This window comes from Tenrec ecaudatus, unplaced genomic scaffold, assembly GCF_050624435.1.
Source record: "Tenrec ecaudatus isolate mTenEca1 unplaced genomic scaffold, mTenEca1.hap1 Scaffold_306, whole genome shotgun sequence".
Taxonomy (NCBI): Eukaryota; Metazoa; Chordata; class Mammalia; order Afrosoricida; family Tenrecidae; genus Tenrec; species Tenrec ecaudatus.
Genome location: NW_027459030.1, coordinates 385,965 through 458,053, shown reverse-complemented (window position 1 = coordinate 458,053; position 72,089 = coordinate 385,965).

The following is a 72,089-nucleotide window of genomic DNA, read 5'->3' as shown; positions in this document are numbered from 1 at the left end:
GATAGCACTTGGACTATATAGGTTCCCTAGCGGGCAATTGGACTATCAAGGTTAACGAATGGGCACTTGGACTATGCAGGTAACCTAGCGGGCACTTGGACTGTCTAGGTTACATAGCGGGCACTTGGACTTCTAGGTTAACGAACGGGCACTTGGAATATGTATGTTGCCTAGCGGGCACTTGGACAATCTAGGTTAGGTAACGGGCACTTGGACTATCTTGCTTACCTAGCGGAAACTTGGACAATGTAGGTTACCTAGCAGGCACTTGGACTATCTAGGTTAACTAGCGGGCACTTTGACTATCTAGGTTACCTAGCGGACACTTGGACTATGTAGGTTACCTAGCAGGCCTTTGGACTATGTAGGTTACCTAGCAGGCACTTGGACTATCTTGGTTAACGAACGGGCACTTGGACTATGTAGGTTAACGAAAGGGCACTTGGATTATCTAGGTTAGCTAACAGGAACTTGGAATATCTAGGTTACCTAGCGGGCACTTAGACTATGTAGGTTACTTTGCGGGCACTTGTACTATCTAGGTTACCTAACGGGAACTTGGACTATGTGGCTTAACTAGCGGACACTTGGAATATCTAGTTTAACTAGCGGGCCATTGGACTATGTAGGTTAACTAGTGGGCACTTGGACTATCTAGGTTAACTAGCTGACCTTGGACTATGTAGCTTAACTAGCGGGCACTTGGACTATCTAGGTTAACTAGCTGACCTTGGACTATGTAGGTTAACTAGCGCGCACTTGGACTATCTAGGTTAACTAGCGGGCACTTGCACAATGCAGGTTCCCTAGCGGACACTTGGACTATATAGGTTCCCTATGGGCACTTGGACTATCTAGGTTCCCTAACGGGCACTTGGAATATATAAGTTCCCTATCGGGCACTTGGACTATGAAGGTTCCTCAGTGGGCACTTGGACTATGTAGGTTCCCTATCGGGCATTGGACTATGTAGGTTAACTAGCGGGCAGTTGGACAATCTAGGTTACCTAGCGGGCACTTGAACTGTATACATACCCTAGCGGGCACTTGGACTATCTTGGTTACCTAGCAGACACTTGGACTATGTACGTCCCCTAGCGGGCACTTGGACTATCTAGGTTAACTAGAGGGACTTGGACTATGTAGGTTAACTAGCGGGCACATGGATTATCTAGGTTAACTAGCGGGCACTTTGACTATCTAGGTTAACTAACGGGTACTTGGACTATGTAGGTTGCCTAGCGAGCACTTGGACTATGTAGGTTCCCTATTGGGTAATTGGACTGTTTAGGTTAACTAGCGGGCAATTGGACTGTCTAGGTTACCTAGCGGGGACTTGGACTATGTAGGTTAACTAGCGGGCACTTGGACTATGTAGGATCCCTATCAGACATTTGTACTACTTAGGTTAACTAGCGGGTACTTTGACTATCTAGGTTAACTAGCGGGCACTTGGACTATCTAGGTCAACTAGCGGGCCCTTTTTCTATGTAGGTTAACTAGCGGGCACTTGGACTATCTAGGTTAACTAATGGACCTTGGTCTATGTAGGTTAACTAGCGGGCCCTTGGACTATGTACGTCCCCTAGTGGGCACTTGGACTATTTAGGTTAACTAACGGGCACTAGGCCTATCTAGGTTAACTAGCGGGCACTTGGATTATGAAGGATCCCTAGCGGACACTTGGACTATCTAAGTTACCTAGCGGGCACGTGGACTATGTAGGTTAACTAGCGGACACTTGCACGATCTAGGTTAACTAGCGGGCCATTGCACTATGTAGGTTAACTAGTAGGCCTTTAGACTATGTACGTTAACTAGAGGGCACTATGATGATTTTAGTTAACTAGCGGGCACTTGGACTATCTAGGTTAACTAGTGCGCGCTTGAACTATGTAGGTTCCCTAGCGGGCATTTGGACTATATAGGTTACCTAGCGGGCACTTGGACTATGTAGGTTACCTAGCGGGCACTTAGACTATCTAGGTTAACTAGCGGGCACTTGGATTATCTAGGTTAACGAACGGGCACTTGGACTATGTATGTTCCAGAGCGAGCAATTGGACTATGTAGGTTCCCTAGCGGGCAATTGGACGATCTAGGTTAACTAGCGGACACTTGCACTATGTAGGTTACCTAGCGGGCACTTGGACTATCTAGGTTAACTAGCGGGCACTTTGACAATGTAGGTTAACTAGCGGACACTTGCACTATGTAGGTTACCTAGCGGGCACTTGGACTATATAGGTTAACTAGCAGGCCCTTGGAATATCTAGGTTACCTAGCAGGCACTTGGACTATGTAGGTTAAGTAGCGGGCACTTGCACTCTCTAGGTTACCTAGCGGGCACTTGGATTATGAAGGATCCCTAGCGGGTACTTGTAGTATCAAGGTTAACTAGCGGGCCCTTGCACTATGTAGGTTAACAAGCGGGCCCATGGATTATGTAGGTTTACTAGCAGGCACTTGGACTATCTAGGTTAACTAGCGGGCACTTGGACTATGTAGGTTAACTAGAGGACACTTGGACGATCTAGGTTAACTAGCGGGCACTTGGACGATCTAGGTTAACTAACGGGCACTTGGACTATCAAAGTTAACAAGAGAGCCCTTGGACTATATAGGTTAACTAGCGGGCCCTTGGACTATCTAGGTTACCTAGATAGCACTTGGACTATATAGGTTCCCTAGCGGGCAATTGGACTATCAAGGTTAACGAATGGGCACTTGGACTATGCAGGTAACCTAGCGGGCACTTGGACTGTCTAGGTTACATAGCGGGCACTTGGACTTCTAGGTTAACGAACGGGCACTTGGAATATGTATGTTGCCTAGCGGGCACTTGGACTGTCTAGGTTAACTAGCGGGCACTTGGACTATCTTGCTTACCTAGCGGAAACTTGGACAATGTAGGTTACCTAGCAGGCACTTGGACTATCTAGGTTAACTAGCGGGCACTTTGACTATCTAGGTTACCTAGCGGACACTTGGACTATGTAGGTTACCTAGCAGGCCTTTGGACTATGTAGGTTACCTAGCAGGCACTTGGACTATCTTGGTTAACGAACGGGCACTTGGACTATGTAGGTTAACGAAAGGGCACTTGGATTATCTAGGTTAGCTAACAGGAACTTGGAATATCTAGGTTACCTAGCGGGCACTTAGACTATGTAGGTTACTTTGCGGGCACTTGTACTATCTAGGTTACCTAACGGGAACTTGGACTATGTGGCTTAACTAGCGGACACTTGGAATATCTAGTTTAACTAGCGGGCCATTGGACTATGTAGGTTAACTAGTGGGCACTTGGACTATCTAGGTTAACTAGCTGACCTTGGACTATGTAGCTTAACTAGCGGGCACTTGGACTATCTAGGTTAACTAGCTGACCTTGGACTATGTAGGTTAACTAGCGCGCACTTGGACTATCTAGGTTAACTAGCGGGCACTTGCACAATGCAGGTTCCCTAGCGGACACTTGGACTATATAGGTTCCCTATGGGCACTTGGACTATCTAGGTTCCCTAACGGGCACTTGGAATATATAAGTTCCCTATCGGGCACTTGGACTATGAAGGTTCCTCAGTGGGCACTTGGACTATGTAGGTTCCCTATCGGGCATTGGACTATGTAGGTTAACTAGCGGGCAGTTGGACAATCTAGGTTACCTAGCGGGCACTTGAACTGTATACATACCCTAGCGGGCACTTGGACTATCTTGGTTACCTAGCAGACACTTGGACTATGTACGTCCCCTAGCGGGCACTTGGACTATCTAGGTTAACTAGAGGGACTTGGACTATGTAGGTTAACTAGCGGGCACATGGATTATCTAGGTTAACTAGCGGGCACTTTGACTATCTAGGTTAACTAACGGGTACTTGGACTATGTAGGTTGCCTAGCGAGCACTTGGACTATGTAGGTTCCCTATTGGGTAATTGGACTGTTTAGGTTAACTAGCGGGCAATTGGACTGTCTAGGTTACCTAGCGGGGACTTGGACTATGTAGGTTAACTAGCGGGCACTTGGACTATGTAGGATCCCTATCAGACATTTGTACTACTTAGGTTAACTAGCGGGTACTTTGACTATCTAGGTTAACTAGCGGGCACTTGGACTATCTAGGTCAACTAGCGGGCCCTTTTTCTATGTAGGTTAACTAGCGGGCACTTGGACTATCTAGGTTAACTAATGGACCTTGGTCTATGTAGGTTAACTAGCGGGCCCTTGGACTATGTACGTCCCCTAGTGGGCACTTGGACTATTTAGGTTAACTAACGGGCACTAGGCCTATCTAGGTTAACTAGCGGGCACTTGGATTATGAAGGATCCCTAGCGGACACTTGGACTATCTAAGTTACCTAGCGGGCACGTGGACTATGTAGGTTAACTAGCGGACACTTGCACGATCTAGGTTAACTAGCGGGCCATTGCACTATGTAGGTTTACTAGCAGGCACTTGGACTATCTAGGTTAACTAGCAGGCACTTGGACTATGTAGTTTCCCTAGCGGGCATTTGGACTATTTAGGTTACCATCGGGAACTTGGACTATGTAGGTTACCTAGCGGGCACTTGGACTATGTACGTCCCCTAGTGGGCACTTGGACTATCTAGGTTAACTAACGGGCACTTGGACTATGTAGGTTGCCTAGCGGGCACTTGGATTATGTAGGTTCCCTATCGGGCACTTGGATTATGTAGGTTCCCTATCGGGCACTTGGACTATGTAGGTTAACTAGCGGGCACTTGGACTGTCTAGGTAACCTAGCGGGCACTTGGACTATCTAGGTTAACGAACGGGCACTTGGACTATGTACGTAACCTAGCGGGCACTTGGACTGTCTAGGTTACCTAGCGGGCACTTGGCCTATCTAGGTTAACGAACGGGCACTTGGACTATGTAGGTTACCTAGCGGGCACTTGGACTATGTAGGATCCCTATCGGACATTTGGACTACTTAGGTTAACTAGCGGGCCCTTGGACTATCTAGGTTAACTAGCGGGCACTTGGACTATCTAGGTCAACTAGCGGGCCCTTGTACTATGTAGGTTAACTAGCGGGCACTTGGACTATCTAGGTTAACTAGCGGACCTTGGACTATGTAGGTTAACTAGCGGGCACTTGGACTATCTAGGTTTCCTAGCCGGCACTCGGACTATGTACATACCCTAGCGCGCACTTGCACTATCTAGGTTACCTAGCGGGCACTTGGACTATGTACATCCCCTAGTGGGTATTTGGACTATCTAGGTTAACTAACGGGTACTTGGACTATGTAGTTTCCCTAGCGGGCATTTGGATTATTTAGGTTACCTAGTGGGCACTTCGACTATGTATGTTACCTAGTGGGCACTTGGACTATGTAGGTTAACAACTAGAAGGCACTTGGACTATCAAGGTTACCTAGCGAGCCCTTGGACTATGTAGGTTACCAGCGGGCACTTGGACTATCTAGGTTAACGAACGGGCACTTGGACTATGTAGGGTAACTAGCGGACACTTCGACTATCTAGGTTAGCTAACGGGCAATTGGACTATCTAGGTTACCTAGCGGGCACTTGGACTATGTAAGTTCCCTAGCGGGCACTTGGACTATTTAGGTTACCTAGCAGGCACTTTGACTATCTAGGTTAACTAACGGGCACTTGGACTATGTAGGTTGCCCAGCGGGCATTTGGATTATTTAGGTTACCTAGTGGGCACTTGGACTATGTAGGGTAACTAGCGGGCACTTGGACTATCTAGATTACCTAGCGGGCACTTGGACTATGTAGTTTCCCTAGCGGGCATTTGGATTATTTAGGTTACCTAGTGGGCACTAGGACTATGTAGGTTACCTAGCGGGCACTTGGACTATGTAGGTTAACTAGAAGGCACTTGGACTATCAAGGTTACCTAGCGGGCCCTTGGACTATGTAGGTTACCAGCGGGCACTTGGACTATCTAGGTTAACGAATGTGCACTTGGACTATGTAGGTAACCTAGCGGGCACTTGGACTGTCTAGGTTACCTAGCGGGCACTTGGCCTATCTAGGTTAACGATCGGGCACTTGGACTATGTACGTCCCCTAGTGGGCCCTTGGACCATCTAGGTTAACTAACGGGAACTAGGACTATCTAGTTTAACTAGCGGGCACTTGGACTATCTAGGTTACCTAGCAGGCACTTGGATTATGAAGGATCCCTATCAGGTACTTGGACTGTCTAGGTTAACTAGTGGGCACTTGGACTATGTAGTTTACCTAGCAGGCACTTGGACTATGTAGGTTAACGAGCGAGCACTTGGACTATCTAGGTTACCTAGCGGGCACTTGGACTATGTAGGTAACATAATGGTCATTTGGACTGTCTAGGTTACCTAGCGGGGACGTGGACTATGTAGGTTAACTGGCGGACACTTGCATGATCTAGGTTAACTAGCGGGCCCTTGCACTATGTAGGTTAACTAGCGGACCCATGGATTATGTAGGTTTACTAGCAGGCATTTGGACTATGTAGGCTCCCTAACAGGCATTTGGACTATATACATTCCCTAGCGGGCACTTAGACTTTGTAGGTGGGCCCCTCAGGAGCATATGCTTGGGCACCCTACACTTTGTCCAACAGTGTTTTCAGGCTGACTATCAACTTTTTCAATCGCATGCTAGAAAGAGGAAATGGCCACTCTTCTAGTGCAATGCACACAGAGGAATTTATCCCTCCCCACTTGTGCCCCAGTCAAACCAACACCCTGGCCACCAACCTTCCCCCACTGGCTAACATGACAGCCAAAACTCAGACTCCTGCCATTGAGTTGATTCTAGCTCATAATGACTCTATAGGACACGGTAGAATTGCCCATGTGGGTTTCTGAGGTTGTTAACTCTTTACTGGAATAGAAAGCCACCTTTTCTCCCCTGGAGCAGCTGGTGTGTATAACCACTCAGCCACGAGGGCTCCATTCCTTGTGCAGGAGAACTCAGGGATGTATGATCTACACCAGTGCTGCTCCAAGGGTGGTACATGAACCGGTGATAAACTGTGAGATGTTTATTATCTGTCCATTTTCAGCGAGGTACACAAAGGAAGGCTGGAGGCCATGTCACTGGTATTTCCAATGCCAGCAACGTCATCCAAAGGGCAAAGGGTGCTTCGGAGTTTCCAGACTGAGGACAAGCTAAGAATGAAGAAAAATCGGCTGCCCACTGCAAAGGAATTCGCCACTGAAAACCTTATGCTCGGCATGGAAACACTGTCAGGTGGTGGAGGCCTAGTAAGTCAAGGCAGAACCTTGTCAGAGAGGGGGCCAGAGGACGAACCCATCTGATCAGAAGTAAGGGGAGGGCCAGCGACAAAGAGGCAGGTCGGTGGCAGGATGGATGGCCTCGGAGGCTGCAATGATGGGTTCAAACACCAGAACGATTGTGAGGGTGACCCAGGACTGGCAGCATTTCCTTGTGTTGTACACGGGGGTTGCTTTGAGGCAGGCCAACTTGATAGCACATACCAACAAGACCAAGCAAGGAAGAGGAAGCCTCTATGATCTCAGAATCTGACATCACTAGGATGTTTTAAGAGTCTTTTTTAAAGGTAACCAACAGCCTGGCCTTTCATCACAGAAAGCTGGGGAAGCACCATTGTCCTGGTTTTCCAGACGTTCCCCAGGGGAATTACTCTCCAGCTGCCCACAGAGTCAGCTGGCTCACTACTACACCCTATATTGGCTGCCTTCCAACTCTTGGTTTCCTTCCCCATTCCCCTAACAATGTTTCTTGCATCTCCCAAACAAACACCTTGCACTTGGTTCCTTCCTTATGTCAGGGTCTGCTTCCTGGGCACCCTAAACTCAGACACCCTCCCTTCTAAAAGGCTGCTGACAGTGCCATCTGCTGCCTGGGGCACCTCACTGGCACCACCTCTACCCTTCCCCCAAGGAGTTACGTAGCCCATTAAGGATGGTAAAGTTATCTGCCCACCTCAGCATTTCTTCCTGCTTCCATGGTCCTAGGCCATGGTGATTGCCCCCACTGCCCTTCCCTGCTTCTGAGTAGAGTGGACTGCTGAAAGCTGCTGGAAGACGTGCTTTGAAGCAGTTGGCAGCCAAGAATTGCCAATATTCCTGTGAATATTGAATGGCCCCACCTCACCTTCCAGATTGGTTCTTGACAGGGGCAACTGTTTCAAGGTAAAGGTCTGAAGCATTAATTTATAGGCCAGAGAGGGAAGTCAGGAAAATCGGTACGTTTTTCCAAAACCACTTTTGCATGTCAGTGGAATGCTTTTGTTTGGCTACAAAGCACCCAGGAGCGGCCTTTTATGACTTGAATCATTTACATGTGGCCCAGGGTCTCCTTCGACTTGAGTGCTATTATCCCCCTGTCTGTTAGACCGTGCAGCTCTATCTTCAGGCTTGTTCCTTGGTTGTTTATGGATTTCTCAATCTGCCTGCTCAGGCTGAAAAAGGCTTGCTTGCCCATAAAATTCCCACAGTTCTCAATCATCTCTCTCTCTCTCTCTCTCTCTCTCTCTCTCTCTGTGTGTGTGTGTCTCCTCTCTGCTCCTGCTCTCCTCCCTTTTTCCATCCCGCCCACCTCCTTACTCTCAACTCAGTCCTTAGGACTTTAAGAGCCTACAATGAAAACCATTTTTCAATCTTATTTTGTTCTTCCATTTTAGCACCGGAATCACCCTGGATTATTTGGAGTATCTAAGGGAGCCCTGGTATTGTAGGGGTTACGAGGTAAGATGTTAACTGGCAAGATCAGCAGCACTTGTCACTCCCTTTAGAAGTACCAATGTAGTTGGTGGGGGGGGGGGTGCGGGGAGTGGGTGTTTCATACTTTCGGTGTGTTTATAGTCTGCCACCAGTGATAAAGTGACACTTGAGATTATTTAAAGAGCAAAGCACTTCAAGTTTGGGACCTCCCGTAAATTATCCTACGTTCACTGGGTTGCCTCAGCCCCCAGGTACCTGGGACAGGTATTCCGAGTCGCCATGTGCTTGTGCTAGGAAGCACTCTAGGAAGGGGCCCCGGGATGCTATTTTACCCGCCGACGACAGGCTCCAACATTAGGAGCTACTCCAGCGGAGCTTGCAGCCACACCACAGCAGCTCGGAAATAAACGTGACCCGCCCAGCAGCCAGGCTTCGGCCAGCGGAGCGAGGTGCAGCCTTCCCAGTCGCTACCATTCACAAGCACTTGCGCTCTGGCCAGGCAACCTTTTTGACACGCATTCTTACCCCCTTGGGCAAAGTAGGGCGTTAGGGGCGAGGCCCCAGGGCTCCTCGGCGGCGCTGGGATTTAAAAACACGTCCGTGAAGCCCACCACAGGTTTCCCGCTCCTAAAACACACTTCTGCGTGAAGAGACACCTGAGTGGCAGGCGGGTCCGGGGCGCCCGCGTAGACGCGATGGCGCCAACGCCGCTCTCCGCTCAGGCGCCCTCAGGAGACGCCCGAACGCGCCACCCGCCCGCCAGGGACATCCGGCCGCGCCTCAGCAAGGCGTCCTGTGGGCCGCTCAGCGCGCCTCTTCCGAGCCGGCAGGAAGCGCGGCACGGGCGCCAGAGCCGCCGGCCCGGACCTCCAGGAACTCGCCGCCGGCCAGCGCGGGGCCCAGGCGCCGCCGCGACCACCGCCCTTGGCCGCCCTCAGCCGCGCCGCATCCGGGTCCGCGCCGCCGCTCTCACCTGCCCGGCGCCCCGCGCAGTGCGCTCCGGATCCGGTGAGCCGTCAGTAGCCCCAGCCGCTGCCCGCCCCGCTCGTCACCTCACGCCCGCCGGGCTTGGCACTCCGCCTGCCCGCCGCCGCCGCCGCCGCCGCCGCCGCGCCGCCTTCGTCCCCGCCGCCGTCGTCGTCCCCGCCGCCGCACCGACTGTCGGAGCATGTGCGCCCGCGCCTCCCGTCTAGCTGTATGACTGGCGGGTCCCTGAAGGGCCCCGGGACCCCCAGACCCCCGCCTTCCATGCACGCAATAGGAAGAGGAGGGATTGGGCGTATACTTGTGACAAGATGGGCGGATCCTACATTTAGGATGGCAGTTTAACTTTGACCGGTCTGGATCTCCATATGAACCATATCAGTAGGGTGTGAACTCCACCTACAGGAACCAAGCTATTGGTTGCAAGCTTGAGGGAGAATTAATCCATTGTCTCCAGCAGCAGGGAGCAGAGCACGCCCATCCCAGTCAAGGAGTATTTGTAATTCCTGCATTTAACATTTGAATGCTTACTTTCTTGGAATGTTGGAGCTTGGAGTCTTAAAAACATATTGCCCAGCCCCTCACTTTACACAAAGAACAATAAAAGTAAGGTAAAAATATTTGCATAAGGCCTTCAGTCATCATCTCCAGGCTCTTAAAGGGGTAGGTTTGGCTGCTGGTCTCACATATCAAAGAGCCAGCAAAGCATCAGACATCCTGTCCTGCCCACAGATAGTGGCATGTTCAGTCCCTTTCACTGCCCTTCTTCTCCCAACTGCCTGCAGAGACCTGCACAAAAAAGGTCGAGCAACACACACAGCAATGGTGTGGCCAACAGAGGGAAGAGAAGGAAGGGAAGAAAGGTGGTGGTGGGGGGGGGGCAGAGGTGACAGAAGAAGAATAAGCATCAGGTGTCAGGGGAATCCAGCCCCTAACACATCATTATGAGTCCGGTGGGCGCAATTGTATAGCGATAATAAATAAATATTATAGTAAAGTTACAGAGCATAAGAGAAATATTGAAATAAATGGAGTCAGACACAATTCATAGTAGCATACTCAGCTCAGCCCCGCTTGGTGGTCTACGTGGAAAGAGAGATATTTGATGCTAACCCAGGTTTTTATATTCTCTGGGGGCATGCAAGCCCCCTAATGACAGGTGAGGACCCATGTCACAGGAAGGGGATGTGCTATAGGTGATACAGTAATGAGAGGGGATGGTCTATGGAAATGCAATAGCAAGAGTAGAGATTGGGGGGTATACATGTGACAAGATGGGCTGATTCTAGTTTTAGGATGGCAGCCTAACCTTGGTCATCTTTGGATGGGTTTGACCTCTCTGGTGTCTCCTACAAGGAAACAGACAACTACTATCCTTATCAGAAGGGAGTGAATCCTACTTGTTGTGGGATAAGCAGTGGTGTCTGCTTGCACTAGATAGCTGATAACTCTTAGGGAGAATGACCCCTGATCTATTCCTGATGACCTCCAAGTGCATAGTCATTTGCAAGCAGCTGAGTTTGGAATATATTTGGGGTAGACAGCTTGGGAGAAATCCCTCTGTTTCCCACAATCAGGCACTTGGGGAGAGAAAGAAAATCTGCCATAAAAACAAACCAGCTTGGGGAGCTGATTAAGGCACTGTGATGTAATGAGGTAGATCAGGGAGGAGGTGTTGAAACCAAACCCAAACCACATCTACTGTCCTCACTAGTCTATTCTGACTCTCATAGGACAGAGTAGAGTTGCTCTGTGGGGTTTCCAAAAGGATATATCTTCAGGGGAACAGACAGTCTCATCTTCTTTGGAGCATCAGGTGGGTTTGAACTGCCAGTATTTGGGTTAGCAGGCCAATGCCTTCCTCACAGCACCACTGGGTTCCTTGAGGGTGTCAAAAGGGAGGTACAAAGACACAGATTCTTGGATTTTTCTTCAGGCAAGAGTGCACGATTAACGACAATTATTACTACTGGCAAACTCATACATAAAGAATGCTGTCTTTAGAAGCAACATCTGTACAGGTGGGATCAAATTTCCTAGCTTCTATTGGTTTGTCTACTGCTTCCCCATATCTGACATATAGTAGAAACCTGGTAAAAAATAATTTTTTTAATTGACCCAGAAAGGTAAAGAGGCTTGATCAAGGTCAGAGTCAGCTGGTATTCAAATTGCTAAGCCCTTTAATTTGGCTGAAATCCCTACTAGTCATTCCTCATGACCCCCTGAAATGACCTCACCATGCTCCTTGGATTCCCAAATATTTTTGTGCCAACCTTCCTCAGCTTCATAAGAACATAGAGGAACCATTCTCAGACTCAGGAGGCTGGTAGCACCTGGCAGAATTTCTGAGAAGAGTCAGGAAGCATTTTTGTAGAGGCTGTAGGCATGACACAGCCTGCCTGCTGATAGCTCTTCCTCCTTCCTCCCTAGGGAGCGTCAAATGAACTTAAAATTTGTGAGGATCCTGGACCAGGTTATTTTTAATCTTTCCTTCCCTACACCACTCCACATCTGTTTATCTTGACCAAACTTTTCCCAAGGTCTCAGCCTCAAATTCACTTTCCTGTGAAGCTTTCTACTCCTATAAAGAGTTACAGACTCTCCCAGCCCTCACCCCACTATCATGACTCCAGTTCTACCTTACAAATCCGGCTAGACCAAAGCATGTACACTGGTGCAGATAAGAGCTCTGGACACACAGAATTCAGGACAGATAAACCCCCCAGGAACAGTAATGGGAGTAGTGATACCATGAGGGTGGGGGAGAGGTGGGGTGTGAAAGGGGGAACTGACTGCAATGATCACTGTATAACCACGCCGCTCCCCAGGGGGTGACTGGGGGGCATGAACAACAAGAACTTGGGTGAATGGAGACAGCGGATTCTGTACAATATGAAAAATAATAATTAATAATTTATCAAGTGTTCATGAGGTAGGGAGGGTTGGGAGGGAGGGAAATAAAAGGAGTTGATACCAAGGGCTCACATACAAAGAAAATGATGATTGCAACATATGTACAAATGTGCTTGACAAAATTGATGTATGGATTGTTATAAGACCTGTAAGAGCCCCCAATAAAATGATTTACAAAAATAGAGAGTTTCAGACTTGGAAACTCAGAGGTAGTTCTACCCTGTCCTGTGTAAGGTTGCTATGGGTCAGAATCAACTCTATAGCAATGCGTATGGTTTTGGGAGTCAACCTTGAGATTCTTACCTCAGTCTTGCAGGCAATTGCTGGCTTTCCTGAGGTTTCTGCAGTAGTTTACAAGTAATCTGAGGGATGGAATGATCTCTTGGTTCTCTCTACACCATCAAGTGAAATTTAAAATGACAATCGGTTGTAAGCGAAGGCATTCTTTTAAGAACCAATTTCTCTGCTCAACTCATATTTTTAGCTATGCTGTTTAGGAGGGAGTAGTGTTAAGGTGTAGTTTTATGTTAGGTAGCTAGAGCTGGGACCAGGGTGTCTACTGGGCAGGCTCCAAATTCAGGCACATGAGGCAGGGAGGCAGTGCACTTAGGTGGGTGCAAACCATGACAGGTGGGCTTAATTCAGCCAATGGGGTCAACCAATAACGTCAACCACGCCTCCCAGCCGAAGCCACTAAAGGCCGAACCTGGAGACCACCTCCCTGTTTTTCTGTGGGGTCTCTCTCTCTCTCTCTCTCTTTCTCTCTCTCTCTCTCTCTCTCTCTCTCTCTCTCTCTCTCTCTCAATCCTTTCTTTCCCCCTTCCCCCTCTCTCCTCTCTTTCTCTTCTCTTCTCCTCTATCACCTTCTCTCCTTAATACAAACCCATTTGGATCAACAATCAGTCTTCGACATGAATTCTTTCTCCTGTGATGCCAAGAACTGAGGTATTTCCCACCCGAGAAACCTAACAGTTATGCTGTGATCCACATGGTTGGCAGTTCAAAACTACCAGCAGCTCTGAGAAAGACTGGTTTTTCTACTACCATAGACAGAGTTTCAGAAACTCAGAGGGTCACTGCAAGTCAACAGTGACTTGATGACAGTGAGTTTGGGTTTTATTTTTTGATTTTAGGGAGAGGGTTCACAGTTCACATACCAGCACACCTGCACAGAGATTGGTTCTGAAGAGGAGGAGGACTCCAGGCCCTAGGATTCAAGGGGTACTAGACTTAAGGTGTCCCTGAAAGCAAACTCAGATATGGTCAATGTTGACAGGAAAATTGGTAAAATACACAGAGAAAAAAGAGAGGTTGGTTAGATGCATTTTATCATAGCTGTATTGTGTAACAGCATGCACTCTTAAATGAATGAGGTCATTCTGTATGAATCCATTTGGAAGAATCTCCAAAATATAATATTTAATGAAATAGGCGATACAAAAGAGTAAAAAGTAAGCTTTACTTGGACATGCGTACATGATCATCAAAAATAAACAGAAAGGCCATAGTTGCCTCCAAGGTGGAGATTCAAAGGCTAGGAAGCGAGTGGAGGGAATAATGGATTTGTTCTGGTGATCATCCTTTCCCCAGCTTCCTGGGTGACATAACAGCTAACTTCTTGACTACTACCTAAAAAGTTGGCAGCTAGAATACACCCAGAGATGCCTTGTGTTTTAGGGTAAGAGGATATCCCAAATCTCAAAGATAATTTATTAAATCTTAAACAGGACAAACACATGCCATCGAGATGAGGGGAGGGAAACTATTAGCAAGAGGTCTTATTGATATGTAAGGGTTATCTGAGATTCACAGACTTGAAAGGACATGGCGGCAGATCCCAACATCACAGTTCCAGGTGGGACTACAGAAGCAAGAATAGGACAAGGATTGGGACCTGTGTTAAACAGGACAGTTTACAAGAGTGGTCCAGGGCCAAACAACCAAGGCTTTGGGGGCATGACTCATGACTGTGCAGCCCAGAATGGCAGCCTCGATTCAAGGATACACTTAGGCAAGTCTCTAAGCCCCACCATGGGCTGCCTAAGGGGTAATCCACTTTCCAATGCCCTCTGCCTGGTGGCAAGAGTGTTCACATCCCTGGTCAATGGTCTGAAGGAATTCACTGGAAGCTTAATCCACGTGGGGACTGTGCAAATAGAATTTTGGCTTTCACTGTTATCCACATACTTCTGAAAATTGTGAATTCTCAGAATTTCAGTTGAAAGGTAGGCTTGATGATCTGCTTCTGAGGGGTCACTATGGTGCACACAGCAGGTCACTGTGCATGCGCACCGGAATCAGTTCAACAGCAGCCAACAGCATTCTCCCTTATGTTGCTTGATGTTTGTTTTATGCCCACATCTCCTCTCTCTCTCTCTCTCTCTCTCTCTCTCTCTCTCTCTCTCTCTCTCTCTCTCTCTCTCTCTCTCACACACACACACACACACACACACACACTGGTATTTCAAAAAGTCCCTGAAAAATTCCATTCTCTTTTGATTCCTTGTTCCACTAACTTTTGGGAGCCTGCTTGTGTGCATATATGACACCATTTGTTTGCTGAAAATGAGGAGGAATTGAACTACTTGCTGAAGATCAAGGATTGCAGCCTTCAATATGGGTTACAATTCAATATAAGGAAGACCAAAATCCCCAAAACTGGACCAATAGGTGATAAACAGAGAAAAGGGCTTCAGTTGTCAAGGATTTTGTCTTGCTTAGATCCACTATCAATGTTCATAGAAACAGCAGTCAGGAGATCAAAAGATGTATTGTAATGGGTAAATCTGCTGCAGAAAACCTCTTTATAGTGTTGAAGAACAATGATGTTACTCTGAGGACTAAGGTGCACATGACCTAAGCCATGCTATTTTCCATTGCATCATATGCATGTGAAAGTTAGACACTGAATAAGGAAGGCTGTAGAAGAACAGATGCATCGAATTGTGGTCTACCAGAAGACTACTGACAGTACCATGGACTGCTGAAGGACTGACCAATCTGTATCAGAAGAAATAAGGCCAGAGTGCTGCTTAGAGGCAAGGATGGCAAGACGCCATCTTACATACTTTGGACATGTTGTCAGGAGAGACCAGTCCCTGGAGAAGGACATCCTATTTGGTACAGTGGAGAAGCCATGAAACAGAGGAGGTCCTCGAAGAAGTGGATGGACTCAGTGGCTTCATCGGTGGTTCAGGCACAGGAACAATTGTGAGGATGGTGCACGACCCTACAGTGTTTCATTCGGTTGTATGTGAGGTCACGACGAGTCCAAGTGTCCTCAATGGCACGCAACAACAACTAGCCAGAGCAGAGAGGAGCAATCTGCCCTCTGGGACTTCCCTGGGAAGGTCCTCAATGGAAATTGGGAAAGTCTAAGACCCTATGGTCATGAGTTATAGTGGTCGGAAGGCCCCAGAACAAATCCAGTAAGCCTTTCTAATCTGTGATCGTCTCCATGTCTCCATAATGGCCCCATTCTCACTTATGTAGTCCTGCCTGAGAGAGTGATGAATTGCTCTGCCTCCAATCACATTTTTGTGGCAGATTTCATCCATTTCTATAATTAGCGACATGGCCACACAGCCTTTGGACCCCATTATGGCCTCATGCTTATGGTCTCCTTCATCTAAATCATTTCTCCTACTTTTGTCTTTCTTCATTAATTGAATATCTGAGATACATATGGAAGGGGCATTATCTCTACAATAAGAGAAAGGGATGAGGTGGTGGTGGTATGGAGTGGGGTGGCACACCATCTCAGAGAATGAGAACAGCTGTTTCAATGGTTCCCACTGCAGTGTGGAAACTGCAGGTACACTAAAAGAGGACAGCAATGACAGCATTAAGGTCTTAGAGCTTAAGGACTCCCTCCCTCCTTAGGCCTCTCTTTCAACTATAAAATGTAGCTCTAAAATGCAGAGCTTCTCGGACACAGCTTGGAGGAAGCCTGTGGATCCAGGAAAGCCCCAATCTCAGCAGAACCAATTTGGCAATCCACAGGTCTGATTTTTGACCAGTCAGCTCACTTGGTCTAGCTCACTTGGTCTAGATCACTCAATTATGTTCACATAAACTACAACAAACAGGTTCACACTGTCACCACATTTTCTATATAAGAAAACTGGAACAGAAATAAGCTGCCAAATTACTTGGCTTCTTATAAAAGAAATAGCCAAGTGAATGTTTGGGAAAACAACAGCTCCCGCTATGTGGCACAGGGAGCCCTGGTGGCATAGTGGTTTTCACTTGGCTGCTACCCACATAGTTCAAAACCACCACCCGCTCTGAGAGAGAAACGTTAGGGCTTTCTACCCCTGTAAAGAGTTGCAGTCTCAGAAACTCACAGGGGCTGCTCTACCCTGTCCAATAGGGTTGCTGAAAGTCAGGGTTGCTGTGAGTCACAAAAGATGCAATGGCAGTGAGTTTTCAGTTTGATTATTAAGCAAAATTATCAAATTCTGAAACTATTGTTTCTCAATCTATCCTCCATCAAGATCTACCTAAACACTTTTAAAAAATTGAGTCATTTTATCGGGGGCTCTTACACCACTTATAACAATGCATACATCAATTGTATCAAGCACATTTGTACCTACGGTACCATCATCATTTTCTTTATACTTGACCCCTTGGTATCAGCTCCTTTTTCCCCCTTCTCTCCCACTCTCCCACCCTCATGAAACCTTGATAAATTATACTTTCATATTTTACAATGTCCAAGGTCTCACTTCACCAATGTTTCTGTTGCTTGTCCCCCTGGGGTGTGAGTGTTAATACATCAATCATTGCTATCAGTTCCCTCTATCTCATCCCTACCCTCATGTTATCACTACTTCCATTACTGTTCCTGAAGGGTTTATCTGTCCTGGATTCTGTGTGTTGAGAGTTCTTATCTGTACCAGTGTACATGCTCTGGTCTAGCCGGCTTTGTAAGGTAGAGCTGAGGTCATGATAGTTGGAGGGAGTGAGCGGGAGAGGAAGCATTGAAGAACTAGACAAATGGTATGTACTGTGGTATGAGTTGGGGTGCCAGCCCCCCACCAGTAATCTTGGGTTCAATAAGCACAATTGTATGGTTGAGATATATAAATATTATATTAAAGTCACCGGGAGCATGAGCGATAGAAGAGACATTACAATAATGCAGTCAGACACAATTCATGGTAGCATGCTCACCTCCTGGATGGCCATGATCTTACCAGCCAGGTCCACGCTCAGTGTGGATGAAGGGAGGTGGGATGGAGACCAGGCAGGAGGCTCAAGGACTGGGCTGGAGGCTGGAGCCCCAGCACAAGGCGGGCTTCCCCAGACAAATGGCGCACAACGTGGGACAATATGAGTTATATCCCATATAACAATTATATGGCCCCATTGGTATGTAGAGTGAATTTGAAAATTGTGTGAAGTGAGGATCCGGTGTGGGGATTGACAGAGAAGTAGTGGAAATAGTGAATTAGAATTTTAAAGAGGATAATGGGAGCAAGGTAAAAGTAAACCTGAAACTTATGGTACCATGCTCTCTACTTACTGAAAAGACAAGGTGTAAAAGTAACGAAGAAAAAGATACAATGTTTTCTAAAAGTAGTAAAAAGGTATAATTCATGGTTCTCAGAGGAAGGAACTTTTGATTTAGAGACCTGGGAGGAGGTCATTGTCAACTTAAAGGAAGCACAGAGATGGGGAGAGTATCCCTATGGAGAAGTGGTCTCTGTGGGTACAAGTTAAGATGGTTTTAAAACTTTTGCAGGAGGAAGAGAATAAGGATGAACAGTCTAGTGAGAAGTCTTGTGTCTATTCAAATCTAGAAAAGCAAGCTAAAGTGTCTGTGAATAAGCATGATTTAGGTTATGAAACTTTAGGAAAAACTGAAAAGGCAGGGATTGGTTTGTTATCTAAAGCCTCCAATTCTAGAACAGAACCTCATTGCCAAAGCCTGTATGCTCTCGCGAGACTGCAGACTCCGAAGGTTTAAAGGTGATACAGTACTAGAGGCAGTGGATTGCAAGATCCAAAGCATGGCTATTAAACAATCCCAGGAAGCTCCCTTGCTTTCAAAGGTAGAGAAAGCCAAGAAGCAGAACAGGCAACGTCTAAGATGCCCAAATTTAAATCAGATGAGAAGCAGTGAGAACGGGTTTCAGGCAGATGAGAAGATTTTAGGCAGAGCTAAAAGAATGAGCCTGAGTCAGAAGGGGACATAGTAAAAGCAACTGCTCTCCTGCTGGAATTTAGTGTAAGAAAGGCCAGAGATTGTAAAACAATCAAGCAAGCCAGCCCTGAAGGTAGAGAGATTAGCTCCAAAGAAATGCAAACTAGGAGAGCTAGCACAGAAGGTGAAGTTCAGGAAGTGGAACTCCAAGATATACAGATTGAAAAGAGTAGCTCAGAGAATAGATGTAAAGAAGCAAAGTATAGGAAAGCACCTTTACTCTCCAGAGTAGGAAGAGGGATTGCAGAAGAAGATTTAGAATGCAAGATGTCTTATCCTGTTAGAACCAAAAGGAATTCACAGTGCCTTTGCCTTTTAAGTTGCTGAAAGATCTCAAGCAGGCAATCAATGACTAGGGCCCAGACTCCCATTTTGTAATTAGCATGATAAGGGCTCTAGCAGAGTCTGACAGCTGGACCCCTACAGATTGGAAAGCTTTAGTGAGAATTTGTCTTTACTCTTCAGAATGCTTGTGATATCAAATGCTATGGAAGGAAGCAGCCCTTGCAAGAGCTGGGAAGAATGCTGAGGATGGGATAGATATAGGAATTCATCAATTGCTAGGGGCTGCAAATTATATTACAGTTGAGTCTCAACTACAGTTTACTGAACAGACAATAGAACAGATACATGAGGTTTGCTTAAGGGCCTGGGAAAAGATAATTCCATCAGAAGAGAGAACGCCGCATTACAGGCCTATAAGACAACAGAATGATGAGCGTTACGCTGACTTTGTGTCCCGACTGGAAGATGCTATTTCCAAATGTGTGAAGAATGTTCAGGCAGTAAGAGACCTAGTGCACAAGCTATCTTATGATTTCTCTAATAAGCACTGTAAAAATGCCTTGCATCCCTACAGCGAACAGGGCACTTTGCTGGGTTATTTTAGGATATGCAGGAATGTAGAGGCAGAGGAATACAAGGCAGACCTCATGGCAGCTTCATTGGCAAACTATATCAGACCTGGAAGAAAGTGCTTTAGTTGTGGGAAGACAAGTCATCTTCAAAAGAGTGTAGGCAGAGCAGGCTGCGGCCAGTGTCAGAGCATGGGCCAGGACCATGGAGATCGGGTTTAAACGAACCTGAACTCTGCCTCCATTGTAGGAAGGGAACTCATTGGGCGAGCCAATGTCGTTCAAAAATCAACAGTGAAGGGTCGCCATTAGCAAAGACTTCCCGGCGGGAAAATAGTGGAAGAAGCTTGATGCAGAGCCCTCATAGCAGAGCGTGGTAGGCAAGGTGTCTGCCTACTGGAGCAAAGAAGATCTTTGAGAGAAATCGCCTTTATCTAGCAGCCTCACAGCAGGAGAACAGACCTAGCCAAAGAGGCAAAAACCTAGTCTCTGTTCTCACTGCAGTTGGTTTGAATAACCAAGAGATGGCTCAGAAGCCTTCACAGGAGCTTGATCCTCAAAAGCAGGGACCTCTTATTGAAAGATTAATACAGTTTCTATCAGGAAGATTTAACCTTAGTACTCAAGAAATTAAAATTGATACTGGAGTTGATAAGAGTTGTAAGAAAAAACCCAAAACTGTGATTGAATCAGAAATGAAGAGCAGTAATTGGGGTCCACTACCTAAAAGAACTATAGGATGTTTATTAAGAAAGTCCAAAAAAAAAAAAAAAAAAGAAAGTCCAACATAAATTCTCAATGTGTTGCTGGAGTTATTGGTCAGGATTGTGAAGAAGAAATTAAGGCAGTAATGAGTTCTGATATACCATGGTTTGTAAAAATGTAGGATCGCTTAAGCCAATTTTCCCTTCCTTGCATTTCTAGAGTAAAAATTTATACCTATCAGGAAAGAGTACTTGAGAAGTTTGACCACCCTATAAATCAAGCAGTCTTCTGGACTGCTGTTGTGGAGAAACAGCGCCCCCACATGGAATTAGAAATGGAAGGAAAAAGGTTTGTTAACTGTGGATGCCGGGTCATTTCCTTAGGGCATTCAGGGGGGCCTAGCCCTCCCATTAACTTCCCCTAAAGCCAGCATAGAGGGAATGAGTGAAGTTAACCAAGACAGAACTCTGGGGGCATGCAAGCCCCCTAATGACAGGTGAGGACCCATGTCACAGGAAGGGGATGTGCTATAGGTGATACAGTAATGAGAGGGGATGGTCTATGGAAATGCAATAGCAAGAGTAGAGATTGGGGGGTATACATGTGACAAGATGGGCTGATTCTAGTTTTAGGATGGCAGCCTAACCTTGGTCATCTTTGGATGGGTTTGACCTCTCTGGTGTCTCCTACAAGGAAACAGACAACTACTATCCTTATCAGAAGGGAGTGAATCCTACTTGTTGTGGGATAAGCAGTGGTGTCTGCTTGCACTAGATAGCTGATAACTCTTAGGGAGAATGACCCCTGATCTATTCCTGATGACCTCCAAGTGCATAGTCATTTGCAAGCAGCTGAGTTTGGAATATATTTGGGGTAGACAGCTTGGGAGAAATCCCTCTGTTTCCCACAATCAGGCACTTGGGGAGAGAAAGAAAATCTGCCATAAAAACAAACCAGCTTGGGGAGCTGATTAAGGCACTGTGATGTAATGAGGTAGATCAGGGAGGAGGTGTTGAAACCAAACCCAAACCACATCTACTGTCCTCACTAGTCTATTCTGACTCTCATAGGACAGAGTAGAGTTGCTCTGTGGGGTTTCCAAAAGGATATATCTTCAGGGGAACAGACAGTCTCATCTTCTTTGGAGCATCAGGTGGGTTTGAACTGCCAGTATTTGGGTTAGCAGGCCAATGCCTTCCTCACAGCACCACTGGGTTCCTTGAGGGTGTCAAAAGGGAGGTACAAAGACACAGATTCTTGGATTTTTCTTCAGGCAAGAGTGCACGATTAACGACAATTATTACTACTGGCAAACTCATACATAAAGAATGCTGTCTTTAGAAGCAACATCTGTACAGGTGGGATCAAATTTCCTAGCTTCTATTGGTTTGTCTACTGCTTCCCCATATCTGACATATAGTAGAAACCTGGTAAAAAATAATTTTTTTAATTGACCCAGAAAGGTAAAGAGGCTTGATCAAGGTCAGAGTCAGCTGGTATTCAAATTGCTAAGCCCTTTAATTTGGCTGAAATCCCTACTAGTCATTCCTCATGACCCCCTGAAATGACCTCACCATGCTCCTTGGATTCCCAAATATTTTTGTGCCAACCTTCCTCAGCTTCATAAGAACATAGAGGAACCATTCTCAGACTCAGGAGGCTGGTAGCACCTGGCAGAATTTCTGAGAAGAGTCAGGAAGCATTTTTGTAGAGGCTGTAGGCATGACACAGCCTGCCTGCTGATAGCTCTTCCTCCTTCCTCCCTAGGGAGCGTCAAATGAACTTAAAATTTGTGAGGATCCTGGACCAGGTTATTTTTAATCTTTCCTTCCCTACACCACTCCACATCTGTTTATCTTGACCAAACTTTTCCCAAGGTCTCAGCCTCAAATTCACTTTCCTGTGAAGCTTTCTACTCCTATAAAGAGTTACAGACTCTCCCAGCCCTCACCCCACTATCATGACTCCAGTTCTACCTTACAAATCCGGCTAGACCAAAGCATGTACACTGGTGCAGATAAGAGCTCTGGACACACAGAATTCAGGACAGATAAACCCCCTAGGAACAGTAATGGGAGTAGTGATACCATGAGGGTGGGGGAGAGGTGGGGTGTGAAAGGGGGAACTGACTGCAATGATCACTGTATAACCACGCCGCTCCCCAGGGGGTGACTGGGGGGCATGAACAACAAGAACTTGGGTGAATGGAGACAGCGGATTCTGTACAATATGAAAAATAATAATTAATAATTTATCAAGTGTTCATGAGGTAGGGAGGGTTGGGAGGGAGGGAAATAAAAGGAGTTGATACCAAGGGCTCACATACAAAGAAAATGATGATTGCAACATATGTACAAATGTGCTTGACAAAATTGATGTATGGATTGTTATAAGACCTGTAAGAGCCCCCAATAAAATGATTTACAAAAATAGAGAGTTTCAGACTTGGAAACTCAGAGGTAGTTCTACCCTGTCCTGTGTAAGGTTGCTATGGGTCAGAATCAACTCTATAGCAATGCGTATGGTTTTGGGAGTCAACCTTGAGATTCTTACCTCAGTCTTGCAGGCAATTGCTGGCTTTCCTGAGGTTTCTGCAGTAGTTTACAAGTAATCTGAGGGATGGAATGATCTCTTGGTTCTCTCTACACCATCAAGTGAAATTTAAAATGACAATCGGTTGTAAGCGAAGGCATTCTTTTAAGAACCAATTTCTCTGCTCAACTCATATTTTTAGCTATGCTGTTTAGGAGGGAGTAGTGTTATGGTGTAGTTTTATGTTAGGTAGCTAGAGCTGGGACCAGGGTGTCTACTGGGCAGGCTCCAAATTCAGGCACATGAGGCAGGGAGGCAGTGCACTTAGGTGGGTGCAAACCAGGACAGGTGGGCTTAATTCAGCCAATGGGGTCAACCAATAATGTCAACCACGCCTCCCAGCCGAAGCCACTAAAGGCCGAACCTGGAGACCACCTCCCTGTTTTTCTGTGGGGTCTCTCTCTCTTCTCTCTCTCTCTCTCTCTCTCTCTCTCTCTCTCTCTCTCTCTCTCTCTCTCAATCCTTTCTTTCCCCCTTCCCCCTCTCTCCTCTCTTTCTCTTCTCTTCTCCTCTATCACCTTCTCTCCTTAATACAAACCCATTTGGATCAACAATCAGTCTTCGACATGAATTCTTTCTCCTGTGATGCCAAGAACTGAGGTATTTCCCACCCGAGAAACCTAACAGTTATGCTGTGATCCACATGGTTGGCAGTTCAAAACTACCAGCAGCTCTGAGAAAGACTGGTTTTTCTACTACCATAGACAGAGTTTCAGAAACTCAGAGGGTCACTTCAAGTCAACAGTGACTTGATGACAGTGAGTTTGGGTTTTATTTTTTGATTTTAGGGAGAGGGTTCACAGTTCACATACCAGCACACCTGCACAGAGATTGGTTCTGAAGAGGAGGAGGACTCCAGGCCCTAGGATTCAAGGGGTACTAGACTTAAGGTGTCCCTGAAAGCAAACTCAGATATGGTCAATTTTGACAGGAAAATTGGTAAAATACACAGAGAAAAAAGAGAGGTTGGTTAGATGCATTTTATCATAGCTGTATTGTGTAACAGCATGCACTCTTAAATGAATGAGGTCATTCTGTATGAATCCATTTGGAAGAATCTCCAAAATATAATATTTAATGAAATAGGCGATACAAAAGAGTAAAAAGTAAGCTTTACTTGGACATGCGTACATGATCATCAAAAAGAAACAGAAAGGCCATAGTTGCCTCCAAGGTGGAGATTCAAAGGCTAGGAAGCGAGTGGAGGGAATAATGGATTTGTTCTGGTGATCATCCTTTCCCCAGCTTCCTGGGTGACATAACAGCTAACTTCTTGACTACTACCTAAAAAGTTGGCAGCTGGAATACACCCAGAGATGCCTTGTGTTTTAGGGTAAGAGGATATCCCAAATCTCAAAGATAATTTATTAAATCTTAAACAGGACAAACACATGCCATCGAGATGAGGGGAGGGAAACTATTAGCAAGAGGTCTTATTGATATGTAAGGGTTATCTGAGATTCACAGACTTGAAAGGACATGGCGGCAGATCCCAACATCACAGTTCCAGGTGGGACTACAGAAGCAAGAATAGGACAAGGATTGGGACCTGTGTTAAACAGGACAGTTTACAAGAGTGGTCCAGGGCCAAACAACCAAGGCTTTGGGGGCATGACTCATGACTGTGCAGCCCAGAATGGCAGCCTCGATTCAAGGATACACTTAGGCAAGTCTCTAAGCCCCACCATGGGCTGCCTAAGGGGTAATCCACTTTCCAATGCCCTCTGCCTGGTGGCAAGAGTGTTCACATCCCTGGTCAATGGTCTGAAGGAATTCACTGGAAGCTTAATCCACGTGGGGACTGTGCAAATAGAATTTTGGCTTTCACTGTTATCCACATACTTCTGAAAATTGTGAATTCTCAGAATTTCAGTTGAAAGGTAGGCTTGATGATCTGCTTCTGAGGGGTCACTATGGTGCACACAGCAGGTCACTGTGCATGCGCACCGGAATCAGTTCAACAGCAGCCAACAGCATTCTCCCTTATGTTGCTTGATGTTTGTTTTATGCCCACATCTCCTCTCTCTCTCTCTCTCTCTCTCTCTCTCTCTCTCTCTCTCTCTCTCTCTCTCTCTCTCTCTCTCACACACACACACACACACACACACACACACACACACACACACTGGTATTTCAAAAAGTCCCTGAAAAATTCCATTCTCTTTTGATTCCTTGTTCCACTAACTTTTGGGAGCCTGCTTGTGTGCATATATGACACCATTTGTTTGCTGAAAATGAGGAGGAATTGAACTACTTGCTGAAGATCAAGGATTGCAGCCTTCAATATGGGTTACAATTCAATATAAGGAAGACCAAAATCCCCAAAACTGGACCAATAGGTGATAAACAGAGAAAAGGGCTTCAGTTGTCAAGGATTTTGTCTTGCTTAGATCCACTATCAATGTTCATAGAAACAGCAGTCAGGAGATCAAAAGATGTATTGTAATGGGTAAATCTGCTGCAGAAAACCTCTTTATAGTGTTGAAGAACAATGATGTTACTCTGAGGACTAAGGTGCACATGACCTAAGCCATGCTATTTTCCATTGCATCATATGCATGTGAAAGTTAGACACTGAATAAGGAAGGCTGTAGAAGAACAGATGCATCGAATTGTGGTCTACCAGAAGACTACTGACAGTACCATGGACTGCTGAAGGACTGACCAATCTGTATCAGAAGAAATAAGGCCAGAGTGCTGCTTAGAGGCAAGGATGGCAAGACGCCATCTTACATACTTTGGACATGTTGTCAGGAGAGACCAGTCCCTGGAGAAGGACATCCTATTTGGTACAGTGGAGAAGCCATGAAACAGAGGAGGTCCTCGAAGAAGTGGATGGACTCAGTGGCTTCATCGGTGGTTCAGGCACAGGAACAATTGTGAGGATGGTGCACGACCCTACAGTGTTTCATTCGGTTGTATGTGAGGTCACGACGAGTCCAAGTGTCCTCAATGGCACGCAACAACAACTAGCCAGAGCAGAGAGGAGCAATCTGCCCTCTGGGACTTCCCTGGGAAGGTCCTCAATGGAAATTGGGAAAGTCTAAGACCCTATGGTCATGAGTTATAGTGGTCGGAAGGCCCCAGAACAAATCCAGTAAGCCTTTCTAATCTGTGATCGTCTCCATGTCTCCATAATGGCCCCATTCTCACTTATGTAGTCCTGCCTGAGAGAGTGATGAATTGCTCTGCCTCCAATCACATTTTTGTGGCAGATTTCATCCATTTCTATAATTAGCGACATGGCCACACAGCCTTTGGACCCCATTATGGCCTCATGCTTATGGTCTCCTTCATCTAAATCATTTCTCCTACTTTTGTCTTTCTTCATTAATTGAATATCTGAGATACATATGGAAGGGGCATTATCTCTACAATAAGAGAAAGGGATGAGGTGGTGGTGGTATGGAGTGGGGTGGCACACCATCTCAGAGAATGAGAACAGCTGTTTCAATGGTTCCCACTGCAGTGTGGAAACTGCAGGTACACTAAAAGAGGACAGCAATGACAGCATTAAGGTCTTAGAGCTTAAGGACTCCCTCCCTCCTTAGGCCTCTCTTTCAACTATAAAATGTAGCTCTAAAATGCAGAGCTTCTCGGACACAGCTTGGAGGAAGCCTGTGGATCCAGGAAAGCCCCAATCTCAGCAGAACCAATTTGGCAATCCACAGGTCTGATTTTTGACCAGTCAGCTCACTTGGTCTAGCTCACTTGGTCTAGATCACTCAATTATGTTCACATAAACTACAACAAACAGGTTCACACTGTCACCACATTTTCTATATAAGAAAACTGGAACAGAAATAAGCTGCCAAATTACTTGGCTTCTTATAAAAGAAATAGCCAAGTGAATGTTTGGGAAAACAACAGCTCCCGCTATGTGGCACAGGGAGCCCTGGTGGCATAGTGGTTTTCACTTGGCTGCTACCCACATAGTTCAAAACCACCACCCGCTCTGAGAGAGAAACGTTAGGGCTTTCTACCCCTGTAAAGAGTTGCAGTCTCAGAAACTCACAGGGGCTGCTCTACCCTGTCCAATAGGGTTGCTGAAAGTCAGGGTTGCTGTGAGTCACAAAAGATGCAATGGCAGTGAGTTTTCAGTTTGATTATTAAGCAAAATTATCAAATTCTGAAACTATTGTTTCTCAATCTATCCTCCATCAAGATCTACCTAAACACTTTTAAAAAATTGAGTCATTTTATCGGGGGCTCTTACACCACTTATAACAATGCATACATCAATTGTATCAAGCACATTTGTACCTACGGTACCATCATCATTTTCTTTATACTTGACCCCTTGGTATCAGCTCCTTTTTCCCCCTTCTCTCCCACTCTCCCACCCTCATGAAACCTTGATAAATTATACTTTCATATTTTACAATGTCCAAGGTCTCACTTCACCAATGTTTCTGTTGCTTGTCCCCCTGGGGTGTGAGTGTTAATACATCAATCATTGCTATCAGTTCCCTCTATCTCATCCCTACCCTCATGTTATCACTACTTCCATTACTGTTCCTGAAGGGTTTATCTGTCCTGGATTCTGTGTGTTGAGAGTTCTTATCTGTACCAGTGTACATGCTCTGGTCTAGCCGGCTTTGTAAGGTAGAGCTGAGGTCATGATAGTTGGAGGGAGTGAGCGGGAGAGGAAGCATTGAAGAACTAGACAAATGGTATGTACTGTGGTATGAGTTGGGGTGCCAGCCCCCCACCAGTAATCTTGGGTTCAATAAGCACAATTGTATGGTTGAGATATATAAATATTATATTAAAGTCACCGGGAGCATGAGCGATAGAAGAGACATTACAATAATACAGTCAGACACAATTCATGGTAGCATGCTCACCTCCTGGATGGCCATGATCTTACCAGCCAGGTCCACGCTCAGTGTGGATGAAGGGAGGTGGGATGGAGACCAGGCAGGAGGCTCAAGGACTGGGCTGGAGGCTGGAGCCCCAGCACAAGGCGGGCTTCCCCAGACAAATGGCGCACAACGTGGGACAATATGAGTTATATCCCATATAACAATTATATGGCCCCATTGGTATGTAGAGTGAATTTGAAAATTGTGTGAAGTGAGGATCCGGTGTGGGGATTGACAGAGAAGTAGTGGAAATAGTGAATTAGAATTTTAAAGAGGATAATGGGAGCAAGGTAAAAGTAAACCTGAAACTTATGGTACCATGCTCTCTACTTACTGAAAAGACAAGGTGTAAAAGTAACGAAGAAAAAGATACAATGTTTTCTAAAAGTAGTAAAAAGGTATAATTCATGGTTCTCAGAGGAAGGAACTTTTGATTTAGAGACCTGGGAGGAGGTCATTGTCAACTTAAAGGAAGCACAGAGATGGGGAGAGTATCCCTATGGAGAAGTGGTCTCTGTGGGTACAAGTTAAGATGGTTTTAAAACTTTTGCAGGAGGAAGAGAATAAGGATGAACAGTCTAGTGAGAAGTCTTGTGTCTATTCAAATCTAGAAAAGCAAGCTAAAGTGTCTGTGAATAAGCATGATTTAGGTTATGAAACTTTAGGAAAAACTGAAAAGGCAGGGATTGGTTTGTTATCTAAAGCCTCCAATTCTAGAACAGAACCTCATTGCCAAAGCCTGTATGCTCTCGCGAGACTGCAGACTCCGAAGGTTTAAAGGTGATACAGTACTAGAGGCAGTGGATTGCAAGATCCAAAGCATGGCTATTAAACAATCCCAGGAAGCTCCCTTGCTTTCAAAGGTAGAGAAAGCCAAGAAGCAGAACAGGCAACGTCTAAGATGCCCAAATTTAAATCAGATGAGAAGCAGTGAGAACGGGTTTCAGGCAGATGAGAAGATTTTAGGCAGAGCTAAAAGAATGAGCCTGAGTCAGAAGGGGACATAGTAAAAGCAACTGCTCTCCTGCTGGAATTTAGTGTAAGAAAGGCCAGAGATTGTAAAACAATCAAGCAAGCCAGCCCTGAAGGTAGAGAGATTAGCTCCAAAGAAATGCAAACTAGGAGAGCTAGCACAGAAGGTGAAGTTCAGGAAGTGGAACTCCAAGATATACAGATTGAAAAGAGTAGCTCAGAGAATAGATGTAAAGAAGCAAAGTATAGGAAAGCACCTTTACTCTCCAGAGTAGGAAGAGGGATTGCAGAAGAAGATTTAGAATGCAAGATGTCTTATCCTGTTAGAACCAAAAGGAATTCACAGTGCCTTTGCCTTTTAAGTTGCTGAAAGATCTCAAGCAGGCAATCAATGACTACGGCCCAGACTCCCATTTTGTAATTAGCATGATAAGGGCTCTAGCAGAGTCTGACAGCTGGACCCCTACAGATTGGAAAGCTTTAGTGAGAATTTGTCTTTACTCTTCAGAATGCTTGTGATATCAAATGCTATGGAAGGAAGCAGCCCTTGCAAGAGCTGGGAAGAATGCTGAGGATGGGATAGATATAGGAATTCATCAATTGCTAGGGGCTGCAAATTATATTACAGTTGAGTCTCAACTACAGTTTACTGAACAGACAATAGGACAGATACATGAGGTTTGCTTAAGGGCCTGGGAAAAGATAATTCCATCAGAAGAGAGAACGCCGCATTACAGGCCTATAAGACAACAGAATGATGAGCGTTACGCTGACTTTGTGTCCCGACTGGAAGATGCTATTTCCAAATGTGTGAAGAATGTTCAGGCAGTAAGAGACCTAGTGCACAAGCTATCTTATGATTTCTCTAATAAGCACTGTAAAAATGCCTTGCATCCCTACAGCGAACAGGGCACTTTGCTGGGTTATTTTAGGATATGCAGGAATGTAGAGGCAGAGGAATACAAGGCAGACCTCATGGCAGCTTCATTGGCAAACTATATCAGACCTGGAAGAAAGTGCTTTAGTTGTGGGAAGACAAGTCATCTTCAAAAGAGTGTAGGCAGAGCAGGCTGCGGCCAGTGTCAGAGCATGGGCCAGGACCATGGAGATCGGGTTTAAACGAACCTGAACTCTGCCTCCATTGTAGGAAGGGAACTCATTGGGCGAGCCAATGTCGTTCAAAAATCAACAGTGAAGGGTCGCCATTAGCAAAGACTTCCCGGCGGGAAAATAGTGGAAGAAGCTTGATGCAGAGCCCTCATAGCAGAGCGTGGTAGGCAAGGTGTCTGCCTACTGGAGCAAAGAAGATCTTTGAGAGAAATCGCCTTTATCTAGCAGCCTCACAGCAGGAGAACAGACCTAGCCAAAGAGGCAAAAACCTAGTCTCTGTTCTCACTGCAGTTGGTTTGAATAACCAAGAGATGGCTCAGAAGCCTTCACAGGAGCTTGATCCTCAAAAGCAGGGACCTCTTATTGAAAGATTAATACAGTTTCTATCAGGAAGATTTAACCTTAGTACTCAAGAAATTTAAAATTGATACTGGAGTTGATAAGAGTTGTAAGAAAAAACCCAAAACTGTGATTGAATCAGAAATGAAGAGCAGTAATTGGGGTCCACTACCTAAAAGAACTATAGGATGTTTATTAAGAAAGTCCAAAAAAAAAAAAAAAAAAGAAAGTCCAACATAAATTCTCAATGTGTTGCTGGAGTTATTGGTCAGGATTGTGAAGAAGAAATTAAGGCAGTAATGAGTTCTGATATACCATGGTTTGTAAAAATGTAGGATCGCTTAAGCCAATTTTCCCTTCCTTGCATTTCTAGAGTAAAAATTTATACCTATCAGGAAAGAGTACTTGAGAAGTTTGACCACCCTATAAATCAAGCAGTCTTCTGGACTGCTGTTGTGGAGAAACAGCGCCCCCACATGGAATTAGAAATGGAAGGAAAAAGGTTTGTTAACTGTGGATGCCGGGTCATTTCCTTAGGGCATTCAGGGGGGCCTAGCCCTCCCATTAACTTCCCCTAAAGCCAGCATAGAGGGAATGAGTGAAGTTAACCAAGACAGAACTCTGGGGGCATGCAAGCCCCCTAATGACAGGTGAGGACCCATGTCACAGGAAGGGGATGTGCTATAGGTGATACAGTAATGAGAGGGGATGGTCTATGGAAATGCAATAGCAAGAGTAGAGATTGGGGGGTATACATGTGACAAGATGGGCTGATTCTAGTTTTAGGATGGCAGCCTAACCTTGGTCATCTTTGGATGGGTTTGACCTCTCTGGTGTCTCCTACAAGGAAACAGACAACTACTATCCTTATCAGAAGGGAGTGAATCCTACTTGTTGTGGGATAAGCAGTGGTGTCTGCTTGCACTAGATAGCTGATAACTCTTAGGGAGAATGACCCCTGATCTATTCCTGATGACCTCCAAGTGCATAGTCATTTGCAAGCAGCTGAGTTTGGAATATATTTGGGGTAGACAGCTTGGGAGAAATCCCTCTGTTTCCCACAATCAGGCACTTGGGGAGAGAAAGAAAATCTGCCATAAAAACAAACCAGCTTGGGGAGCTGATTAAGGCACTGTGATGTAATGAGGTAGATCAGGGAGGAGGTGTTGAAACCAAACCCAAACCACATCTACTGTCCTCACTAGTCTATTCTGACTCTCATAGGACAGAGTAGAGTTGCTCTGTGGGGTTTCCAAAAGGATATATCTTCAGGGGAACAGACAGTCTCATCTTCTTTGGAGCATCAGGTGGGTTTGAACTGCCAGTATTTGGGTTAGCAGGCCAATGCCTTCCTCACAGCACCACTGGGTTCCTTGAGGGTGTCAAAAGGGAGGTACAAAGACACAGATTCTTGGATTTTTCTTCAGGCAAGAGTGCACGATTAACGACAATTATTACTACTGGCAAACTCATACATAAAGAATGCTGTCTTTAGAAGCAACATCTGTACAGGTGGGATCAAATTTCCTAGCTTCTATTGGTTTGTCTACTGCTTCCCCATATCTGACATATAGTAGAAACCTGGTAAAAAATAATTTTTTTAATTGACCCAGAAAGGTAAAGAGGCTTGATCAAGGTCAGAGTCAGCTGGTATTCAAATTGCTAAGCCCTTTAATTTGGCTGAAATCCCTACTAGTCATTCCTCATGACCCCCTGAAATGACCTCACCATGCTCCTTGGATTCCCAAATATTTTTGTGCCAACCTTCCTCAGCTTCATAAGAACATAGAGGAACCATTCTCAGACTCAGGAGGCTGGTAGCACCTGGCAGAATTTCTGAGAAGAGTCAGGAAGCATTTTTGTAGAGGCTGTAGGCATGACACAGCCTGCCTGCTGATAGCTCTTCCTCCTTCCTCCCTAGGGAGCGTCAAATGAACTTAAAATTTGTGAGGATCCTGGACCAGGTTATTTTTAATCTTTCCTTCCCTACACCACTCCACATCTGTTTATCTTGACCAAACTTTTCCCAAGGTCTCAGCCTCAAATTCACTTTCCTGTGAAGCTTTCTACTCCTATAAAGAGTTACAGACTCTCCCAGCCCTCACCCCACTATCATGACTCCAGTTCTACCTTACAAATCCGGCTAGACCAAAGCATGTACACTGGTGCAGATAAGAGCTCTGGACACACAGAATTCAGGACAGATAAACCCCCTAGGAACAGTAATGGGAGTAGTGATACCATGAGGGTGGGGGAGAGGTGGGGTGTGAAAGGGGGAACTGACTGCAATGATCACTGTATAACCACGCCGCTCCCCAGGGGGTGACTGGGGGGCATGAACAACAAGAACTTGGGTGAATGGAGACAGCGGATTCTGTACAATATGAAAAATAATAATTAATAATTTATCAAGTGTTCATGAGGTAGGGAGGGTTGGGAGGGAGGGAAATAAAAGGAGTTGATACCAAGGGCTCACATACAAAGAAAATGATGATTGCAACATATGTACAAATGTGCTTGACAAAATTGATGTATGGATTGTTATAAGACCTGTAAGAGCCCCCAATAAAATGATTTACAAAAATAGAGAGTTTCAGACTTGGAAACTCAGAGGTAGTTCTACCCTGTCCTGTGTAAGGTTGCTATGGGTCAGAATCAACTCTATAGCAATGCGTATGGTTTTGGGAGTCAACCTTGAGATTCTTACCTCAGTCTTGCAGGCAATTGCTGGCTTTCCTGAGGTTTCTGCAGTAGTTTACAAGTAATCTGAGGGATGGAATGATCTCTTGGTTCTCTCTACACCATCAAGTGAAATTTAAAATGACAATCGGTTGTAAGCGAAGGCATTCTTTTAAGAACCAATTTCTCTGCTCAACTCATATTTTTAGCTATGCTGTTTAGGAGGGAGTAGTGTTATGGTGTAGTTTTATGTTAGGTAGCTAGAGCTGGGACCAGGGTGTCTACTGGGCAGGCTCCAAATTCAGGCACATGAGGCAGGGAGGCAGTGCACTTAGGTGGGTGCAAACCAGGACAGGTGGGCTTAATTCAGCCAATGGGGTCAACCAATAATGTCAACCACGCCTCCCAGCCGAAGCCACTAAAGGCCGAACCTGGAGACCACCTCCCTGTTTTTCTGTGGGGTCTCTCTCTCTCTCTCTCTCTCTCTCTCTCTCTCTCTCTCTCTCTCTCTCTCTCTCTCTCTCTCTCTCAATCCTTTCTTTCCCCCTTCCCCCTCTCTCCTCTCTTTCTCTTCTCTTCTCCTCTATCACCTTCTCTCCTTAATACAAACCCATTTGGATCAACAATCAGTCTTCGACATGAATTCTTTCTCCTGTGATGCCAAGAACTGAGGTATTTCCCACCCGAGAAACCTAACAGTTATGCTGTGATCCACATGGTTGGCAGTTCAAAACTACCAGCAGCTCTGAGAAAGACTGGTTTTTCTACTACCATAGACAGAGTTTCAGAAACTCAGAGGGTCACTGCAAGTCAACAGTGACTTGATGACAGTGAGTTTGGGTTTTATTTTTTGATTTTAGGGAGAGGGTTCACAGTTCACATACCAGCACACCTGCACAGAGATTGGTTCTGAAGAGGAGGAGGACTCCAGGCCCTAGGATTCAAGGGGTACTAGACTTAAGGTGTCCCTGAAAGCAAACTCAGATATGGTCAATTTTGACAGGAAAATTGGTAAAATACACAGAGAAAAAAGAGAGGTTGGTTAGATGCATTTTATCATAGCTGTATTGTGTAACAGCATGCACTCTTAAATGAATGAGGTCATTCTGTATGAATCCATTTGGAAGAATCTCCAAAATATAATATTTAATGAAATAGGCGATACAAAAGAGTAAAAAGTAAGCTTTACTTGGACATGCGTACATGATCATCAAAAAGAAACAGAAAGGCCATAGTTGCCTCCAAGGTGGAGATTCAAAGGCTAGGAAGCGAGTGGAGGGAATAATGGATTTGTTCTGGTGATCATCCTTTCCCCAGCTTCCTGGGTGACATAACAGCTAACTTCTTGACTACTACCTAAAAAGTTGGCAGCTGGAATACACCCAGAGATGCCTTGTGTTTTAGGGTAAGAGGATATTCCAAATCTCAAAGATAATTTATTAAATCTTAAACAGGACAAACACATGCCATCGAGATGAGGGGAGGGAAACTATTAGCAAGACGTCTTATTGATATGTAAGGGTTATCTGAGATTCACAGACTTGAAAGGACATGGCGGCAGATCCCAACATCACAGTTCCAGGTGGGACTACAGAAGCAAGAATAGGACAAGGATTGGGACCTGTGTTAAACAGGACAGTTTACAAGAGTGGTCCAGGGCCAAACAACCAAGGCTTTGGGGGCATGACTCATGACTGTGCAGCCCAGAATGGCAGCCTCGATTCAAGGATACACTTAGGCAAGTCTCTAAGCCCCACCATGGGCTGCCTAAGGGGTAATCCACTTTCCAATGCCCTCTGCCTGGTGGCAAGAGTGTTCACATCCCTGGTCAATGGTCTGAAGGAATTCACTGGAAGCTTAATCCACGTGGGGACTGTGCAAATAGAATTTTGGCTTTCACTGTTATCCACATACTTCTGAAAATTGTGAATTCTCAGAATTTCAGTTGAAAGGTAGGCTTGATGATCTGCTTCTGAGGGGTCACTATGGTGCACACAGCAGGTCACTGTGCATGCGCACCGGAATCAGTTCAACAGCAGCCAACAGCATTCTCCCTTATGTTGCTTGATGTTTGTTTTATGCCCACATCTCCTCTCTCTCTCTCTCTCTCTCTCTCTCTCTCTCTCTCTCTCTCTCTCTCTCTCTCTCTCTCTCACACACACACACACACACACACACACACACACACACTGGTATTTCAAAAAGTCCCTGAAAAATTCCATTCTCTTTTGATTCCTTGTTCCACTAACTTTTGGGAGCCTGCTTGTGTGCATATATGACACCATTTGTTTGCTGAAAATGAGGAGGAATTGAACTACTTGCTGAAGATCAAGGATTGCAGCCTTCAATATGGGTTACAATTCAATATAAGGAAGACCAAAATCCCCAAAACTGGACCAATAGGTGATAAACAGAGAAAAGGGCTTCAGTTGTCAAGGATTTTGTCTTGCTTAGATCCACTATCAATGTTCATAGAAACAGCAGTCAGGAGATCAAAAGATGTATTGTAATGGGTAAATCTGCTGCAGAAAACCTCTTTATAGTGTTGAAGAACAATGATGTTACTCTGAGGACTAAGGTGCACATGACCTAAGCCATGCTATTTTCCATTGCATCATATGCATGTGAAAGTTAGACACTGAATAAGGAAGGCTGTAGAAGAACAGATGCATCGAATTGTGGTCCACCAGAAGACTACTGACAGTACCATGGACTGCTGAAGGACTGACCAATCTGTATCAGAAGAAATAAGGCCAGAGTGCTGCTTAGAGGCAAGGATGGCAAGACGCCATCTTACATACTTTGGACATGTTGTCAGGAGAGACCAGTCCCTGGAGAAGGACATCCTATTTGGTACAGTGGAGAAGCCATGAAACAGAGGAGGTCCTCGAAGAAGTGGATGGACTCAGTGGCTTCATCGGTGGTTCAGGCACAGGAACAATTGTGAGGATGGTGCACGACCCTACAGTGTTTCATTCGGTTGTATGTGAGGTCACGACGAGTCCAAGTGTCCTCAATGGCACGCAACAACAACTAGCCAGAGCAGAGAGGAGCAATCTGCCCTCTGGGACTTCCCTGGGAAGGTCCTCAATGGAAATTGGGAAAGTCTAAGACCCTATGGTCATGAGTTATAGTGGTCGGAAGGCCCCAGAACAAATCCAGTAAGCCTTTCTAATCTGTGATCGTCTCCATGTCTCCATAATGGCCCCATTCTCACTTATGTAGTCCTGCCTGAGAGAGTGATGAATTGCTCTGCCTCCAATCACATTTTTGTGGCAGATTTCATCCATTTCTATAATTAGCGACATGGCCACACAGCCTTTGGACCCCATTATGGCCTCATGCTTATGGTCTCCTTCATCTAAATCATTTCTCCTACTTTTGTCTTTCTTCATTAATTGAATATCTGAGATACATATGGAAGGGGCATTATCTCTACAATAAGAGAAAGGGATGAGGTGGTGGTGGTATGGAGTGGGGTGGCACACCATCTCAGAGAATGAGAACAGCTGTTTCAATGGTTCCCACTGCAGTGTGGAAACTGCAGGTACACTAAAAGAGGACAGCAATGACAGCATTAAGGTCTTAGAGCTTAAGGACTCCCTCCCTCCTTAGGCCTCTCTTTCAACTATAAAATGTAGCTCTAAAATGCAGAGCTTCTCGGACACAGCTTGGAGGAAGCCTGTGGATCCAGGAAAGCCCCAATCTCAGCAGAACCAATTTGGCAATCCACAGGTCTGATTTTTGACCAGTCAGCTCACTTGGTCTAGCTCACTTGGTCTAGATCACTCAATTAATTATGTTCACATAAACTACAACAAACAGGTTCACACTGTCACCACATTTTCTATATAAGAAAAGTGGAACAGAAATAAGCTGCCAAATTACTTGGCTTCTTATAAAAGAAATAGCCAAGTGAATGTTTGGGAAAACAACAGCTCCCGCTATGTGGCACAGGGAGCCCTGGTGGCATAGTGGTTTTCACTTGGCTGCTACCCACATAGTTCAAAACCACCACCCGCTCTGAGAGAGAAACGTTAGGGCTTTCTACCCCTGTAAAGAGTTGCAGTCTCAGAAACTCACAGGGGCTGCTCTACCCTGTCCAATAGGGTTGCTGAAAGTCAGGGTTGCTGTGAGTCACAAAAGATGCAATGGCAGTGAGTTTTCAGTTTGATTATTAAGCAAAATTATCAAATTCTGAAACTATTGTTTCTCAATCTATCCTCCATCAAGATCTACCTAAACACTTTTAAAAAATTGAGTCATTTTATCGGGGGCTCTTACACCACTTATAACAATGCATACATCAATTGTATCAAGCACATTTGTACCTACGGTACCATCATCATTTTCTTTATACTTGACCCCTTGGTATCAGCTCCTTTTTCCCCCTTCTCTCCCACTCTCCCACCCTCATGAAACCTTGATAAATTATACTTTCATATTTTACAATGTCCAAGGTCTCACTTCACCAATGTTTCTGTTGCTTGTCCCCCTGGGGTGTGAGTGTTAATACATCAATCATTGCTATCAGTTCCCTCTATCTCATCCCTACCCTCATGTTATCACTACTTCCATTACTGTTCCTGAAGGGTTTATCTGTCCTGGATTCTGTGTGTTGAGAGTTCTTATCTGTACCAGTGTACATGCTCTGGTCTAGCCGGCTTTGTAAGGTAGAGCTGAGGTCATGATAGTTGGAGGGAGTGAGCGGGAGAGGAAGCATTGAAGAACTAGACAAATGGTATGTACTGTGGTATGAGTTGGGGTGCCAGCCCCCCACCAGTAATCTTGGGTTCAATAAGCACAATTGTATGGTTGAGATATATAAATATTATATTAAAGTCACCGGGAGCATGAGCGATAGAAGAGACATTACAATAATGCAGTCAGACACAATTCATGGTAGCATGCTCACCTCCTGGATGGCCATGATCTTACCAGCCAGGTCCACGCTCAGTGTGGATGAAGGGAGGTGGGATGGAGACCAGGCAGGAGGCTCAAGGACTGGGCTGGAGGCTGGAGCCCCAGCACAAGGCGGGCTTCCCCAGACAAATGGCGCACAACGTGGGACAATATGAGTTATATCCCATATAACAATTATATGGCCCCATTGGTATGTAGAGTGAATTTGAAAATTGTGTGAAGTGAGGATCCGGTGTGGGGATTGACAGAGAAGTAGTGGAAATAGTGAATTAGAATTTTAAAGAGGATAATGGGAGCAAGGTAAAAGTAAACCTGAAACTTATGGTACCATGCTCTCTACTTACTGAAAAGACAAGGTGTAAAAGTAACGAAGAAAAAGATACAATGTTTTCTAAAAGTAGTAAAAAGGTATAATTCATGGTTCTCAGAGGAAGGAACTTTTGATTTAGAGACCTGGGAGGAGGTCATTGTCAACTTAAAGGAAGCACAGAGATGGGGAGAGTATCCCTATGGAGAAGTGGTCTCTGTGGGTACAAGTTAAGATGGTTTTAAAACTTTTGCAGGAGGAAGAGAATAAGGATGAACAGTCTAGTGAGAAGTCTTGTGTCTATTCAAATCTAGAAAAGCAAGCTAAAGTGTCTGTGAATAAGCATGATTTAGGTTATGAAACTTTAGGAAAAACTGAAAAGGCAGGGATTGGTTTGTTATCTAAAGCCTCCAATTCTAGAACAGAACCTCATTGCCAAAGCCTGTATGCTCTCGCGAGACTGCAGACTCCGAAGGTTTAAAGGTGATACAGTACTAGAGGCAGTGGATTGCAAGATCCAAAGCATGGCTATTAAACAATCCCAGGAAGCTCCCTTGCTTTCAAAGGTAGAGAAAGCCAAGAAGCAGAACAGGCAACGTCTAAGATGCCCAAATTTAAATCAGATGAGAAGCAGTGAGAACGGGTTTCAGGCAGATGAGAAGATTTTAGGCAGAGCTAAAAGAATGAGCCTGAGTCAGAAGGGGACATAGTAAAAGCAACTGCTCTCCTGCTGGAATTTAGTGTAAGAAAGGCCAGAGATTGTAAAACAATCAAGCAAGCCAGCCCTGAAGGTAGAGAGATTAGCTCCAAAGAAATGCAAACTAGGAGAGCTAGCACAGAAGGTGAAGTTCAGGAAGTGGAACTCCAAGATATACAGATTGAAAAGAGTAGCTCAGAGAATAGATGTAAAGAAGCAAAGTATAGGAAAGCACCTTTACTCTCCAGAGTAGGAAGAGGGATTGCAGAAGAAGATTTAGAATGCAAGATGTCTTATCCTGTTAGAACCAAAAGGAATTCACAGTGCCTTTGCCTTTTAAGTTGCTAAAAGATCTCAAGCAGGCAATCAATGACTAGGGCCCAGACTCCCATTTTGTAATTAGCATGATAAGGGCTCTAGCAGAGTCTGACAGCTGGACCCCTACAGATTGGAAAGCTTTAGTGAGAATTTGTCTTTACTCTTCAGAATGCTTGTGATATCAAATGCTATGGAAGGAAGCAGCCCTTGCAAGAGCTGGGAAGAATGCTGAGGATGGGATAGATATAGGAATTCATCAATTGCTAGGGGCTGCAAATTATATTACAGTTGAGTCTCAACTACAGTTTACTGAACAGACAATAGGACAGATACATGAGGTTTGCTTAAGGGCCTGGGAAAAGATAATTCCATCAGAAGAGAGAACGCCGCGTTACAGGGCTATAAGACAACAGAATGATGAGCGTTACGCTGACTTTGTGTCCCGACTGGAAGATGCTATTTCCAAATGTGTGAAGAATGTTCAGGCAGTAAGAGACCTAGTGCACAAGCTATCTTATGATTTCTCTAATAAGCACTGTAAAAATGCCTTGCATCCCTACAGCGAACAGGGCACTTTGCTGGGTTATTTTAGGATATGCAGGAATGTAGAGGCAGAGGAATACAAGGCAGACCTCATGGCAGCTTCATTGGCAAACTATATCAGACCTGGAAGAAAGTGCTTTAGTTGTGGGAAGACAAGTCATCTTCAAAAGAGTGTAGGCAGAGCAGGCTGCGGCCAGTGTCAGAGCATGGGCCAGGACCATGGAGATCGGGTTTAAACGAACCTGAACTCTGCCTCCATTGTAGGAAGGGAACTCATTGGGCGAGCCAATGTCGTTCAAAAATCAACAGTGAAGGGTCGCCATTAGCAAAGACTTCCCGGCGGGAAAATAGTGGAAGAAGCTTGATGCAGAGCCCTCATAGCAGAGCGTGGTAGGCAAGGTGTCTGCCTACTGGAGCAAAGAAGATCTTTGAGAGAAATCGCCTTTATCTAGCAGCCTCACAGCAGGAGAACAGACCTAGCCAAAGAGGCAAAAACCTAGTCTCTGTTCTCACTGCAGTTGGTTTGAATAACCAAGAGATGGCTCAGAAGCCTTCACAGGAGCTTGATCCTCAAAAGCAGGGACCTCTTATTGAAAGATTAATACAGTTTCTATCAGGAAGATTTAACCTTAGTACTCAAGAAATTTAAAATTGATACTGGAGTTGATAAGAGTTGTAAGAAAAAACCCAAAACTGTGATTGAATCAGAAATGAAGAGCAGTAATTGGGGTCCACTACCTAAAAGAACTATAGGATGTTTATTAAGAAAGTCCAAAAAAAAAAAAAAAAAGAAAGTCCAACATAAATTCTCAATGTGTTGCTGGAGTTATTGGTCAGGATTGTGAAGAAGAAATTAAGGCAGTAATGAGTTCTGATATACCATGGTTTGTAAAAATGTAGGATCGCTTAAGCCAATTTTCCCTTCCTTGCATTTCTAGAGTAAAAATTTATACCTATCAGGAAAGAGTACTTGAGAAGTTTGACCACCCTATAAATCAAGCAGTCTTCTGGACTGCTGTTGTGGAGAAACAGCGCCCCCACATGGAATTAGAAATGGAAGGAAAAAGGTTTGTTAACTGTGGATGCCGGGTCATTTCCTTAGGGCATTCAGGGGGGCCTAGCCCTCCCATTAACTTCCCCTAAAGCCAGCATAGAGGGAATGAGTGAAGTTAACCAAGACAGAACTCTGGGGGCATGCAAGCCCCCTAATGACAGGTGAGGACCCATGTCACAGGAAGGGGATGTGCTATAGGTGATACAGTAATGAGAGGGGATGGTCTATGGAAATGCAATAGCAAGAGTAGAGATTGGGGGGTATACATGTGACAAGATGGGCTGATTCTAGTTTTAGGATGGCAGCCTAACCTTGGTCATCTTTGGATGGGTTTGACCTCTCTGGTGTCTCCTACAAGGAAACAGACAACTACTATCCTTATCAGAAGGGAGTGAATCCTACTTGTTGTGGGATAAGCAGTGGTGTCTGCTTGCACTAGATAGCTGATAACTCTTAGGGAGAATGACCCCTGATCTATTCCTGATGACCTCCAAGTGCATAGTCATTTGCAAGCAGCTGAGTTTGGAATATATTTGGGGTAGACAGCTTGGGAGAAATCCCTCTGTTTCCCACAATCAGGCACTTGGGGAGAGAAAGAAAATCTGCCATAAAAACAAACCAGCTTGGGGAGCTGATTAAGGCACTGTGATGTAATGAGGTAGATCAGGGAGGAGGTGTTGAAACCAAACCCAAACCACATCTACTGTCCTCACTAGTCTATTCTGACTCTCATAGGACAGAGTAGAGTTGCTCTGTGGGGTTTCCAAAAGGATATATCTTCAGGGGAACAGACAGTCTCATCTTCTTTGGAGCATCAGGTGGGTTTGAACTGCCAGTATTTGGGTTAGCAGGCCAATGCCTTCCTCACAGCACCACTGGGTTCCTTGAGGGTGTCAAAAGGGAGGTACAAAGACACAGATTCTTGGATTTTTCTTCAGGCAAGAGTGCACGATTAACGACAATTATTACTACTGGCAAACTCATACATAAAGAATGCTGTCTTTAGAAGCAACATCTGTACAGGTGGGATCAAATTTCCTAGCTTCTATTGGTTTGTCTACTGCTTCCCCATATCTGACATATAGTAGAAACCTGGTAAAAAATAATTTTTTTAATTGACCCAGAAAGGTAAAGAGGCTTGATCAAGGTCAGAGTCAGCTGGTATTCAAATTGCTAAGCCCTTTAATTTGGCTGAAATCCCTACTAGTCATTCCTCATGACCCCCTGAAATGACCTCACCATGCTCCTTGGATTCCCAAATATTTTTGTGCCAACCTTCCTCAGCTTCATAAGAACATAGAGGAACCATTCTCAGACTCAGGAGGCTGGTAGCACCTGGCAGAATTTCTGAGAAGAGTCAGGAAGCATTTTTGTAGAGGCTGTAGGCATGACACAGCCTGCCTGCTGATAGCTCTTCCTCCTTCCTCCCTAGGGAGCGTCAAATGAACTTAAAATTTGTGAGGATCCTGGACCAGGTTATTTTTAATCTTTCCTTCCCTACACCACTCCACATCTGTTTATCTTGACCAAACTTTTCCCAAGGTCTCAGCCTCAAATTCACTTTCCTGTGAAGCTTTCTACTCCTATAAAGAGTTACAGACTCTCCCAGCCCTCACCCCACTATCATGACTCCAGTTCTACCTTACAAATCCGGCTAGACCAAAGCATGTACACTGGTGCAGATAAGAGCTCTGGACACACAGAATTCAGGACAGATAAACCCCCTAGGAACAGTAATGGGAGTAGTGATACCATGAGGGTGGGGGAGAGGTGGGGTGTGAAAGGGGGAACTGACTGCAATGATCACTGTATAACCACGCCGCTCCCCAGGGGGTGACTGGGGGGCATGAACAACAAGAACTTGGGTGAATGGAGACAGCGGATTCTGTACAATATGAAAAATAATAATTAATAATTTATCAAGTGTTCATGAGGTAGGGAGGGTTGGGAGGGAGGGAAATAAAAGGAGTTGATACCAAGGGCTCACATACAAAGAAAATGATGATTGCAACATATGTACAAATGTGCTTGACAAAATTGATGTATGGATTGTTATAAGACCTGTAAGAGCCCCCAATAAAATGATTTACAAAAATAGAGAGTTTCAGACTTGGAAACTCAGAGGTAGTTCTACCCTGTCCTGTGTAAGGTTGCTATGGGTCAGAATCAACTCTATAGCAATGCGTATGGTTTTGGGAGTCAACCTTGAGATTCTACCTCAGTCTTGCAGGCAATTGCTGGCTTTCCTGAGGTTTCTGCAGTAGTTTACAAGTAATCTGAGGGATGGAATGATCTCTTGGTTCTCTCTACACCATCAAGTGAAATTTAAAATGACAATCGGTTGTAAGCGAAGGCATTCTTTTAAGAACCAATTTCTCTGCTCAACTCATATTTTTAGCTATGCTGTTTAGGAGGGAGTAGTGTTATGGTGTAGTTTTATGTTAGGTAGCTAGAGCTGGGACCAGGGTGTCTACTGGGCAGGCTCCAAATTCAGGCACATGAGGCAGGGAGGCAGTGCACTTAGGTGGGTGCAAACCAGGACAGGTGGGCTTAATTCAGCCAATGGGGTCAACCAATAATGTCAACCACGCCTCCCAGCCGAAGCCACTAAAGGCCGAACCTGGAGACCACCTCCCTGTTTTTCTGTGGGGTCTCTCTCTCTCTCTCTCTTTCTCTCTCTCTCTCTCTCTCTCTCTCTCTCTCTCTCTCTCTCTCTCTCTCTCTCAATCCTTTCTTTCCCCCTTCCCCCTCTCTCCTCTCTTTCTCTTCTCTTCTCCTCTATCACCTTCTCTCCTTAATACAAACCCATTTGGATCAACAATCAGTCTTCGACATGAATTCTTTCTCCTGTGATGCCAAGAACTGAGGTATTTCCCACCCGAGAAACCTAACAGTTATGCTGTGATCCACATGGTTGGCAGTTCAAAACTACCAGCAGCTCTGAGAAAGACTGGTTTTTCTACTACCATAGACAGAGTTTCAGAAACTCAGAGGGTCACTGCAAGTCAACAGTGACTTGATGACAGTGAGTTTGGGTTTTATTTTTTGATTTTAGGGAGAGGGTTCACAGTTCACATACCAGCACACCTGCACAGAGATTGGTTCTGAAGAGGAGGAGGACTCCAGGCCCTAGGATTCAAGGGGTACTAGACTTAAGGTGTCCCTGAAAGCAAACTCAGATATGGTCAATTTTGACAGGAAAATTGGTAAAATACACAGAGAAAAAAGAGAGGTTGGTTAGATGCATTTTATCATAGCTGTATTGTGTAACAGCATGCACTCTTAAATGAATGAGGTCATTCTGTATGAATCCATTTGGAAGAATCTCCAAAATATAATATTTAATGAAATAGGCGATACAAAAGAGTAAAAAGTAAGCTTTACTTGGACATGCGTACATGATCATCAAAAAGAAACAGAAAGGCCATAGTTGCCTCCAAGGTGGAGATTCAAAGGCTAGGAAGCGAGTGGAGGGAATAATGGATTTGTTCTGGTGATCATCCTTTCCCCAGCTTCCTGGGTGACATAACAGCTAACTTCTTGACTACTACCTAAAAAGTTGGCAGCTGGAATACACCCAGAGATGCCTTGTGTTTTAGGGTAAGAGGATATTCCAAATCTCAAAGATAATTTATTAAATCTTAAACAGGACAAACACATGCCATCGAGATGAGGGGAGGGAAACTATTAGCAAGACGTCTTATTGATATGTAAGGGTTATCTGAGATTCACAGACTTGAAAGGACATGGCGGCAGATCCCAACATCACAGTTCCAGGTGGGACTACAGAAGCAAGAATAGGACAAGGATTGGGACCTGTGTTAAACAGGACAGTTTACAAGAGTGGTCCAGGGCCAAACAACCAAGGCTTTGGGGGCATGACTCATGACTGTGCAGCCCAGAATGGCAGCCTCGATTCAAGGATACACTTAGGCAAGTCTCTAAGCCCCACCATGGGCTGCCTAAGGGGTAATCCACTTTCCAATGCCCTCTGCCTGGTGGCAAGAGTGTTCACATCCCTGGTCAATGGTCTGAAGGAATTCACTGGAAGCTTAATCCACGTGGGGACTGTGCAAATAGAATTTTGGCTTTCACTGTTATCCACATACTTCTGAAAATTGTGAATTCTCAGAATTTCAGTTGAAAGGTAGGCTTGATGATCTGCTTCTGAGGGGTCACTATGGTGCACACAGCAGGTCACTGTGCATGCGCACCGGAATCAGTTCAACAGCAGCCAACAGCATTCTCCCTTATGTTGCTTGATGTTTGTTTTATGCCCACATCTCCTCTCTCTCTCTCTCTCTCTCTCTCTCTCTCTCTCTCTCTCTCTCTCTCTCTCTCACACACACACACACACACACACACACACACACACACTGGTATTTCAAAAAGTCCCTGAAAAATTCCATTCTCTTTTGATTCCTTGTTCCACTAACTTTTGGGAGCCTGCTTGTGTGCATATATGACACCATTTGTTTGCTGAAAATGAGGAGGAATTGAACTACTTGCTGAAGATCAAGGATTGCAGCCTTCAATATGGGTTACAATTCAATATAAGGAAGACCAAAATCCCCAAAACTGGACCAATAGGTGATAAACAGAGAAAAGGGCTTCAGTTGTCAAGGATTTTGTCTTGCTTAGATCCACTATCAATGTTCATAGAAACAGCAGTCAGGAGATCAAAAGATGTATTGTAATGGGTAAATCTGCTGCAGAAAACCTCTTTATAGTGTTGAAGAACAATGATGTTACTCTGAGGACTAAGGTGCACATGACCTAAGCCATGCTATTTTCCATTGCATCATATGCATGTGAAAGTTAGACACTGAATAAGGAAGGCTGTAGAAGAACAGATGCATCGAATTGTGGTCCACCAGAAGACTACTGACAGTACCATGGACTGCTGAAGGACTGACCAATCTGTATCAGAAGAAATAAGGCCAGAGTGCTGCTTAGAGGCAAGGATGGCAAGACGCCATCTTACATACTTTGGACATGTTGTCAGGAGAGACCAGTCCCTGGAGAAGGACATCCTATTTGGTACAGTGGAGAAGCCATGAAACAGAGGAGGTCCTCGAAGAAGTGGATGGACTCAGTGGCTTCATCGGTGGTTCAGGCACAGGAACAATTGTGAGGATGGTGCACGACCCTACAGTGTTTCATTCGGTTGTATGTGAGGTCACGACGAGTCCAAGTGTCCTCAATGGCACGCAACAACAACTAGCCAGAGCAGAGAGGAGCAATCTGCCCTCTGGGACTTCCCTGGGAAGGTCCTCAATGGAAATTGGGAAAGTCTAAGACCCTATGGTCATGAGTTATAGTGGTCGGAAGGCCCCAGAACAAATCCAGTAAGCCTTTCTAATCTGTGATCGTCTCCATGTCTCCATAATGGCCCCATTCTCACTTATGTAGTCCTGCCTGAGAGAGTGATGAATTGCTCTGCCTCCAATCACATTTTTGTGGCAGATTTCATCCATTTCTATAATTAGCGACATGGCCACACAGCCTTTGGACCCCATTATGGCCTCATGCTTATGGTCTCCTTCATCTAAATCATTTCTCCTACTTTTGTCTTTCTTCATTAATTGAATATCTGAGATACATATGGAAGGGGCATTATCTCTACAATAAGAGAAAGGGATGAGGTGGTGGTGGTATGGAGTGGGGTGGCACACCATCTCAGAGAATGAGAACAGCTGTTTCAATGGTTCCCACTGCAGTGTGGAAACTGCAGGTACACTAAAAGAGGACAGCAATGACAGCATTAAGGTCTTAGAGCTTAAGGACTCCCTCCCTCCTTAGGCCTCTCTTTCAACTATAAAATGTAGCTCTAAAATGCAGAGCTTCTCGGACACAGCTTGGAGGAAGCCTGTGGATCCAGGAAAGCCCCAATCTCAGCAGAACCAATTTGGCAATCCACAGGTCTGATTTTTGACCAGTCAGCTCACTTGGTCTAGCTCACTTGGTCTAGATCACTCAATTAATTATGTTCACATAAACTACAACAAACAGGTTCACACTGTCACCACATTTTCTATATAAGAAAAGTGGAACAGAAATAAGCTGCCAAATTACTTGGCTTCTTATAAAAGAAATAGCCAAGTGAATGTTTGGGAAAACAACAGCTCCCGCTATGTGGCACAGGGAGCCCTGGTGGCATAGTGGTTTTCACTTGGCTGCTACCCACATAGTTCAAAACCACCACCCGCTCTGAGAGAGAAACGTTAGGGCTTTCTACCCCTGTAAAGAGTTGCAGTCTCAGAAACTCACAGGGGCTGCTCTACCCTGTCCAATAGGGTTGCTGAAAGTCAGGGTTGCTGTGAGTCACAAAAGATGCAATGGCAGTGAGTTTTCAGTTTGATTATTAAGCAAAATTATCAAATTCTGAAACTATTGTTTCTCAATCTATCCTCCATCAAGATCTACCTAAACACTTTTAAAAAATTGAGTCATTTTATCGGGGGCTCTTACACCACTTATAACAATGCATACATCAATTGTATCAAGCACATTTGTACCTACGGTACCATCATCATTTTCTTTATACTTGACCCCTTGGTATCAGCTCCTTTTTCCCCCTTCTCTCCCACTCTCCCACCCTCATGAAACCTTGATAAATTATACTTTCATATTTTACAATGTCCAAGGTCTCACTTCACCAATGTTTCTGTTGCTTGTCCCCCTGGGGTGTGAGTGTTAATACATCAATCATTGCTATCAGTTCCCTCTATCTCATCCCTACCCTCATGTTATCACTACTTCCATTACTGTTCCTGAAGGGTTTATCTGTCTTGGATTCTGTGTGTTGAGAGTTCTTATCTGTACCAGTGTACATGCTCTGGTCTAGCCGGCTTTGTAAGGTAGAGCTGAGGTCATGATAGTTGGAGGGAGTGAGCGGGAGAGGAAGCATTGAAGAACTAGACAAATGGTATGTACTGTGGTATGAGTTGGGGTGCCAGCCCCCCACCAGTAATCTTGGGTTCAATAAGCACAATTGTATGGTTGAGATATATAAATATTATATTAAAGTCACCGGGAGCATGAGCGATAGAAGAGACATTACAATAATGCAGTCAGACACAATTCATGGTAGCATGCTCACCTCCTGGATGGCCATGATCTTACCAGCCAGGTCCACGCTCAGTGTGGATGAAGGGAGGTGGGATGGAGACCAGGCAGGAGGCTCAAGGACTGGGCTGGAGGCTGGAGCCCCAGCACAAGGCGGGCTTCCCCAGACAAATGGCGCACAACGTGGGACAATATGAGTTATATCCCATATAACAATTATATGGCCCCATTGGTATGTAGAGTGAATTTGAAAATTGTGTGAAGTGAGGATCCGGTGTGGGGATTGACAGAGAAGTAGTGGAAATAGTGAATTAGAATTTTAAAGAGGATAATGGGAGCAAGGTAAAAGTAAACCTGAAACTTATGGTACCATGCTCTCTACTTACTGAAAAGACAAGGTGTAAAAGTAACGAAGAAAAAGATACAATGTTTTCTAAAAGTAGTAAAAAGGTATAATTCATGGTTCTCAGAGGAAGGAACTTTTGATTTAGAGACCTGGGAGGAGGTCATTGTCAACTTAAAGGAAGCACAGAGATGGGGAGAGTATCCCTATGGAGAAGTGGTCTCTGTGGGTACAAGTTAAGATGGTTTTAAAACTTTTGCAGGAGGAAGAGAATAAGGATGAACAGTCTAGTGAGAAGTCTTGTGTCTATTCAAATCTAGAAAAGCAAGCTAAAGTGTCTGTGAATAAGCATGATTTAGGTTATGAAACTTTAGGAAAAACTGAAAAGGCAGGGATTGGTTTGTTATCTAAAGCCTCCAATTCTAGAACAGAACCTCATTGCCAAAGCCTGTATGCTCTCGCGAGACTGCAGACTCCGAAGGTTTAAAGGTGATACAGTACTAGAGGCAGTGGATTGCAAGATCCAAAGCATGGCTATTAAACAATCCCAGGAAGCTCCCTTGCTTTCAAAGGTAGAGAAAGCCAAGAAGCAGAACAGGCAACGTCTAAGATGCCCAAATTTAAATCAGATGAGAAGCAGTGAGAACGGGTTTCAGGCAGATGAGAAGATTTTAGGCAGAGCTAAAAGAATGAGCCTGAGTCAGAAGGGGACATAGTAAAAGCAACTGCTCTCCTGCTGGAATTTAGTGTAAGAAAGGCCAGAGATTGTAAAACAATCAAGCAAGCCAGCCCTGAAGGTAGAGAGATTAGCTCCAAAGAAATGCAAACTAGGAGAGCTAGCACAGAAGGTGAAGTTCAGGAAGTGGAACTCCAAGATATACAGATTGAAAAGAGTAGCTCAGAGAATAGATGTAAAGAAGCAAAGTATAGGAAAGCACCTTTACTCTCCAGAGTAGGAAGAGGGATTGCAGAAGAAGATTTAGAATGCAAGATGTCTTATCCTGTTAGAACCAAAAGGAATTCACAGTGCCTTTGCCTTTTAAGTTGCTGAAAGATCTCAAGCAGGCAATCAATGACTACGGCCCAGACTCCCATTTTGTAATTAGCATGATAAGGGCTCTAGCAGAGTCTGACAGCTGGACCCCTACAGATTGGAAAGCTTTAGTGAGAATTTGTCTTTACTCTTCAGAATGCTTGTGATATCAAATGCTATGGAAGGAAGCAGCCCTTGCAAGAGCTGGGAAGAATGCTGAGGATGGGATAGATATAGGAATTCATCAATTGCTAGGGGCTGCAAATTATATTACAGTTGAGTCTCAACTACAGTTTACTGAACAGACAATAGGACAGATACATGAGGTTTGCTTAAGGGCCTGGGAAAAGATAATTCCATCAGAAGAGAGAACGCCGCGTTACAGGGCTATAAGACAACAGAATGATGAGCGTTACGCTGACTTTGTGTCCCGACTGGAAGATGCTATTTCCAAATGTGTGAAGAATGTTCAGGCAGTAAGAGACCTAGTGCACAAGCTATCTTATGATTTCTCTAATAAGCACTGTAAAAATGCCTTGCATCCCTACAGCGAACAGGGCACTTTGCTGGGTTATTTTAGGATATGCAGGAATGTAGAGGCAGAGGAATACAAGGCAGACCTCATGGCAGCTTCATTGGCAAACTATATCAGACCTGGAAGAAAGTGCTTTAGTTGTGGGAAGACAAGTCATCTTCAAAAGAGTGTAGGCAGAGCAGGCTGCGGCCAGTGTCAGAGCATGGGCCAGGACCATGGAGATCGGGTTTAAACGAACCTGAACTCTGCCTCCATTGTAGGAAGGGAACTCATTGGGCGAGCCAATGTCGTTCAAAAATCAACAGTGAAGGGTCGCCATTAGCAAAGACTTCCCGGCGGGAAAATAGTGGAAGAAGCTTGATGCAGAGCCCTCATAGCAGAGCGTGGTAGGCAAGGTGTCTGCCTACTGGAGCAAAGAAGATCTTTGAGAGAAATCGCCTTTATCTAGCAGCCTCACAGCAGGAGAACAGACCTAGCCAAAGAGGCAAAAACCTAGTCTCTGTTCTCACTGCAGTTGGTTTGAATAACCAAGAGATGGCTCAGAAGCCTTCACAGGAGCTTGATCCTCAAAAGCAGGGACCTCTTATTGAAAGATTAATACAGTTTCTATCAGGAAGATTTAACCTTAGTACTCAAGAAATTAAAATTGATACTGGAGTTGATAAGAGTTGTAAGAAAAAACCCAAAACTGTGATTGAATCAGAAATGAAGAGCAGTAATTGGGGTCCACTACCTAAAAGAACTATAGGATGTTTATTAAGAAAGTCCAAAAAAAAAGAAAAAGAAAGTCTAACATAAATTCTCAATGTGTTGCTGGAGTTATTGGTCAGGATTGTGAAGAAGAAATTAAGGCAGTAATGAGTTCTGATATACCATGGTTTGTATAAATGTAGGATCGCTTAAGCCAATTTTCCCTTCCTTGCATTTCTAGAGTAAAAATTTATACCTATCAGGAAAGAGTACTTGAGAAGTTTGACCACCCTATAAATCAAGCAGTCTTCTGGACTGCTGTTGTGGAGAAACAGCGCCCCCACATGGAATTAGAAATGGAAGGAAAAAGGTTTGTTAACTGTGGATGCCGGGTCATTTCCTTAGGGCATTCAGGGGGGCCTAGCCCTCCCATTAACTTCCCCTAAAGCCAGCATAGAGGGAATGAGTGAAGTTAACCAAGACAGAATATTGCAAGGTAAAATCATACAGTGTGAGTAGCCTGAAAGGCAAAACGGCTCAATTGAGCCTATAACCTTATTGGTAAGCCTGGAGAAAAAATGTCTGCTTGGTAAGTTACTTCAAGATCAGCTGAACAAATTTATTAAGAATTTTTTCAGTCTTTCAAAGTATGATAAGAAGTTCTCCCAATTAGTTAGCTCTCTTAATTCTCTGAGGGATGGTAGCCAGTATTTACATAACAATGAAGGTTATCTAACTAGTACTTTTACTGGTTCAAGATCTAGCAATGCTTTACTATTTAAATTGTTAAAACAGAAGGAGGAGAAGAGGAATCTTATGTGTGACAAAGTTCATTTACTCATTTTAACTAAAAATTTTTTCTCCTTACTAAAAGCTTGTAATAAAATTAGGGAAGATAAACACATTTTCAATTCTACAGAGAAAATTGATCCTAAGAAATCTGAGGATGATGGAAACTGTGTTTGGGATCCAGGTCCATTCACCTGGAGAAAAGGCTATGCATGTATGTTTTTTACAGAATAAAACTGATGGACTCCCTTTAAAAGGACGCAACCACCTTTGGAGAAAGATGGACAAGGAAGAGATGGAGAGGCCAACCAATATTAATCATAAATCCTTTTTTCAGGTTAATGATACCCCAAAGAGAGGGGCTATTTCTTTATATTTTCACAGGCAAAGGAGATAGGTGGATTTCTCTTCAGCCAGCAAGGCCCAGAAGAAAGCGGGTCACTGTTATTGAAGTTATTCAAAACGTCAAGAAGACCTCGAAGATTCCTGAGAATGGCGATTGCTGACTGCTGAGATATTTCTTCCATTGCTGACGCTGTCTAAGAGACACTCTGGGATGCTATCATAACTGAACATTTTATACAATGTGACTGGAATATTACTGCAGACTGCTTTGCTGAAAGATCAAGATTTTGAATTTGTCAATGCTATAATGTGATTGGAATGTAACTGATTTCTGTATAACCACTTATCCTTATAATAAGACATTGCATGATTGGAATTTGATTAGGAAACATTTGCAAGGGTTTAAGGGAAACATTTCATTAGATATTGATCAGCTTAAAAAGGATATTTTCTATACATTCAAAGACAAGCTTGAGGCTTCTCCTGGCTCTGATGTGATTAAGCAATTGATGAGTAGCATGGAAGGGTTGGACCCTCGAGCTTGGGGGCAAAGTACTTCACATAGCTTAAGTTCCAGTCTGACTGTGTTTTTTATCATAATTGTGATGCTTGCAGTCTCATGTCACTTCTATAGGAAGCTAATAGCTATGAAAAGAGACCATGTTGCCTCCGTGACACTATTGAATCTTAAACATAATGCAGAGAGGGGAAATGTGGGATACTAGCACCAAGGGAAATAATACTGGGACTTATTCCCTGACTGGTACAGAGGGAATCTGGGAGACTAATGTTCCATGGCTGGAAGACCACCATTCTGTTAGTTGGAGATATACTCCAAGTTCATGTTCCTGCGGTAATCTATCATTTCCACAGATTCTCCCTTAAAGCTGTGCTGCCTTAAAGTGAGCTCATGGCTGATACATTCTCCCTATAGAAGCAGACATTCCTATTTGGCTCTATTTCTTCCCACCGCAGTATCCAATCTCTCTCATACCTTCCTCCAATAAGAGATGGGAATAAGGGGACTTTACCCCCAGTGCCTGGATTCTAAATGTTTCTATCAAGCCTGAATTTTTGGCTATATTAATTGGATCATGAAGTTTTGCCTTTACAGCTTTAAATGTATAGAAAATGATTTAAAAACACGTCAGTCACGCCCACCACAGGTTTCCCGCTCCTAAAACTCACTTCCGTGCAAAAAGACACCTGAGTGGCAGGCGGGTTGGGCCGCCCGCGTAGACTCCATGGCGCCAACGCCGCTCTCCGCTGAGGCGCCCTCAGGAGGCGCCCGAACGCGCCCCGCCCCTCCCCCCCTGTTGGGGACGTCCGGCGGAGCCTCAGCAAGGCATCCTGAGGGCGGCCAGGCTCGGGCTCGTTCTTCGAGCCGGCAGGAAGCGCAGCACCGGCGCTGGAGCCTCCGGCCGGGATCTCCAAGAGCTAGCCGCCGCGACCCCCCGCCCTCGGCCGCCCTCAGCCGCGCCGCATCCGGGTCCCGCTGCCGCTCTCACCTGCGCGGCGCCCTGCGCAGTGCGCTCCGGATCCGGTGTGCCGTCAGTAGCCCCAGCCGCCGTGACCTCCCCGCGCGGTCACCTCTCGCCTGCCCGGCGCCGCACTGCGCCCGCCCGCCGCCCGCCGCCCACGGCCAGGGCCCGTTCAGCCGCCCCCGCCGCCCGGACCGGCGGAGCACGTGCGCCCGCGCCTCCCAGCGAGCTGCACGGCCGGCCGGGGCCTCCAGCTGCCTTTCTGGAGCCTCTCCTGGAGGGTCCTGAGGGACCGCAGAGCCCCCGGACCCCTGCCTTCTGGAGCGGCCCGCAGCCGCCTCGCGGGGACCCCTCTGCCTCGGCGTTCCCTCGCAGCCCTTCGCCCCACTTGTGCCCCGCGGCGCCGCAGACCCCAGAACCCCCTTCCTGAGCGTAGGAGTGCGGGGATGTTGCCCCGCACCGTCGATGGCCGTTGAAAGGCTGAAGTTCCCACTTCCAAGTTCAAGAATATTCTGTGTGTTCATTTTTGTGATAACAGCTAACACTTTGCTGCAGTTTCATCGGTTAACCAATTCTTTTCGTATTCTGCTCGCCTGTTCGCTTTTGTCTCAACCAGGAAATGTCACGCCCCTCATTCTTGGATCACAGTTGAATTTTTTATTGATTATAAACCCTAATGTCGACTTACTGTAAAGCACCTGTACGAGGAAGCTTCAAAAATTCATGGGAAATTATCTTCTCTTTTCATTCCTTTCTCCCACGATCTTTCCGAAGCTCCCGCGTATTGTGATGCCAGTGTACAATTAGTAAAGCCACTCTGGCAAATAATTCAGTAGTCTGGGATATAATTTAGAACTATATGCTATGCAAAGCAAAGGTGGCAAAACAATCCAGTGGTAAAGGAATACTTTGGTTAATGAGTGGTTGAATTGGCTGAATTTACAAGAAATCAAAGGAAGGAGCATACTACATTCAAAAATAAACTCCAGGAGGATTAGAGCGATAAAATATTCAAAGCATTAAAAACTTAGAGGGATTTATTTTCGAGAGTAGCAATTTAGCTTTAGTGAGGTGGAAACTTTAAGCAAGACACGAAGGTTCATGTCTTTAAAGGAAAGATAAAGCTATTTGACTATATACAGATGTTTTTACCTTTTAGCATGGTATCACAATGACAAGAAAAGTGTTTTAAAAGAACAATTGGCTATGCAAAACGCATGGCAATCTAACATAAAGTTTCTTTTTTTTTCATAAAGTTTCTATAAATTACTTTTCCAGACAAATTACTCGGTTCTATATGTTTTTAATACAGGCAATACATACACATAGACAACTAACAGAAGAGAGGTTCATAAGCATGATTCATAAACATTGAAAAGATGCCTAATGTCATTGAAAGCCCTGGAAACATAAAGGGTTGAGATATAAATATTAAAGTCATTGGGAGCATGAGAGATAGAAGAGATATTACAATAATGCAGTCACACACATATCATGGTAGCCTTGCTCACCCCAGCCCCACTTGGTGGTCCACATGGAGAGAGGGGGAAGGGAAGGAGGACAAGGGGAATTGGAAACGGGAGGGTAAAGACATACATCACAGGAAGGACTTGGACTATGTTATACAGCAGTGAGAAGGGGTGGTCTAGGGGCATACATGCAATAGGAAGAGGAGGGATTGGGGGTATACAGGTGACAAAATGGGCGGATCCTACATTTAGAATGGCAGCTTAACTTTGACTTGTTTTCTGGATCTCCATATGAACCATTATCAGTAGGGTGTGAACTCCACCTACTGGAACCAAGCTAATGGTTCCAAGTTTTAGAGAAAAGCAATCCATTGTCTCCACCAGCAGGGAGCAGAGACTGCAGTCTGGCAGCATTGCCTTGAGGGACCTTGCAAGCATCTGGCCCACACACATTATCCCTCTAGTAGGAATCAACCCAGTTAACTTACATTGGGGCTTTTAATCTCCAGACTATATATTTTTATTGGAGTAGAAAGCCTCATCTTTCTTCCCTGGAGCTGGCTGGTGGTTTTGAAGAGTGAAACCTTGTGGTTAACCGCCCAACCCATAACCTTCTATGGCACTAGAGCTCCATGACTCTGAACTAGCAACGTAAAATGCTTTGCCCTCAGGCAGAGTTTGTTTGCTTCCACCCACTCCTCTGGCCAGCCTGGTGAGGAGTAGTCTAGCCCTCAAGAACTTGCCTGAGTATGCCCTTGATGGGAATTGGGGTACTGAGGTTGCACGTTCATGCCCTGACCAAGATGGTTGGAGGGCCCTGAACCTGTCCTGTAAACTTTTCTAATCTGCAATAATGTATTTACTCCAATCATGGTCCCTTTCCCATTTCTGTAGTCACATTTCCAACTGTGATGGTCTGATCTGCTGGGAACTTGACTTTTAAAGGGGCTTCCTTTGTTTTCCATGTGACCGAGCTGTTGTGAATCCTTCAGTCCCCATTATGGCCTCATGCTTACGGTCTCCCTCAACCAGATGATTTGTTTTTTCTGGACTTTGTCCCATTCAAGATTTAACAAGGGGGTCTCTGTAAATTATATTTGAACTTCGAGTCTTCTCCCTGATCTAAAACAATGCACACAAAAATATATACCAATTCGATCATTTCTACATGTACAATTTGCTAACATTCATTATATTTCTGAAATTATGTAGCCATTCTCACTGTCCTTTTCCAATTCCAAATTTCCATCACACACATAAGCTCACTGCCCCTTAAACTTTTCACCTAACCTTCCAAGTTCCTGTGTCAATCTGATCACAGACAGATTATTCTTTAAAAGAGCACAATGTCTAAAGCAGATCTTCTTCACTGATTCAGCTTTTGGTTGGCTTTAAAAAGACTTTACAAAAATCAAATCTGCTGCTATCAAGTTAATGCTGACTCATAGTGAATACCCCCTATGGGCTTCTGAGACTGTAACTGTTTACAGGAGTAGAAAGGCCCACCTTTCTCCTGCAGAGCGGCTGGTAGTTTCAAACTGCTGAGCTTGTGGATCGCAGCCCAACATGAGTGCCCAGCAAAGAGCATCCAGAGAAACTGAGCCCCACATCCTTAAGCCACATGAGCCATGGAGTCGGGCAGAGTTGAGATGCAGTCCTCCCCAAAGCCTTCAGAAACAACAAGAAGCCTTCAGAGACATCAAGAAGGATCACTAACTCTTTTGGTAGCCAAAAGAACGATCAGCCCCATAGTCAAGAGGCAGGACAAGTATCAGTGGCTCTGGCCAGACTGGAGGGGCTCACTCAAGGCCATTCCAGGCCAGGGCCAGGTACCTGTGTCTGGCTTCGAGTACTCCAGGCACAGAATCTCTGACTCATGGGCCTCCACCTTCAGCATTTCACTCAGGAACTGCAATTCGTGGACCCTGCAAAATGAGAAGAGAGGAGAGGCCGTTCAGTGCCAGGCAGCGGGGGGAAAGAATCATCACCCACCCCCTTCCACCTTTTCCTCTCCATCAAGAGCTGTTTTACTTTACCTTTTGGGTTGAACCTTTAGAAAAATGAGTCAAGATATGTCACATTCAACTCTCTCACCTGGTCTCCCTTCGTATTAATGTTTTATGCACTACAGTACACAGTGATAAGGACCACGGAGGTCACACTGGTACAACATTATTAGACTTTATTTAAATGTCACCAGCGGGGGTTGCTCTGAGTTGGAATCAACCCAATGCCAATGAGTTTGTTTGTTTATCCCACGAATGTACTTCTTCTGCTCCAGGATCCTAGGAGCCCCCACGGCACATGGGTGTCATCTGTCCCAGTCTAGAACGGCTTTCAGTCTTTGCTTGTCTTTCCTACCCTGACACCTGGGAGAGTTTGATAAGTTACTCTGGCAGGTGTACCTCAAATGAAGGTTGCCTGATGTTTCCTCATGACTATCCTAAGTTCCTTATACATTTGGGTCAAGAATACCAGACACAATGCTAGGAGGAGGCTGCATGGAAAAACAGAACTAAAAGAAACTTTCCATCAACGTTTGTTGTTGTTGTTCAACATTTTATTGGGAGTTCTTAAGAGTCATAACATTTTCTGGGAACATTTTGAAACCTCTCAGTGTACCCTCTCACCAGATTCATGCTGCTGCCACGGGATGTTAACCTTAATGACTTGGCTAAGGGCGGGTTTTGCCGTTTCTTCATTGTCAAGTTAGTATCTTTCCCTTGGAGATAATAAATTTTGTCCCCAACCCTTTTCAGCTAAACCCTCCTGAACCTCTGTCCTTGGGGGCCTAAAGTTCCCCCATCCTGTCCCCTGGAGGCAACGGCTTATCCCATAGCAAGCAAGTCATAATGATTAGCTCTTGTCTTTAACAAGTAAAGGAATATACATTAACCAAGCACCTAGTAAGTACTAGGCATTCTAAATCTCCCACTTACATTGTCTCCTGTTCGTAAAAATCAAATGCATCAGGTATGTCATTTCACAATTGCAGATACTAAGGTTTGGTCAAGTTCAGGAACATGTCCAAAGAGGCCAAGCTAAGACTGCACAGGGGCATACTGAAAAACGTCTGAGATGAGTCAGCACTAAAATCCCCTCCCATCCTCAGAGCCAATTAACAGATACGAAGGGACCCAGGGGCACAGCTTGGGGAGCAAGGGTGCTGGAGGAAACAAATTCCACACTTGAGGAACCCCAGCTCCTAATGGTAGGTCAGGAAACACGGTCAGTCTCAGCAGACCTGGCCCACGTACCTCTACACTCCAGACGCAGGAGGAATGATACAGAGCTGAATACACCTTGCCCACTTTCTTGGGGTCCTTCACATCCCAGACATAAGTACTATGGTCATTGTACACACAAGACAGCCACTGATTTGCAGGATCAAAGGTCAAGGTGATGGTGTCCCGATACTTCGCATTGGCCACTCCAGCGAAAAGGCGACTGAGGAAAGAGGGGGTCAGGGTGTCCAGGGCAGACAGGGCAAACTGGTGAGTTAGCGCTAATGAAAAGGGGCACTAAAGGGAGGAGCAGCTGGTTGGCCAGCAGTCACTGGAGAAAGAACGCAGCGGCTGGCCTGGCATTCCTTGCCATGGGGCTCTGCAAAAGAACACAAGCTATTTCATAGCCCCCAACATCAGGCGGGGACAGTGTGTGGCCGTGATGCAGCCAAGCAGATGTCAGGCCCTTCTAGACTCACGTCAGAGGAAAAGGAAGGGCACTGTGCAAACCAGTCATGGTCATATATCATTTCCTGCCATTTGCAGATTTAGCCCACTCCTTCCCTGAATGAGAAATTAATATACCCAACTGCAGAACTGCCCCGCTTCCTGACAGCACTGAAACCAGAGCAAAACTTCACTTCCTGCAATCACCCAACCCAAGGCCCGAGGCTACAATAAGACCCTCCTACCTTAGCTGCTACCCAGGACCACCCTGAGGGAGAAAGGCCTGCTCCGTCAGGTTTCCAGCCTCTCTCAGAAACCCTAAGGAACTGCCCGTCTGTCCTAGCTGTGGTGTTTACAGGACAATGCTTTACCACACTGCAGACTCAGATTACCACGGTTGCCCACAGTGAGCAACAAATGCTAAAAGACCCACCTGTGCTTGACTGCAAGGGTCTTCACAGAGGTCTATGTGTGCCCTCCTCTCCTTGCAGCATGCCAGGGACGGCCTGGCACAGAGTGGGGCTCTGACAGGACTCAGGGGCACACCCACACCGCTCACCTGGCCTCTGTGATGCTGGCAATGTCTGTCCCCAGGGCATGGGGCCGGGGCAGCGTGCTGAGGAAGTGCAGGTTGAAGGGGTTGAAAAGGCACACGGTGCCGTCAGCACAGCCGCAGAAGATGTAGTCCTGGCTCACCGAGATGCAGTGGGCCACTGTGGTCTGTGAGCACAGAAGCCACAGTCAGCAAGGGCGTCTGTCCACTCCTTCACCCGACACCTCAACAGCCATGAGCCAAGAGGCAAGGACAAGCGCAAGGCAGGCCAGCTGCCCTGGGCAGAGCCCCTCAATGCCCCTCCCTCTAACAGCAGCTGGCCAGAGGGCCCACAGCCCCGTGCAATTAGGGGGAAGGAGTCAGCAAGCCTTATAAGGCACCTGAGGTTTGGGCAAAGACACACCCAGAAAAGGCCGGCCCAGAGAAAGGCAGCAGAGGCAGCGGACAGGGCCAGCACACTTACTGTGATGCTGTCTGTGTGCTGAGCAGAAGAGGAAAGCAGAGGAAGAGGCAGAGACAGAGAGGGCGAGCAAGCAGAGAGGTTCCCAAACACCTTCCTCTGCCTGGGGCCTCCCCCAGCGTGCATGCAGACTCAGGTGCCCTGGAGCCCGGAGGTGACAGACGGGAGGGTGCCGACAAAGCATTCACTTACACTCAGCTCCACCCACTTGTCCAACAGTCTCCGGGTCACTGAACTCGCACAGCTGCCCTGAGGATGTGATACAGAAGGTGCTGTCAGTCTTCTTCTCGCGGCCACAGGCTACATCAGTGAACAGGTTGTTCCGCAGGTTCCCCCAGCAGCCCGGAGCGGCCCAGCAGGGGTACAGTGGCATTCACCTGTGGAGACCCACCACAGGTGCCACCCACACACCCTGCAGGCTACCCCCTGGAAAGCAGGCCCTGGGGAGGGAGGGAGAAGGCTTCCCTTGCATATTGACATAGCACCTGGCCCAGCTGAGACTTCCAAGGGGCTTTTGAGCATGCAGAAGGGGGCGCAGGTGGAACATATCTGGGCAGACCCCACCCTAATGGCTACTTGCTGCCTCACCTTTGAGGTCTTGCTGTCATCGAGGTACCAGAACTTGATGTGCCGGTTGCCTGCAGTGACAAAGTAGCTGCAGTCCTCAGAGAAGGATACTGCTGTCACCTGACTGGACACCTTGTTGGAAGCCACTACAATGTTTTTCTGGAGAGAAAGTCAAGGGAAATCAAGGCTCTGCTTCTAGGAGCTGAGGGAAAAGAAACTTACACACTGAAGGTTAGACAAGCTGTGAACTTGACCTCTCCTTCTGCCCCTTCTTCAGCATCCTAGATACCCAGTTGCTCCTTTCTGCTCAGAGTTCTCTAGAAAGGGACTGAGGCCAGCAGGCGGAAGTAAAGGCCACCGGTCAGCAGTTTCTTGGCTCCCCTCCCGGCCCCGCCTGTCCTGAGGCCAGCAGCCCACTCACCTTCCAGGCCCAGACATTGACGATCATGTCATGCTGGTAGCCCACTGAGACAATGTACTTGGCACTGGATGAGAAGGCCACACATGCCATGCCATACTTATGCTCCTGAAGCTCCGCCACCAGGCTGCGCTCCGACACGTCCCATACCCACACAGCAGGCATGTGTCCACTCTGCAGGGACCGAAGACCCCGAAGTAAAGGCCAGAGGCTATCAAAAGAGATAGTGTCTGGGGTCTTAAAGGCTTGAAGGTGAGCAAACGGCCATCTGGCTCAGAAGCAAAAAAGCCCACATGGAATAAGCACACCAGCCTGTGCGATCACAAGGTGCCAAAGGGACCAGGTATAAGGCATTATGCACCATATATATATATATATATATATATGGTATAAGGCATTATGTGGGGTCCCGTGGTGCTGACCCACACGGCGTCACCGTGAGTTGGAATGGACTCCTTAGAAACAGGTTTAGTAAGCAGCACAAAGAGGAAACTCCTTGGTGAACTGGAGGACACGGTAGCTGAAACCATGGGCTCCAACATACTACCCCTGAGGCTGGCAAAGGACCGGGCAGTGCTGCCTTGTGTTGCAAAGAAGGTCCCTGTGATGTCAGAATGACTGGACAGCACTAACAACAACAAAGGATGTCAGGCCCCTTCACTTCCCCAGACCACTGACCAGGTTCAAAGACCCGCATGCGAGTATAGTTTCACAGTTAGACGTGTTTAGAAAAAATAATGTTTGCAAAAGTAAAATCTTGGTTTACATTTTACAGAGCATGCACAATGAGTAGAACTCTTAAGGTCCACCGGAACCTGTTTAGGGTCCCCTCCACTTGCTCACCACCGATAAGTCGATTCTGACTCATATTGATCCTACAGGAGAGGTTAAAATTTCCCCTGTGGGTATTTCTGAAACTGTAGCTCCTTATGGGAATAGAAAGCCTCCTCTTTCTCTGCAGCTGGTGGGTTCAAACTGCCAACCTTGTCTTTAGCAGCTCAGGACTGACTTGTATCTCTATGAAACCAAAATCTACCTCACTGCCAGGGAGGTGATGCTGACTCATAGTGACCCTATGAGGCAGAGTAGATCTGTCCCTGTGAGTTTCTGAGACTGTAACTCTTTATAGGAGTAGACAGACTCTTCTTCCCACGGAGTGGCTGGTGGTTTCAAAGTGCTGACTTTGGTGTTAGCAGCCCAACATGCAAACACTATGCCACCAAAGCTCCTTTTGTCCCCCTATAAGTAGATAAATATTTCTCTTATATCTGTGTTTCAACCAAAGGCATGGCTATAAAGGAAAAAAGGCCATGAGTGTCAAGAATGATTTGAAAATGTGGAGTTCTTTTGGGAAAGTATAAATATATATATATACTTGTGTATATAAATAGAATTCTGACGGCAAGAGTGGTCAGGAGTTGGACTGTTAATCTCAAGGTCAGCAGTTTGAATGGCCAACCGCTCCTCTGGAGAAAGAGGAGATTTTCTACTCCTCTAAAGAATCACAGTCTCAGAAACCCACGGGGGGCATTTTACTCAGTCCCATGGGCCTGTGAGTTGGAATGGACTTGATGGCAGTGAGGGCATGTAAATATGCAAACACCCACCTCGGACTTAGGATTTGACCTGCTCCCTCAGCCCCGTGAGCATCTGCATCTGCAGCCATGGACTTGGCCTTCTGTGAAGAACCCATTAATGCACCGCCACGAAGACAATGAGTTTCCTCTGTGTCAGTCCATTACCCTGCCAACGTTCAGGATGGAGCCAACACCCTTGGTCTCTTAGAGAAATTGGCTCAACCTCCCCCTGATGTGGTTGCATGACATAGGCCACTCATGCAATGCACTGCATGTGCTCTATTTAATGCACTATCACCAACAAGTCTACATGGGTGGTAACTCTGAAAACCTTGCCCAAACAGCTGGCTTCACCAAAGTATATGGAGTCATGTGGAGTCGTCGACCAGTTCGACTCTGCACTGGCTGTACGTTGGCATTGCCAAGGGGGTTTTCTCACTGACCGTGACCTGAATCCTGCTTCCACTAAGTCTTGCTTCATTGGTCTGGGATGGCGCCAGGCCAATGGGAGGCTTGAAAGCTCCTAAGGGATTCCAAAGTATGACCAAGGGTGAACACTACTGCTTTTGGCCATCACATCCGGGAAGGCCCTTGGGACTTTGCCACTCAAAGTATGATAGGTCAAGGAACCAGCAACATCAGCATTAGCTTCTCCCATGCTAATGCCATCGAGTTGATGCTGACTCATAGTGACCCTACAGGACAGGGTAGAACTGTCCTTGTGGGTTTCCCAGACTGTCACTCTTGCCCGGAGTCTACAGCCTCATATTTCTCCCAAGGAGTGGCTGGTGGTTTAGGACTACTGTCCTTGTGGTTAACAGCCCAAGAGTACCAGGGCCTCTAGAAGTGCTGGATCCTAGACCCCCCACCCTGAACCCACAAAATCAGAATCTGCCCCCCAGCCCGATTTCCAGGAACCTGGGCAAGTGCATGCATGTGAAAGTTTAAGAAATACTTCCTTAGAAACCATTACTTTCCAGAACAAACTCCTCCTGCCAAAGGTGCATAAATGGAAGCCCATTAGGCCATGCTCGCCTAGAAGCAATTTGAGGTCTCAGTGCTCCTATATCCTGGCTGTCATCCAGATTTCCTTATTCTCACCTGGACTGTTGTCACTGCAGCAGGTATTGGGGAGTCCTCAGCACGAACAGCCCCAAATTAGGTCTAGAGACATAGCTCCCATTTCAGAGTAGTACAATCCACAGTTTACTGTAGAGTTTCTGGCTTTTACTGGCTTGGGGTAGGGTGTAGTGGGAAACGCATCTTAGCAAGAGCCATTATGTATTCTGGATGTGCACAATGAGTTTGTCTTGAGGCATATTTATGTCTGATGTTGTTATGTATTCTCTTTCTATCCCATGCAACGTTATTTTTTTTGAAAATTTATATTTGCTTTTATTACCCAGACATATAAGTTATTTATAGCTAGGTCTGATCGATTGGAATCAGATGACCACGCCTGGATTAACCATGGGTCCTGGTGACCATTAGGCAATTCTTTCCATAGTCCAAGTGCCCGTTAGTTAACCTAGATAGTCAAAGTGCCTGCTAGGTAACCTAAATAGTCCAAGTGCCCGCTAGGGAACCTACATAGTCCAAGTGCCCGCTAGGTAACCTATATAGTCCAAATGCCCGCTAGGGACCCTAATAGTCCAAGTGCCCGCTAGTTAACCTAGATAGTCCAAGAGCTCGCTAGTTAACCTACATAGTCCAAATGCCCGCTAGGTAACCTAGACAGTTCAAGTGACCACTAGGTTAACTACATAGTCCAAGTGCCCGATAGGGAATCTACATAGTCCAAGTGCCCGCTAGTTAACATAGTTAGTCCAAGTACCCGCTAGGAAACGTACATAGTCCAAGTGCCTGCTAGGTAACCTAGATAGTCCAAGTGCCCGCTAGTTAACCTACATAGTCCAAGTGCCTGCTAGGTAACCTAGATAGTCCAAGTGCCCAATAGTAAACCTACATAGTCCAAGTTCCCCCTAGGTAACCTAGATAGTCCCAAGGCCCGCTAGGTAACCTACATTGTCCTAGTGCCCCTTAGTTAACCTACATTCTCCAAGTGAACGATAGGTAACCTACATAGTCCAAGTGTCCGCTAGGTAACTTACATAGTCCAAAGCCCGCTAGTTAACCTACATAGTCCAAGTGCCCGTTAGGTAACCCAGATAGTCCTAATGCCCGCTAGGGAACCCACATAGTCCAAGTGCCCGCTAGGGAACTTACATAGTCCAAGGGCCCGCTAGGGAACCTACATAGTCCAAGTGCCCGTTAGTTAACCTAGATAGTCCAAGTGCCGGCAAGGTAACCTAGATAGTCCAACAGCCCGGTAGGTAACCAACATACTCCAAGTAATCGCTAGGTAACGTAGATAGTTCAAGTGCTAGCTAGGTAACCTAGATAGTCAAAGTGCCCGCTAGATAACCTACAAAGTCTAATTGCCCGCTAGGTAATCTATATAGTCCAAATTCCCGCTAGGGAGCCTACATAATCCAAATGCCCGGTAGGTAACCTAGATAGTCCAAGGGCCCGCTAGGTAACCTACATAGTCCTAGTGCCCCTAGTTAACCTACATTCTCCAAGTGCCCGATAGGTAACCTACATAGTCCTAGTGCCCCGAGTTAACCTACATTCTGCAAGTGCCCGATAGGGAACCTACATAGTCCAAGTGCCCGCTAGGTAACCTACATAGTCCAAATACCCTCTAGTTAACCTACATAGTCCAAGTGCCCGATAGGGAACCAACATAATCCAAGTGCCCGCTAGGAAACCAACATAGTCCAAGTGCCAGTTAGGTAACCTAGATAGTCCAAATGCCCACCAGGAAACCCACATAGTCCATGTTCCCGCTAGGGAACTTACATAGTCCAAGGGCTCGCTAGGGAGCCTACATAGTCCACGTGCCCGCTAGGTAACCTACATAATCCAACAGCCCGCTTGGTAACCTACATACTCCAAGAACCCGCTAGGCAACGTAGATAGTTCAAGTGCCAGCTAGGTAACCTAGATAGTCCAAGTGCCCGCTAGTTAACCTAAGTAGTCCAAATGTCCGATAGGGATCCTACATAGTCCAAGTGCCCGGTAGGTAACCTACATAGTCCAAGTGCCCGTTCGTTAACCTAGATAGTCCAAGTGCCCTCTAGGTAACCTAGACTGTCCAATTGCCCGCTAGATTACCTACATAGTCCAAGTGCCCGTTCGTTAACCTAGAAGTCCAAGTGCCCGCTAGGTAACCTAGACAGTCCAAGTGCCCGCTAGGTTACCTGCATATTCCAAGTGTCCGTTCGTTAACCTAGATAGTCCAAGTGCCCACTAGGTAACCTACATAATCAAAGTGCCCACTAGGTAACCTATATAGTCCAAGTGCCCGCTAGGTAACCTACATAGTCCAAGAGCTCAGTTGTTAACTTTGATAGTCCAAGTGCCCGCTAATTAACCTAGATTGTCCAAGTGCCTTCTAGTTAACCTACATACTCCAAGGGCCCACTTGTTAACCTAGATAGTCCAAGTGTCCTCTAGTTAACCTACATAGTCCAAGTGCCCGCTAGGTAACCTAGATAGTCCAAGTGCCCGCTTAGTAACCTATTAGTCCAAGTTCCCGCTAGGTTACCTACATAGTCCGAGTAACGGGCACTTGGACTATCTAGGTTATCTAGCGGGCCCTTGTACTATGTAGGTTAATAGTGGGCCCTTGCACTATGTAAGTTAATTAGCGGGCACTTGGACGATCTAGGTTAACGAGCGGGCACTTGGACTATCTAGGTTACCTACCGGGCACTTGTATTATGTAGATTAAATAGCGGACACTTGGACGATCTAGGTTAATTAGCGAGCACTTGGACTATCTCGGTTCACTAGCGGGCATTTGAACTACCTACGTTACATAGCGGGTACTTGGACAATGTAGGTTAACTAGCGGGCTGTTGGACTATCTAGGTTACCTAGCGGACACTTGGACAATCTACGTTAACTAACGGGCTCTTGGACTATGTAGGTTCCCTAGTGGGCACTTGGATTATGTAGGTTTCCTAGAGGGCATATGGATTATGTAGGTTCCCTAGCGGGCACTTGGACTATGTAGGTTCCCTAGCGGGCATTTGAAATATTTAGGTTACCTAGCGGGTACTTGGACAATGTAGGTTAACTAGCGGGCTGTTGGACTATCTAGGTTACCTAGCAGACACTTGGACAATCTAGGTCAACTAACGGGCACTTGGACTATGTAGGTTCCCTAGTGGGCACTTGGATTATGTAGGTTCCCTAGAGGGCATATGGACTATGTAGGTTCCCTAGCGGGCACTTGGACTATCTTAGTTCCCTAAAGGGCACTTGGACTATCGAGGTTAACTAGCGGTCACTCGGACTATGTAGGTAACCTAGGGGGAACTTGGACTATCTAGGTTACCTAGCGGGCACTTGGACTATCTAGGTTACCTAGCGGGCACTTGGACAATGTACGTTCCCTAGCGGGCACGTGGACTATCTAGGTTAACTAACGAGCACTTGGACTATCTAGGTTAACTAGCGGGCACTTGGACTATGTGTGTTAACTAGCGGGCACTCGGACTATGTATGTTCCTTAGCGGGCACTTGGACTTTCTAGGTTACCTAGCGGGCTTTTGGACTATGTACGTTCCCTAGCGGGCACTTGGGCTATCTACGTTACCTAGCGGGCACTTGGACTATGTAGGTTAACTAGGGGGCACTTCGACTATCCAGGTTAACTAACGGGTACTTGAAATATCTCGGTTACCTAGCGGGCACATGGACTATATAGGTTACCTAGCGGGCACTTGGACTGTCTTGGATACGTAGCGGGCACTTGGACTATCTAGGTTAACGAATGTGCATTTGAAATATATAGGATACCTAGCGGGCACTTGGACTATCTAGGTTACCTAACGGGCACTTGGACTCTGTAGGTTCCTCGCGGGCACTTGGACTATGGAGGTTAACTAGCGGGCCCTTGAACTACGTAAGTTAATTAGCGGGCACTTGGACGATCTAGGTTAACTAGCGGGCACTTGGACTATCTAGGTTAACTAGCAGTCACTCGGACTATGTAGGTAACCTAGCGGGAACTTGGACTATCTAGGTTACCTAGCGGGCACTTGGACCATCTACGTTAACTAACGGGCACTTGGACTATGTAGGTTCCCTAGTGGGCACTTGGACTATGTAGGTTCCCGAGTGGGCACTTGGACTATCTTAGTTCCCTAAAGGGCACTTTGATTATGTAGGTTCCCTAGCAGGCACTTGGACTATGTAGGTTCCATAGGGGCACATGGACTATGTTGTTTCCCTATCAGGCACTTGGACTATGTAGGTTAACTAGCGGGCACTTGGACTATGTAGGTTACCTAGCGGGCACTTGGACTATCTAGGTTAACTAACGGGCACTTGGACTATCTAGGTTATCTAGCGGGCCCTTTTACTATGTAGGTTAATAGCGGGCCCTTGGACTATGTAAGTTAATTAGCGGTCACTTGGACGATCTAGGTTAACGAGCGGGCACTTGGACTATCTAGGTTACCTACCGGGCACTTGTACTAAGTAGATAAAATAGCGGACACTTGGACGATCTAGGTTAATTAGCGAGCACTTGGACTATTTCGGTTAACTAGCGGGCACTTGAACTACCTACCTAGCGGGTACTTGGACAATGTAGGTTAACTAGCGGGCTGTTGGACTATCTAGGTTACCTAGCGGACACTTGGACAATCTACGTTAACTAACGGGAACTTGGACTATGTAGGTTCCCTAGTGCGCACTTGGATTATGTAGGTTCCCTAGAGGGCATATGGACTATGTAGCTTCCCTAGCGGGCATTTGGACTATCTTAGTTCCCTAAAGGGCACTTGGACTATGTAGATTACCTAGCGGACACTTGGACTATCTATGTTAGCTAATGGGCACCTGGACAATCTAGGTTACCTAGCGGGCACTTGGACTTGTAGGTTACCTAGCGGGCACTTGGACTATCTAGGTTACGTTCGGACACTTGGATTATGTAGGTTAATTAGTGGAACTTGGACGATCTAGGTTAACTAGCGGGCACTTGGATTATCTAGGTTAACTAGCGGGTCCTTGGACTATGTGGGTTACCTAGAGGGCCCTTGGACTATGTTGGTTAACTAGCAGGCACTTGGACGATCTAGGTTAACTAGCGGGCACTTGGAGTATCTAGGTTAACTAGCGGACACTCGGACTATGTAGGTTACCTAGCGGGCACTTGGATTATCTAGGTTAACAAACGGGCACTTGGACTATCTAGGTTACCTACCGGGCACTTGTACTATGTAGATTAAATAGCGGACACTGGGACGATCTAGGCTAATTAGCGAGCACTTGGACTATCTCGGTTAACTAGCGGGCACTTGGACTATGTAGGTTCCCTAGTGGGCATTTGGACTATATAGGTTACCTATCGGGCACTTGAATTATTTAGGTTACCTAGCAGGCACTTGGACTATCTAGGTTACCTAGCGGGCACTTGAACTACCTACGTTACCTAGCGGGTACTTGGACAATGTAGGTTAACTAGCGAGCTGTTAGACTATCTAGGTTACCTTGCGGACACTTGGACAATCTACGTTAACTAACGGGCACTTGGACTATGTAGGTTCCCTAGTGGGCACTTGGATTATGTAGGTTCCCTAGAGGGCATATGGACTATGTAGGTTCCCTAGCGGGCACTTGGACTATCTTAGTTCCCTAAAGGGCACTTGGACTATCTAGGTTAACTAGCGGTCACTCGGACTATGTAGGTAACCTAGGGGGAACTTGTACTATCTAGGTTACCTAGCGGGCACTTGGACTATCTAGGTTACTTAGCGGGCACTTGGACAATGTACGTTCCCTAGCGGGCACTTGGGCTATCTAGGTTAACTAACGAGCACTTGGACTATCTAGGTTAACTAACGGGCACTTGGACTATGTGTGTTAACTAGCGGGCACTTGGACTTTCTAGGTTACCTTGCAGGCTTTTGGACAATGTACGTTCCCTAGCGGGCACTTGGACTATCTAGGTTAACTAACGAGCACTTGGACTATCTAGGTTAACTAGCGGGCACATGGACTATGTGTGTTAACTAGCGGGCACATGGACAATATAGGTTACCTAGCCGGCACTGGGAATGTCTTGGATACGTAGTGGGCACTTGGACTATCTAGGTTAATGAATGTGCACTTGGAATATGTAGGTTACCTAGCGGGCACTTGGATTATCTAGGTTACCTAACGGGCACTTGTACTATGTAGGTTCCTAGTGGGCACTTGGACTATGGAGGTTAACTAGCGGGCCCTTGAACTATGCAAGTTAATTAGCGGGCACTTGGACGATCTAGGTTAACTAGCGGGCACTTGGGCTAGTTTAGTTCCCTAAAGGGCACTTGGACTATCTAGGTTAACTAGCGGTCACTCGGACGATGTAGGTAACCTAGGGGGAACTTGGACTATCTAGGTTACCTAGCGGGCACTTGGACTATCTAGGTTACCTAGCGGGCACTTGGACTATCTAGGTTAACTAACGAGCACTTGGACTATCTAGGTTAACTAGTGGGCACTTGGACTATGTGTGTTAACTAGCGGGCACTTGGACTTTCTAGGTTACCTAGCGGGCTTTTGGACTATGTACGTTCCCTAGCGGGCACTTGGGCTATCTACGTTACCTAGCGGGCACTTGGACTATGTAGGTTAACTAGGGGCACTTCGAGTATCTAGGTTAACTAACGGGTACTTGGAATATCTCGGTTACCTAGCGGGCACATGGACTATATAGGTTACCTAGCGGGCACTTGGACTGTCTTGGATACGTAGCGGGCACTTGGATTATCTAGGTTAATGAATGTGCACTTGGAATAAGTAGGTTACCTAGCGGGCACTTGGACTATCTAGGTTACCTAACGGACACTTGGACTATGTAGGTTCCTCGCGGTCACTTGGACTACGGAGGTTAACTAGCGGGCCCTTGAACTATGTACGTTAATTAGCGGGCACTTGGACGATCTAGGTTAACTAGCGGGCACTTGGACTATCTAGGTTAACTAGCAGTTACTTGGACTATGTAGGTAACCTAGCGGGAACTTGGACTATCTAGGTTACCTAGCGGGCACTTGGACCATCTAGGTTAACTAACAGGCACTTGGACTATGTAGGTTCCCTAGTGGGCACTTGGACTATGTAGGTTCCCGAGTGGGCACTTGGACTATCTTAGTTCCCTAAAGGGCACTTTGATTATGTAGGTTCCCTAGAAGGCACTTGGACTATGTAGGTTCCATAGCGGGCACTTGGACTATGTAGTTTCCCTGTCAGGCACTTGGACTATGTAGGTTAACTAGCGGGCACTTGGACTATGTAGGTTACCTAGCAGGCACTTGGACTATCTAGGTTAACTAACGGGCACTTGGACTATCTAGGTTATGTAGCGGGCCCTTGTACTATGTAGGTTAATAGCGGGCCCTTGGACTATATAAGTTAATTAGCGGGCACATGGACGATCTAGGTTAACGAGCGGGCACTTGGACTATCTAGGTTACCTACCGGGCACTTGTACTATGTAGATAAAATAGCGGACACTTGGACGATCTAGGTTAATTAGCGAGCACTTGGACTATTTCGGTTAACTAGCGGGCACTTGAACTACCTACGTTACCTAGCGGGTACTTGGACAATATAGGTTAACTAGCTGGTTGTTGGACTATCTAGGTTACTTAGCAAACACTTGACAATCTACGTTAACTAACGGGCACTTGGACTATGTAGGTTCCATAGTGGGCACTTGGATTATGTAGGTTTCCTAGAGGGCATATGGACTATGTAGGTTCCCTAGCGGGCACTTGGACTATCTTAGTTACCTAAAGGGCACTTGGACTATGTAGATTACCTAGCGGACACTTGGACTATCTATGTTAGCTAATGGGCACTTGGACTATCTAAGTTACGTTCGGACACTTGGACTATGTATGTTAATTAACGGAACTTGGACGATCTAGGTTAACTAGCGGGCACTTGGACTATGTAGGTTAACTAGCGGGCCCTTGGACTATGTAGGTTAACTAGCAGGCACTTGGACGATATAGGTTAACTAGCGGGCACTTGGACTATCTAGGTTAACTAGCGGTCACTCGGACTATGTAGGTAACCTAGCGGGAACTTGGACTAATAGGTTACTTAGTGGGCACTTGGACTATCTAGGTTAACGAACGGGCACTTGGACTATCTAGGTTACCTACCGGGCACTTGTACTATGTAGATTAAATAGCGGACATTTGGACTATCTAGGTTAATTAGCGAGCACATGGACTATCTCGGTTAACTAGCGGGCACTTGGACTATGTAGGTTCCCTAGCGGGCATTTGGACTATATAGGTTACCTAGCGGGCACTTGAAATATTTAGGTTACCTAGCGGGTACTTGGACAATATAGGTTAACTAGCGGGCGGTTGGACTATCTAGGTTACCTAGCAGACACTTGGACAATCTAGGTTAACTAACGGGCACTTGGACTATGTAGGTTCCCTAGTGGGCACTTGGATTATGTAGGTTCCCTAGAGGGCATATGGACTATGTAGGTTCCCTAGCGGGCACTTGGACTATCTTAGTTCCCTAAAGGGCACTTGGACTATCTAGGTTAACTAGCGGTCACTCGGACTATGTAGGTAACCTAGGGGGAACTTGGACTATCTAGGTTACCTAGCGGGCACTTGGACTATCTAGGTTCCCTAGCGGGCACTTGGACAATGTACGTTCCCTAGCGGGCACTTGGACTATCTAGGTTAACTAACGAGCATTTGGAGTATCTAGGTTAACTAGCGGGCATTGGACTATGTGTGTTAACTAGCGGGCACTTGGACTACCTACGTTACCTAGCGGGTACTTGGACAATGTAGGTTAACTAGCGAGCTGTTGGACTATCTAGGTTACCTAGCGGACACTTGGACAATCTACGTTAACTAACGGCACATGGACTATGTAGGTTCCCTAGTGGGCACTTGGATTATGTAGGTTCCCTAGAGGGCATATGGACTATGTAGGTTCCCTAGCGGGCATTTGGACTATTTTGTTCCCTAAGGGCACTTGGACTATGTAGATTACCTAGCGGACACTTGGACTATCTATGTTAGCTAATGGGCACCTGGACTATCTAGGTTACCTAGCAGGCACTTGGACTATGTAGGTTACCTAGCGGGCACTTGGACTATCTAGGTTACGTTCGGACACTTGGACTATGTAGGTTAATTAGTGGAACTTGGACGATCTAGGTTAACTAGCGGGCACTTGGATTATCTAGGTTAACTAGCGGGGCCTTGGACTATGTAGGTTAC